The sequence below is a fragment of the Maylandia zebra genome, linkage group LG4 (genome assembly GCF_041146795.1).
Source record: "Maylandia zebra isolate NMK-2024a linkage group LG4, Mzebra_GT3a, whole genome shotgun sequence".
Taxonomy (NCBI): domain Eukaryota; kingdom Metazoa; phylum Chordata; class Actinopteri; order Cichliformes; family Cichlidae; genus Maylandia; species Maylandia zebra.
Window position 1 is genome coordinate 17,026,493 of NC_135170.1, and position 72,089 is coordinate 17,098,581.

The following is a 72,089-nucleotide window of genomic DNA, read 5'->3' on the forward strand; positions in this document are numbered from 1 at the left end:
ATACCTTCTAATTCTAGTTTATCAGACTTAACCAAAATATATGCTTTCCTTCCTTTGGTCCTTCTTTAAAGCAAGAAACTCCTATCCAGTTCCTCTTTTCTGTCACTTGTTACAGGGCCAGCTCAAGTTCAGTTACAAGCTAAATGAATTTCAGGCCTCTGGCCTGACAGGTTTATGGATTCTATGTGTTTGTAAGCATGTGCGGCCTTCTATGCTCCAGTCACTTAGCACAATAGATTGCCTGGACATTCGCGCCAAACAAAGCTTTTGACCTTCATTTTAATAGACTGAGCCACAACTCCTTAATAAGCATCAAAATGCAATGTATATAAAATCATTTCTACGTATAAGCTCTCCCCTCTATCCTAAAAATAAATCTGTAATAACATTATAACCACTTCTTCTAGAAATCAAAAAGAACTCAAACATTTTCTACTCCTACAACTTTCACTAGTTTTCCCCAAAGCATATCTTTTTGTCAAAGTGTCCCACAATTTCCCTCTAAGATTTGTATACAGCTTTAAAAACACCGGCATTGTATCTTCTAAACAGGATTCAGTTCACTTGAATCCTTTAACCTTAACATAAAAATAACAATTTCTGCTTCAGTTTTACCATATCTAAATGATCAAAAACCCCAAAAGTTATAAAATAATCCTAAAACCCATTTCAAATTAAACCTTAAATTCCCCCTTTTTTGACACATCTCATGTGTCAAACTAAAAATGCTCCACCCAAGCTTAGGAAATTAAAAGAAAAAAAAAGTTAGTCATATCATCCCTCAAAACACCTCAGCAATCCTCCTCTCAGGTATATTTGCTCCGACCCTGCAAACCTGTCTTTAAGGAATGAAATCCATTTAATCATCATGTCACATCTTTTCGAACTCCCGGCTCTATCCACAGCCTGCATCTTTGGAACTTCCTAAAAACAAAACCTGAACTTCACATTCCATACTCAGTTTTCCCCCTTATGATCCAATCTGTGTTATAAAAATAAACTTAGAACAGTTATCAGTCATGTGTTTCTTCAGTTAATGGTAACATGAGTTATATCAAAAAATGTTTCCCCTTTAGCATTCTCCCAACAATATACTATAATACCATAATCTAACCCCAGTCAATAAAACAGAAATTTTCTCAAAGCAAACATCAGCAACCCAAAATCAACATCGCCAGAATTAAGCCTTCCACTCCTCCTGCTTATGGCAAAAGCAAAGCAAAGCATACCCTTTCTCTTGCTGGCATGGCAAGTGGTTTGTCCACATTTATTCATCCCCACCTTCATCCAGTCACACACATCCACACCATGTATTCACACCAGGTATTGCTAATAGTGGAGCCTCCCGCGCAAGTAATCAGATTCTCCACTCTCAGCAAAATGAGCTCATTCATTTGTTTTATTTGTCATAGTAAAATAGTTCTTTATGCTTTTGGACTGGATTGACTCGCTATTATTGTCCCGATTCGTATTTTGAAGAAAAGACAAACGACTACAAAGTCCCAATAAGGTGCGTCAAAACAAGGATTTTATTGAAATACATAGGGGGGGGGGAGTCGAGCACGATCACTCAAACAGCGGCGATCTTCCCCGAACAATACTTGGGGTGTAACATACATATGATGACCAGTAATATGCGTCACCGCAGATGAAAAAAACAACATGCATGCTCCAGTTATTCTTTCTCAGGAGATATTCTAGAAAAAAAAAAAAAAAACAGTTCCTTCCTATACCACCCGCCAGATGCTTCCTGTTATTCCACTCCCTGGGCTTATCAGAACTAAACTGTCACGTATGCAGGTAAACAACTTTTGCAGTCAGTTACTAAATACTGTATACTCAGGCAGACTATGTGTCTGTGTTTTTAACCTTAGTGCATGACCCCCCTCTACGTCATCTGTTACCAGGCAAACTTCAATACCACAGGGCACACGGGCCTTTATTTCATCTCTAGACAACATGTATAATATGTGGCAAGTTGTACTGTAAGCATGTAGGCAACCTTTCAATAGCTGAACTTTGCTCCATAGATCAGTTGAACTCGCGTCGGCTGTAGCTTCAAACCATTAATTAACTTGAGCGAGCGACAACTCTTTAATAAGCACAGAAAGCAATATGTGTGTATATAAGATTATAATGTTATTATACTAACACCTGAAAAATTTAATATAACATCAACAGTTTCAATAAATGTGTCAATGAAATGATAAATCATAAGTGATGCAACAGTAATAATAATTATTATGAATAGTAACAGTAAAATAATATTTCATCCTGACACTCCTCTTTGGCCTTTGAAAAAGGCCAACACTCCTGTCATTTGTCTCACCCCTCGGACCAGTCAGCTACCTCCTGCAATGGCATCATAGACCCCGGACCAATCAAACCAGTTGGCCCTGGATCCACAGCCCTCTCCACCAGCTTCACCAACACTCGTCTGGCCAGAGGAATGAGACAACAACCTACAACCAAAATTCCTACAAAAGTAACAAGAGAAAACATGGCAGACATAAACACACCCTTCCATTGCCCAAAAACAGACGTCATCCAATCCTCCCGCGCATTGTTTACTCCCGAATGTTCATGCATTGTTTTGGATAAAGTTTTCAGACCCTCCAGAGCTCTGGTTACAGAGCCATCCGGAGCAGTGTTGTTGGGAATGAAAGTACAACACATGTCACCAAACATGGCGCGCACACACCCCCTTTCTCGGCCAACAACATATCCAGGGCCATTCGATTTTGCACTCCTACTAGCGATGTCGGCCCCAGTTGTTCTGCAAAGCCCACCATGGCATCCCTGGTAAGGTTTGAGAGCCTCAGCAAATTATAATGAACATAATTAATGCGATCAACATTTTTATTTGGAGTTATCCATAGGAACACACTTTCAAATCCTGCTGCTATTTGGTTAACTAATTTATATTCATCAGGAACTCCCCTGGGATCTCCAATCGAGTCAATCCAGGTAGGCGAGTCAGTTCTCGGGTCATAAATCTGTGTACCCGTTGTGCTTCTTTCCCTCAACATGCGTCTCCTACATCTGACTGTCAATGTACGCATGTCATGTTGTGGAATGGCTTTTACCCTACTCCCTATTAGCATCAATGGTGCTCCTAACCGCACCATAGCACATGTCCCCACACTCCCCAAAGGAACACGCACCAAAAGGGTGTGATGTCCACAGTAATAATACAACCCACCTCTAGCCCATGTACCTATTATGGTGTTTGGGTCACTTACATTATTTGTGGTCCTTCCCGTGAGCGTCCTCTCACACCAACTAGGGTCAATTTCTCCCAGAGTGTATTTCACGGCGTCCGTAGAAAATTCAAAACAGGTGTAATTATTTTGTTTAGGTATGAATGAACCTGTCTGCGTACGCTTGTCAATTGGTGGATATAAACTTGACAGTGTGATGCAGTCACCCGTGGCCACAGCTTCTCTAGTTAATCTCAACATGCAATTATAACCCCACTCATCCTCTGGATACAGAGGCGCAGGCTCAGTAAACAAACGAGGTCTAGCTGTAGCACAGGCAACACAATCATCTACATGCTGTTCCCTAGCATTTTGAGCCACCCAATCCAGCCAGAGATTGCTGTCACTGAATCCGGTGGCACGTTCAATTAAATCTTTTCAGGCGAGTGTAGTCAACTGCAACTACCTTCCTATCTGAGTTTTGGTTAATTTTTATCAGTGATGTCCCATTGTCCCTTACTACAGGCCTCATTGGTTTAGCTTTACTAAGAAAATTAACTTTTATTAACCTTTTTGGATCTATCCCTACAGTTTCCACACCCAGAACTAAATATAAGGAATTTTGACGCCACCAGTTCCCCATTGACAAGGTCAATGGATTCTGGGCCGGACTATAATCTCTCTGAAGTTTTAGCTCATTCTCTGGCCCCTGCTCTGACGCCTCCCAATCTTCCCCAGTGTAACCTTTTACCTGATCCCAGTTCCGACACCAATTGGCATAAGGACGACTTCCCCTTTCACAATATGTGTTCACAGCATAATCCCAACACACCCACACATTAAATCCCCTCCAGCTACTGTCAGCTCCCTTACAGATAAAAACGTTGCACAAATCAAACGTGAATGAAGTGGTGGACCCATTAACATAGTCTAATTCTAGTCCACCATATATGCTGAGGCACTCATCCCTTTTACCTGAGACTTCACGCTTAACCTTCCTTGGCAACGCAATCAATTTGGACTCTGAAGCGGGTAGACCTCTGCGTCTGGGCAATTCACCTGTCTGCCAAAAAACAAAGAAACATTAGAACACTCACGCACGCCAACACCCCAGTTATTTTCCAATCTCCCCACAAGCCCATGGTTTTGGTTCCCCTACTCTCCTCTAACTCTAGACTGGAGCCCCAGCCTATCACGCTTCACGCCTCTTTGGCACCTCCTCTTTGAGTGAAGAGACGCCCCGGATCCTTCTCTTGTTTCTTCGACTTCCCAGGTAGACTATTTGGGGATGAGCTTGTCTCCACCAAGCTCTCGTCTGCCACTGCACATTGAGACCAATGGAACCAGGTCTCGCCTTTCCCCTTCAACTGGACCGCTGTTGTGGTACGAGCGTTCACTTCAAATGGCCCCGTCCACCTCGGGTCTTTCCACTTTCGCTTGATGACCTTCAGCCACACCACCTTGGCGTCGGGTGCGGACCTGTCCACCGTGGTCACTCCTGCTGCAACCTGTTGTGTGAAACTAGACACAAGAGCTTTTAATTCTTTCCAATATTCTGCATGCGTTCTGTTACTTTTTATACTCTCTTCAGCCGGGACTGCCGTCCAAGGACCTGGAAACTGTCGTCCTGTCAACAGCTCGTACGGCGTGAAGCCTGTGGATTGGTTAACAGAACATCTTATGATCATTAATGCAATGGGCAGGGATGCGACCCAATTTAGCCCCGTCTGAGCACAAATTTTGTTCTTCAAATTTAGATTCATCCTTTCTACTTTCCCTTGGGACTGAGGATGATACACAGTTCCAAACGTGTGTTGCACCCCCAGCCTCTGTTCTGCCTCCGCCAAATCTTTGTTTTTAAAATGGGTCCCATTATCTGACCGAATTCGCTTGGGGAACCCATACCTCCTTTTAGACAGGGACTTTCAATCTGATCAGGTCCCCACTGGTAGCCTTCTCCTCAGCCAGTTGTAATCTGGAAAGCCCACCTTATATTTGCTCTCCCGAGAATTTGTCACCGCTGTTATTCACTGTTGCAGGCCTGCTTAGAACAAAAATGAGAAAAAAAAGAGAGCTGATTATTAGCTCATCAAAGCACCTGACAGGTTTTCTTTAAGTGCACTGTTACAAAAATAATGGGCCCCTTCTTAGACGTCCATGTTTAATAAAACTCCCTCTATTAAAAACAAAAACAACCCAAACCTAACTGACAATATCAACCCATCTCCACAACAACCTCAAAAATCTTAAACAAAAAGTTGTGCCAGAGTCCTGACACTCCCAGGTCAACTCATGTAATTTCACCTCCTCAATACACCGAAAGTCTTGTTAAAACCACACAATTTGCACACAACAATCGCCCCCTTTATGCACTTTAACATACTTAGATTCAGCATAAGATAACCCCATTACAACAACGTATCAACACTAAACTATAAATTTCCTATCCAAATCTGCACTTCTGCACAGTCTGCTATGCTTCCTCTCCTGAAAGAGACACACACACACACACACGAAGCCTCTTCGTCACCACTCACTCCAGCTAATTTGCATACGGAGTCATCTCTCAATAAGTTGCTGTGACAAGACAAATACATGTTCAAACATTACCACCTTGTTAAATTATTTTATTTCTTTCTACAGTGATCACTGGTTTTGATCACTCAGTACGAGGGCACTCCTAAGTCACTCTTTTAAAACTACTTCAATCACTTTTTCTTTTTTCCATAATTCACTCCCTTGTCATATAGCTTCTTTTGAGTTATTCCTCAACTTCAAACTCAAGTGTATTTTATTCTTTTTTTTTTTGCCTGTCCCGTTTGGTTCTTTGGCCATCAGAATTATTGTCTGAAGGTGAGAAAAGATGCCCAACGGATTTACTTTACCAAATTGACCATCCCAGCCTTGCCGTAATGGTCTATTTGATTCATCTTTTATGGTTTATTTTCACTCGCTTTGCCCATTTGCTCTCTCATCTGTTAAATCTTCAGTTTGGTCCTGTAACTTTGTATTACAGGTCAAAAGACCCTCAATCCACACTGCGAGGATTGATGTTGTTCCTCGCGTTCTTTAACCGCATTGACGGCCACACCTCTACTATTTTTTACTGTTCTCTCAAGCTTTTCTATTTTGGAATCATACATTTCAATGACCTCTTCTAACTTTCTGTCTGCAGCATTGGCTTTGTCTTCCAGTTTTTTAGTATTTTCCTCGTAAAATTGCTGCATCTTATTTTTTATTTTTTTTATTTTCACTCGCTAGATACGGGACTGACTTGAATGAGGAAAAGAAAAGGGAGAAAGGAAGAGGGGGGAGAAACAGTGGAGAAGAGGGATGGGGATAAAGGGCAGAAAAAACCTCGCGTTTTATGGTGACTCCTGAATTTCCTCCACTTCCTCCTCATCCTTAAAATACTCCCGATGGGTGTCCACAGCATTGTTCAGTCTGATGGCATCCTCCATGACCTGGACAACATGATACCATTAGAATGACATCATAGAATGAGGGGTGTGACCAGAGCCAGAAATGCACTCATTGATCCTTTTGTTGATTTATTGCTATCATCATACACTACTGATCAACTAATCGAAGTGCAAGTGTCACAGTCTGTTATTTATTCTCCCTCCATGCAAGGCAACATCCAGGGGTGGTTCTGTGGGTTCAGCATGGCTGCCAGCCATGCTGAACCATCTGGTTCACTGGTGCTTAGGGCCTTTTTTAGGTCTTCATTTTTCTTTTTCAAAGAATCAACTTCATCTTCGACCATAGCCTTCATTTTCTTTTCCAAGGCCAGAGCTCTAATATTACTCTGGCATTTCTGTTTGATCTCCATATTCTGGGCCTTTTGGTCGTGTATTACTTTGCCCATTTGATCTTTCTCGTCTGTTAAATCTTTCACAGTTTTACCCATTAACTCGTTTTAGTCCTGTAGCTTTGTATTACGTGTCAAAAGACCCTCAATCCAACACTGCGAGGATTGATGTTGTTCCTCGCGTTCTTTAACCGCATTGACGGCCACACCTCTACTATTTTTTACTGTTCTCTCAAGCTTTTCTATTTTGGAATCATACATTTCCATGACCTCTTCTAACTTTCTGTCTGCAGCATTGGCTTTGTCTTCCAGTTTTTTTAGTATTTTCCTCGTAAAATTGCTGCATCTTATTTTTATTTTTTATTTTCACTCGCTAGATACGGGACTGACTTGAATGAGGAAAAGAAAAGGGAGAAAGGAAGAGGGGGGAGAAACAGTTGGAGAAGAGGGATGGGGATAAAGGGCAGAAAAAACCTCGCGTTTTATGGTGACTCCTGAATTTCCTCCACTTCCTCCTCATCCTTAAAATACTCCCGATGGGTGTCCACAGCATTGTTCAGTCTGATGGCATCCTCCATGACCTGGACAACATGATACCATTAGAATGACATCATAGAATGAGGGGTGTGACCAGAGCCAGAAATGCACTCATTGATCCTTTTGTTGATTTATTGCTATCATCATACACTACTGATCAACTAATCGAAGTGCAAGTGTCACAGTCTGTTATTTATTCTCCCTCCATGCAAGGCAACATCCAGGGGTGGTTCTGTGGGTTCAGCATGGCTGCCAGCCATGCTGAACCATCTGGTTCACTGGTGCTTAGGGCCTTTTTTAGGTCTTCATTTTTCTTTTTCAAAGAATCAACTTCATCTTCGACCATAGCCTTCATTTTCTTTTCCAAGGCCAGAGCTCTAATATTACTCTGGCATTTCTGTTTGATCTCCATATTCTGGGCCTTTTGGTCGTGTATTACTTTGCCCATTTGATCTTTCTCGTCTGTTAAATCTTTCACAGTTTTACCCATTAACTCGTTTTGGTCCTGTAACTTTGTATTACGTGTCAAAAGACCCTCAATCCAACACTGCGAGGATTGATGTTGTTCCTCGCGTTCTTTAACCGCATTGACGGCCACACCTCTACTATTTTTTACTGTTCTCTCAAGCTTTTCTATTTTGGAATCATACATTTCCATGACCTCTTCTAACTTTCTGTCTGCAGCATTGGCTTTGTCTTCCAGTTTTTTTAGTATTTTCCTCGTAAAATTGCTGCATCTTATTTTTATTTTTTATTTTCACTCGCTAGATACGGGACTGACTTGAATGAGGAAAAGAAAAGGGAGAAAGGAAGAGGGGGGAGAAACAGTTGGAGAAGAGGGATGGGGATAAAGGGCAGAAAAAACCTCGCGTTTTATGGTGACTTCTGAATTTCCTCCACTTCCTCCTCATCCTTAAAATACTCCCGATGGGTGTCCACAGCATTGTTCAGTCTGATGGCATCCTCCATGACCTGGACAACATGATACCATTAGAATGACATCATAGAATGAGGGGTGTGACCAGAGCCAGAAATGCACTCATTGATCCTTTTGTTGATTTATTGCTATCATCATACACTACTGATCAACTAATCGAAGTGCAAGTGTCACAGTCTGTTATTTATTCTCCCTCCATGCAAGGCAACATCCAGGGGTGGTTCTGTGGCCATGCTGAACCATCTGGTTCACTGGTGCTTAGGGCCTTTTTTAGGTCTTCATTTTTCTTTTTCAAAGAATCAACTTCATCTTCGACCATAGCCTTCATTTTCTTTTCCAAGGCCAGAGCTCTAATATTACTCTGACATTTCTGTTTGATCTCCATATTCTGGGCCTTTTGGTTGTCTATTACTTTGCCCATTTGATCTTTCTCGTCTGTTAAATCTTTCACAGTTTTACCCATTAATTCGTTTTAGTCCTGTAGCTTTGTATTACGTGTCAAAAGACCCTCAATCCAACACTGCGAGGATTGATGTTGTTCCTCGCGTTCTTTAACCGCATTGACGGCCACACCTCTACTATTTTTTACTGTTCTCTCAAGCTTTTCTATTTTGGAATCATACATTTCCATGACCTCTTCTAACTTTCTGTCTGCAGCATTGGCTTTGTCTTCCAGTTTTTTTAGTATTTTCCTCGTAAAATTGCTGCATCTTATTTTTATTTTTTATTTTCACTTGCTAGATACGGGACTGACTTGAATGAGGAAAAGAAAAGGGAGAAAGGAAGAGGGGGGAGAAACAGTTGGAGAAGAGGGATGGGGATAAAGGGCAGAAAAAACCTCGCGTTTTATGGTGACTCCTGAATTTCCTCCACTTCCTCCTCATCCTTAAAATACTCCCGATGGGTGTCCACAGCATTGTTCAGTCTGATGGCATCCTCCATGACCTGGACAACATGATACCATTAGAATGACATCATAGAATGAGGGGTGTGACCAGAGCCAGAAATGCACTCATTGATCCTTTTGTTGATTTATTGCTATCATCATACACTACTGATCAACTAATCGAAGTGCAAGTGTCACAGTCTGTTATTTATTCTCCCTCCATGCAAGGCAACATCCAGGGGTGGTTCTGTGGCCATGCTGAACCATCTGGTTCACTGGTGCTTAGGGCCTTTTTTAGGTCTTCATTTTTCTTTTTCAAAGAATCAACTTCATCTTCGACCATAGCCTTCATTTTCTTTTCCAAGGCCAGAGCTCTAATATTACTCTGACATTTCTGTTTGATCTCCATATTCTGGGCCTTTTGGTTGTCTATTACTTTGCCCATTTGATCTTTCTCGTCTGTTAATTCTTTCACGGTTTTATCCATCAATTCATTTTGGTCCTGTAACTTTGTATTACGTGTCAAAAGACCCTCAATCCAACACTGCGAGGATTGATGTTGTTCCTCGCGTTCTTTAACCGCATTGACGGCCACACCTCTACTATTTTTTACTGTTCTCTCAAGCTTTTCTATTTTGGAATCATACATTTCCATGACCTCTTCTAACTTTCTGTCTGCAGCATTGGCTTTGTCTTCCAGTTTTTTTTAGTATTTTCCTCGTAAAATTGCTGCATCTTATTTTTATTTTTTATTTTCACTCGCTAGATACGGGACTGACTTGAATGAGGAAAAGAAAAGGGAGAAAGGAAGAGGGGGGAGAAACAGTTGGAGAAGAGGGATGGGGATAAAGGGCAGAAAAAACCTCGCGTTTTATGGTGACTCCTGAATTTCCTCCACTTCCTCCTCATCCTTAAAATACTCCCGATGGGTGTCCACAGCATTGTTCAGTCTGATGGCATCCTCCATGACCTGGACAACATGATACCATTAGAATGACATCATAGAATGAGGGGTGTGACCAGAGCCAGAAATGCACTCATTGATCCTTTTGTTGATTTATTGCTATCATCATACACTACTGATCAACTAATCGAAGTGCAAGTGTCACAGTCTGTTATTTATTCTCCCTCCATGCAAGGCAACATCCAGGGGTGGTTCTGTGGGTTCAGCATGGCTGCCAGCCATGCTGAACCATCTGGTTCACTGGTGCTTAGGGCCTTTTTTAGGTCTTCATTTTTCTTTTTCAAAGAATCAACTTCATCTTCGACCATAGCCTTCATTTTCTTTTCCAAGGCCAGAGCTCTAATATTACTCTGGCATTTCTGTTTGATCTCCATATTCTGGGCCTTTTGGTCGTGTATTACTTTGCCCATTTGATCTTTCTCGTCTGTTAAATCTTTCACAGTTTTACCCATTAACTCGTTTTGGTCCTGTAACTTTGTATTACGTGTCAAAAGACCCTCAATCCAACACTGCGAGGATTGATGTTGTTCCTCGCGTTCTTTAACCGCATTGACGGCCACACCTCTACTATTTTTTACTGTTCTCTCAAGCTTTTCTATTTTGGAATCATACATTTCCATGACCTCTTCTAACTTTCTGTCTGCAGCATTGGCTTTGTCTTCCAGTTTTTTTAGTATTTTCCTCGTAAAATTGCTGCGTCTTATTTTTATTTTTTATTTTCACTCGCTAGATACGGGACTGACTTGAATGAGGAAAAGAAAAGGGAGAAAGGAAGAGGGGGGAGAAACAGTTGGAGAAGAGGGATGGGGATAAAGGGCAGAAAAAACCTCGCGTTTTATGGTGACTCCTGAATTTCCTCCACTTCCTCCTCATCCTTAAAATACTCCCGATGGGTGTCCACAGCATTGTTCAGTCTGATGGCATCCTCCATGACCTGGACAACATGATACCATTAGAATGACATCATAGAATGAGGGGTGTGACCAGAGCCAGAAATGCACTCATTGATCCTTTTGTTGATTTATTGCTATCATCATACACTACTGATCAACTAATCGAAGTGCAAGTGTCACAGTCTGTTATTTATTCTCCCTCCATGCAAGGCAACATCCAGGGGTGGTTCTGTGGGCCATGCTGAACCATCTGGTTCACTGGTGCTTAGGGCCTTTTTTAGGTCTTCATTTTTCTTTTTCAAAGAATCAACTTCATCTTCGACCATAGCCTTCATTTTCTTTTCCAAGGCCAGAGCTCTAATATTACTCTGGCATTTCTGTTTGATCTCCATATTCTGGGCCTTTTGGTCGTGTATTACTTTGCCCATTTGATCTTTCTCGTCTGTTAAATCTTTCACAGTTTTACCCATTAACTCGTTTTGGTCCTGTAACTTTGTATTACGTGTCAAAAGACCCTCAATCCAACACTGCGAGGATTGATGTTGTTCCTCGCGTTCTTTAACCGCATTGACGGCCACACCTCTACTATTTTTTACTGTTCTCTCAAGCTTTTCTATTTTGGAATCATACATTTCCATGACCTCTTCTAACTTTCTGTCTGCAGCATTGGCTTTGTCTTCCAGTTTTTTTAGTATTTTCCTCGTAAAATTGCTGCGTCTTATTTTTATTTTTTATTTTCACTTGCTAGATACGGGACTGACTTGAATGAGGAAAAGAAAAGGGAGAAAGGAAGAGGGGGGAGAAACAGTTGGAGAAGAGGGATGGGGATAAAGGGCAGAAAAAACCTCGCGTTTTATGGTGACTCCTGAATTTCCTCCACTTCCTCCTCATCCTTAAAATACTCCCGATGGGTGTCCACAGCATTGTTCAGTCTGATGGCATCCTCCATGACCTGGACAACATGATACCATTAGAATGACATCATAGAATGAGGGGTGTGACCAGAGCCAGAAATGCACTCATTGATCCTTTTGTTGATTTATTGCTATCATCATACACTACTGATCAACTAATCGAAGTGCAAGTGTCACAGTCTGTTATTTATTCTCCCTCCATGCAAGGCAACATCCAGGGGTGGTTCTGTGGGTTCAGCATGGCTGCCAGCCATGCTGAACCATCTGGTTCACTGGTGCTTAGGGCCTTTTTTAGGTCTTCATTTTTCTTTTTCAAAGAATCAACTTCATCTTCGACCATAGCCTTCATTTTCTTTTCCAAGGCCAGAGCTCTAATATTACTCTGGCATTTCTGTTTGATCTCCATATTCTGGGCCTTTTGGTAGTCTATTACTTTGCCCATTTGATCTTTCTCGTCTGTTAAATCTTTCACAGTTTTACCCATTAATTCGTTTTAGTCCTGTAGCTTTGTATTACGTGTCAAAAGACCCTCAATCCAACACTGCGAGGATTGATGTTGTTCCTCGCGTTCTTTAACCGCATTGACGGCCACACCTCTACTATTTTTTACTGTTCTCTCAAGCTTTTCTATTTTGGAATCATACATTTCCATGACCTCTTCTAACTTTCTGTCTGCAGCATTGGCTTTGTCTTCCAGTTTTTTTAGTATTTTCCTCGTAAAATTGCTGCATCTTATTTTTATTTTTTATTTTCACTCGCTAGATACGGGACTGACTTGAATGAGGAAAAGAAAAGGGAGAAAGGAAGAGGGGGGAGAAACAGTTGGAGAAGAGGGATGGGGATAAAGGGCAGAAAAAACCTCGCGTTTTATGGTGACTCCTGAATTTCCTCCACTTCCTCCTCATCCTTAAAATACTCCCGATGGGTGTCCACAGCATTGTTCAGTCTGATGGCATCCTCCATGACCTGGACAACATGATACCATTAGAATGACATCATAGAATGAGGGGTGTGACCAGAGCCAGAAATGCACTCATTGATCCTTTTGTTGATTTATTGCTATCATCATACACTACTGATCAACTAATCGAAGTGCAAGTGTCACAGTCTGTTATTTATTCTCCCTCCATGCAAGGCAACATCCAGGGGTGGTTCTGTGGGTTCAGCATGGCTGCCAGCCATGCTGAACCATCTGGTTCACTGGTGCTTAGGGCCTTTTTTAGGTCTTCATTTTTCTTTTTCAAAGAATCAACTTCATCTTCGACCATAGCCTTCATTTTCTTTTCCAAGGCCAGAGCTCTAATATTACTCTGGCATTTCTGTTTGATCTCCATATTCTGGGCCTTTTGGTCGTGTATTACTTTGCCCATTTGATCTTTCTCGTCTGTTAAATCTTTCACAGTTTTACCCATTAACTCGTTTTGGTCCTGTAACTTTGTATTACGTGTCAAAAGACCCTCAATCCAACACTGCGAGGATTGATGTTGTTCCTCGCGTTCTTTAACCGCATTGACGGCCACACCTCTACTATTTTTTACTGTTCTCTCAAGCTTTTCTATTTTGGAATCATACATTTCCATGACCTCTTCTAACTTTCTGTCTGCAGCATTGGCTTTGTCTTCCAGTTTTTTTAGTATTTTCCTCGTAAAATTGCTGCGTCTTATTTTTATTTTTTATTTTCACTCGCTAGATACGGGACTGACTTGAATGAGGAAAAGAAAAGGGAGAAAGGAAGAGGGGGGAGAAACAGTTGGAGAAGAGGGATGGGGATAAAGGGCAGAAAAAACCTCGCGTTTTATGGTGACTCCTGAATTTCCTCCACTTCCTCCTCATCCTTAAAATACTCCCGATGGGTGTCCACAGCATTGTTCAGTCTGATGGCATCCTCCATGACCTGGACAACATGATACCATTAGAATGACATCATAGAATGAGGGGTGTGACCAGAGCCAGAAATGCACTCATTGATCCTTTTGTTGATTTATTGCTATCATCATACACTACTGATCAACTAATCGAAGTGCAAGTGTCACAGTCTGTTATTTATTCTCCCTCCATGCAAGGCAACATCCAGGGGTGGTTCTGTGGGTTCACTGGTGCTTAGGGCCTTTTTTAGGTCTTCATTTTTCTTTTTCAAAGAATCAACTTCATCTTCGACCATAGCCTTCATTTTCTTTTCCAAGGCCAGAGCTCTAATATTACTCTGGCATTTCTGTTTGATCTCCATATTCTGGGCCTTTTGGTCGTGTATTACTTTGCCCATTTGATCTTTCTCGTCTGTTAAATCTTTCACAGTTTTACCCATTAACTCGTTTTGGTCCTGTAACTTTGTATTACGTGTCAAAAGACCCTCAATCCAACACTGCGAGGATTGATGTTGTTCCTCGCGTTCTTTAACCGCATTGACGGCCACACCTCTACTATTTTTTACTGTTCTCTCAAGCTTTTCTATTTTGGAATCATACATTTCCATGACCTCTTCTAACTTTCTGTCTGCAGCATTGGCTTTGTCTTCCAGTTTTTTTAGTATTTTCCTCGTAAAATTGCTGCGTCTTATTTTTATTTTTTATTTTCACTTGCTAGATACGGGACTGACTTGAATGAGGAAAAGAAAAGGGAGAAAGGAAGAGGGGGGAGAAACAGTTGGAGAAGAGGGATGGGGATAAAGGGCAGAAAAAACCTCGCGTTTTATGGTGACTCCTGAATTTCCTCCACTTCCTCCTCATCCTTAAAATACTCCCGATGGGTGTCCACAGCATTGTTCAGTCTGATGGCATCCTCCATGACCTGGACAACATGATACCATTAGAATGACATCATAGAATGAGGGGTGTGACCAGAGCCAGAAATGCACTCATTGATCCTTTTGTTGATTTATTGCTATCATCATACACTACTGATCAACTAATCGAAGTGCAAGTGTCACAGTCTGTTATTTATTCTCCCTCCATGCAAGGCAACATCCAGGGGTGGTTCTGTGGCCATGCTGAACCATCTGGTTCACTGGTGCTTAGGGCCTTTTTTAGGTCTTCATTTTTCTTTTTCAAAGAATCAACTTCATCTTCGACCATAGCCTTCATTTTCTTTTCCAAGGCCAGAGCTCTAATATTACTCTGACATTTCCGTTTGATCTCCATATTCTGGGCCTTTTGGTTGTCTATTACTTTGCCCATTTGATCTTTCTCGTCTGTTAATTCTTTCACGGTTTTATCCATCAATTCATTTTGGTCCTGTAACTTTGTATTACGTGTCAAAAGACCCTCAATCCAACACTGCGAGGATTGATGTTGTTCCTCGCGTTCTTTAACCGCATTGACGGCCACACCTCTACTATTTTTTACTGTTCTCTCAAGCTTTTCTATTTTGGAATCATACATTTCCATGACCTCTTCTAACTTTCTGTCTGCAGCATTGGCTTTGTCTTCCAGTTTTTTTAGTATTTTCCTCGTAAAATTGCTGCATCTTATTTTTATTTTTTATTTTCACTCGCTAGATACGGGACTGACTTGAATGAGGAAAAGAAAAGGGAGAAAGGAAGAGGGGGGAGAAACAGTTGGAGAAGAGGGATGGGGATAAAGGGCAGAAAAAACCTCGCGTTTTATGGTGACTCCTGAATTTCCTCCACTTCCTCCTCATCCTTAAAATACTCCCGATGGGTGTCCACAGCATTGTTCAGTCTGATGGCATCCTCCATGACCTGGACAACATGATACCATTAGAATGACATCATAGAATGAGGGGTGTGACCAGAGCCAGAAATGCACTCATTGATCCTTTTGTTGATTTATTGCTATCATCATACACTACTGATCAACTAATCGAAGTGCAAGTGTCACAGTCTGTTATTTATTCTCCCTCCATGCAAGGCAACATCCAGGGGTGGTTCTGTGGGTTCAGCATGGCTGCCAGCCATGCTGAACCATCTGGTTCACTGGTGCTTAGGGCCTTTTTTAGGTCTTCATTTTTCTTTTTCAAAGAATCAACTTCATCTTCGACCATAGCCTTCATTTTCTTTTCCAAGGCCAGAGCTCTAATATTACTCTGGCATTTCTGTTTGATCTCCATATTCTGGGCCTTTTGGTCGTGTATTACTTTGCCCATTTGATCTTTCTCGTCTGTTAAATCTTTCACAGTTTTACCCATTAACTCGTTTTGGTCCTGTAACTTTGTATTACGTGTCAAAAGACCCTCAATCCAACACTGCGAGGATTGATGTTGTTCCTCGCGTTCTTTAACCGCATTGACGGCCACACCTCTACTATTTTTTACTGTTCTCTCAAGCTTTTCTATTTTGGAATCATACATTTCCATGACCTCTTCTAACTTTCTGTCTGCAGCATTGGCTTTGTCTTCCAGTTTTTTTAGTATTTTCCTCGTAAAATTGCTGCGTCTTATTTTTATTTTTTATTTTCACTTGCTAGATACGGGACTGACTTGAATGAGGAAAAGAAAAGGGAGAAAGGAAGAGGGGGGAGAAACAGTTGGAGAAGAGGGATGGGGATAAAGGGCAGAAAAAACCTCGCGTTTTATGGTGACTCCTGAATTTCCTCCACTTCCTCCTCATCCTTAAAATACTCCCGATGGGTGTCCACAGCATTGTTCAGTCTGATGGCATCCTCCATGACCTGGACAACATGATACCATTAGAATGACATCATAGAATGAGGGGTGTGACCAGAGCCAGAAATGCACTCATTGATCCTTTTGTTGATTTATTGCTATCATCATACACTACTGATCAACTAATCGAAGTGCAAGTGTCACAGTCTGTTATTTATTCTCCCTCCATGCAAGGCAACATCCAGGGGTGGTTCTGTGGGTTCAGCATGGCTGCCAGCCATGCTGAACCATCTGGTTCACTGGTGCTTAGGGCCTTTTTTAGGTCTTCATTTTTCTTTTTCAAAGAATCAACTTCATCTTCGACCATAGCCTTCATTTTCTTTTCCAAGGCCAGAGCTCTAATATTACTCTGGCATTTCTGTTTGATCTCCATATTCTGGGCCTTTTGGTCGTGTATTACTTTGCCCATTTGATCTTTCTCGTCTGTTAAATCTTTCACAGTTTTACCCATTAACTCGTTTTGGTCCTGTAACTTTGTATTACGTGTCAAAAGACCCTCAATCCAACACTGCGAGGATTGATGTTGTTCCTCGCGTTCTTTAACCGCATTGACGGCCACACCTCTACTATTTTTTACTGTTCTCTCAAGCTTTTCTATTTTGGAATCATACATTTCCATGACCTCTTCTAACTTTCTGTCTGCAGCATTGGCTTTGTCTTCCAGTTTTTTTAGTATTTTCCTCGTAAAATTGCTGCATCTTATTTTTATTTTTTATTTTCACTCGCTAGATACGGGACTGACTTGAATGAGGAAAAGAAAAGGGAGAAAGGAAGAGGGGGGAGAAACAGTTGGAGAAGAGGGATGGGGATAAAGGGCAGAAAAAACCTCGCGTTTTATGGTGACTCCTGAATTTCCTCCACTTCCTCCTCATCCTTAAAATACTCCCGATGGGTGTCCACAGCATTGTTCAGTCTGATGGCATCCTCCATGACCTGGACAACATGATACCATTAGAATGACATCATAGAATGAGGGGTGTGACCAGAGCCAGAAATGCACTCATTGATCCTTTTGTTGATTTATTGCTATCATCATACACTACTGATCAACTAATCGAAGTGCAAGTGTCACAGTCTGTTATTTATTCTCCCTCCATGCAAGGCAACATCCAGGGGTGGTTCTGTGGGTTCAGCATGGCTGCCAGCCATGCTGAACCATCTGGTTCACTGGTGCTTAGGGCCTTTTTTAGGTCTTCATTTTTCTTTTTCAAAGAATCAACTTCATCTTCGACCATAGCCTTCATTTTCTTTTCCAAGGCCAGAGCTCTAATATTACTCTGGCATTTCTGTTTGATCTCCATATTCTGGGCCTTTTGGTCGTGTATTACTTTGCCCATTTGATCTTTCTCGTCTGTTAAATCTTTCACAGTTTTACCCATTAACTCGTTTTGGTCCTGTAACTTTGTATTACGTGTCAAAAGACCCTCAATCCAACACTGCGAGGATTGATGTTGTTCCTCGCGTTCTTTAACCGCATTGACGGCCACACCTCTACTATTTTTTACTGTTCTCTCAAGCTTTTCTATTTTGGAATCATACATTTCCATGACCTCTTCTAACTTTCTGTCTGCAGCATTGGCTTTGTCTTCCAGTTTTTTTAGTATTTTCCTCGTAAAATTGCTGCGTCTTATTTTTATTTTTTATTTTCACTCGCTAGATACGGGACTGACTTGAATGAGGAAAAGAAAAGGGAGAAAGGAAGAGGGGGGAGAAACAGTTGGAGAAGAGGGATGGGGATAAAGGGCAGAAAAAACCTCGCGTTTTATGGTGACTCCTGAATTTCCTCCACTTCCTCCTCATCCTTAAAATACTCCCGATGGGTGTCCACAGCATTGTTCAGTCTGATGGCATCCTCCATGACCTGGACAACATGATACCATTAGAATGACATCATAGAATGAGGGGTGTGACCAGAGCCAGAAATGCACTCATTGATCCTTTTGTTGATTTATTGCTATCATCATACACTACTGATCAACTAATCGAAGTGCAAGTGTCACAGTCTGTTATTTATTCTCCCTCCATGCAAGGCAACATCCAGGGGTGGTTCTGTGGGTTCACTGGTGCTTAGGGCCTTTTTTAGGTCTTCATTTTTCTTTTTCAAAGAATCAACTTCATCTTCGACCATAGCCTTCATTTTCTTTTCCAAGGCCAGAGCTCTAATATTACTCTGGCATTTCTGTTTGATCTCCATATTCTGGGCCTTTTGGTCGTGTATTACTTTGCCCATTTGATCTTTCTCGTCTGTTAAATCTTTCACAGTTTTACCCATTAACTCGTTTTGGTCCTGTAACTTTGTATTACGTGTCAAAAGACCCTCAATCCAACACTGCGAGGATTGATGTTGTTCCTCGCGTTCTTTAACCGCATTGACGGCCACACCTCTACTATTTTTTACTGTTCTCTCAAGCTTTTCTATTTTGGAATCATACATTTCCATGACCTCTTCTAACTTTCTGTCTGCAGCATTGGCTTTGTCTTCCAGTTTTTTTAGTATTTTCCTCGTAAAATTGCTGCGTCTTATTTTTATTTTTTATTTTCACTTGCTAGATACGGGACTGACTTGAATGAGGAAAAGAAAAGGGAGAAAGGAAGAGGGGGGAGAAACAGTTGGAGAAGAGGGATGGGGATAAAGGGCAGAAAAAACCTCGCGTTTTATGGTGACTCCTGAATTTCCTCCACTTCCTCCTCATCCTTAAAATACTCCCGATGGGTGTCCACAGCATTGTTCAGTCTGATGGCATCCTCCATGACCTGGACAACATGATACCATTAGAATGACATCATAGAATGAGGGGTGTGACCAGAGCCAGAAATGCACTCATTGATCCTTTTGTTGATTTATTGCTATCATCATACACTACTGATCAACTAATCGAAGTGCAAGTGTCACAGTCTGTTATTTATTCTCCCTCCATGCAAGGCAACATCCAGGGGTGGTTCTGTGGGTTCAGCATGGCTGCCAGCCATGCTGAACCATCTGGTTCACTGGTGCTTAGGGCCTTTTTTAGGTCTTCATTTTTCTTTTTCAAAGAATCAACTTCATCTTCGACCATAGCCTTCATTTTCTTTTCCAAGGCCAGAGCTCTAATATTACTCTGGCATTTCTGTTTGATCTCCATATTCTGGGCCTTTTGGTCGTGTATTACTTTGCCCATTTGATCTTTCTCGTCTGTTAAATCTTTCACAGTTTTACCCATTAACTCGTTTTGGTCCTGTAACTTTGTATTACGTGTCAAAAGACCCTCAATCCAACACTGCGAGGATTGATGTTGTTCCTCGCGTTCTTTAACCGCATTGACGGCCACACCTCTACTATTTTTTACTGTTCTCTCAAGCTTTTCTATTTTGGAATCATACATTTCCATGACCTCTTCTAACTTTCTGTCTGCAGCATTGGCTTTGTCTTCCAGTTTTTTTAGTATTTTCCTCGTAAAATTGCTGCGTCTTATTTTTATTTTTTATTTTCACTCGCTAGATACGGGACTGACTTGAATGAGGAAAAGAAAAGGGAGAAAGGAAGAGGGGGGAGAAACAGTTGGAGAAGAGGGATGGGGATAAAGGGCAGAAAAAACCTCGCGTTTTATGGTGACTCCTGAATTTCCTCCACTTCCTCCTCATCCTTAAAATACTCCCGATGGGTGTCCACAGCATTGTTCAGTCTGATGGCATCCTCCATGACCTGGACAACATGATACCATTAGAATGACATCATAGAATGAGGGGTGTGACCAGAGCCAGAAATGCACTCATTGATCCTTTTGTTGATTTATTGCTATCATCATACACTACTGATCAACTAATCGAAGTGCAAGTGTCACAGTCTGTTATTTATTCTCCCTCCATGCAAGGCAACATCCAGGGGTGGTTCTGTGGGTTCACTGGTGCTTAGGGCCTTTTTTAGGTCTTCATTTTTCTTTTTCAAAGAATCAACTTCATCTTCGACCATAGCCTTCATTTTCTTTTCCAAGGCCAGAGCTCTAATATTACTCTGGCATTTCTGTTTGATCTCCATATTCTGGGCCTTTTGGTCGTGTATTACTTTGCCCATTTGATCTTTCTCGTCTGTTAAATCTTTCACAGTTTTACCCATTAACTCGTTTTGGTCCTGTAACTTTGTATTACGTGTCAAAAGACCCTCAATCCAACACTGCGAGGATTGATGTTGTTCCTCGCGTTCTTTAACCGCATTGACGGCCACACCTCTACTATTTTTTACTGTTCTCTCAAGCTTTTCTATTTTGGAATCATACATTTCCATGACCTCTTCTAACTTTCTGTCTGCAGCATTGGCTTTGTCTTCCAGTTTTTTTAGTATTTTCCTCGTAAAATTGCTGCGTCTTATTTTTATTTTTTATTTTCACTTGCTAGATACGGGACTGACTTGAATGAGGAAAAGAAAAGGGAGAAAGGAAGAGGGGGGAGAAACAGTTGGAGAAGAGGGATGGGGATAAAGGGCAGAAAAAACCTCGCGTTTTATGGTGACTCCTGAATTTCCTCCACTTCCTCCTCATCCTTAAAATACTCCCGATGGGTGTCCACAGCATTGTTCAGTCTGATGGCATCCTCCATGACCTGGACAACATGATACCATTAGAATGACATCATAGAATGAGGGGTGTGACCAGAGCCAGAAATGCACTCATTGATCCTTTTGTTGATTTATTGCTATCATCATACACTACTGATCAACTAATCGAAGTGCAAGTGTCACAGTCTGTTATTTATTCTCCCTCCATGCAAGGCAACATCCAGGGGTGGTTCTGTGGGTTCAGCATGGCTGCCAGCCATGCTGAACCATCTGGTTCACTGGTGCTTAGGGCCTTTTTTAGGTCTTCATTTTTCTTTTTCAAAGAATCAACTTCATCTTCGACCATAGCCTTCATTTTCTTTTCCAAGGCCAGAGCTCTAATATTACTCTGGCATTTCTGTTTGATCTCCATATTCTGGGCCTTTTGGTCGTGTATTACTTTGCCCATTTGATCTTTCTCGTCTGTTAAATCTTTCACAGTTTTACCCATTAACTCGTTTTGGTCCTGTAACTTTGTATTACGTGTCAAAAGACCCTCAATCCAACACTGCGAGGATTGATGTTGTTCCTCGCGTTCTTTAACCGCATTGACGGCCACACCTCTACTATTTTTTACTGTTCTCTCAAGCTTTTCTATTTTGGAATCATACATTTCCATGACCTCTTCTAACTTTCTGTCTGCAGCATTGGCTTTGTCTTCCAGTTTTTTTAGTATTTTCCTCGTAAAATTGCTGCGTCTTATTTTTATTTTTTATTTTCACTCGCTAGATACGGGACTGACTTGAATGAGGAAAAGAAAAGGGAGAAAGGAAGAGGGGGGAGAAACAGTTGGAGAAGAGGGATGGGGATAAAGGGCAGAAAAAACCTCGCGTTTTATGGTGACTCCTGAATTTCCTCCACTTCCTCCTCATCCTTAAAATACTCCCGATGGGTGTCCACAGCATTGTTCAGTCTGATGGCATCCTCCATGACCTGGACAACATGATACCATTAGAATGACATCATAGAATGAGGGGTGTGACCAGAGCCAGAAATGCACTCATTGATCCTTTTGTTGATTTATTGCTATCATCATACACTACTGATCAACTAATCGAAGTGCAAGTGTCACAGTCTGTTATTTATTCTCCCTCCATGCAAGGCAACATCCAGGGGTGGTTCTGTGGCCATGCTGAACCATCTGGTTCACTGGTGCTTAGGGCCTTTTTTAGGTCTTCATTTTTCTTTTTCAAAGAATCAACTTCATCTTCGACCATAGCCTTCATTTTCTTTTCCAAGGCCAGAGCTCTAATATTACTCTGACATTTCCGTTTGATCTCCATATTCTGGGCCTTTTGGTTGTCTATTACTTTGCCCATTTGATCTTTCTCGTCTGTTAATTCTTTCACGGTTTTATCCATCAATTCATTTTGGTCCTGTAACTTTGTATTACGTGTCAAAAGACCCTCAATCCAACACTGCGAGGATTGATGTTGTTCCTCGCGTTCTTTAACCGCATTGACGGCCACACCTCTACTATTTTTTACTGTTCTCTCAAGCTTTTCTATTTTGGAATCATACATTTCCATGACCTCTTCTAACTTTCTGTCTGCAGCATTGGCTTTGTCTTCCAGTTTTTTTAGTATTTTCCTCGTAAAATTGCTGCATCTTATTTTTATTTTTTATTTTCACTCGCTAGATACGGGACTGACTTGAATGAGGAAAAGAAAAGGGAGAAAGGAAGAGGGGGGAGAAACAGTTGGAGAAGAGGGATGGGGATAAAGGGCAGAAAAAACCTCGCGTTTTATGGTGACTCCTGAATTTCCTCCACTTCCTCCTCATCCTTAAAATACTCCCGATGGGTGTCCACAGCATTGTTCAGTCTGATGGCATCCTCCATGACCTGGACAACATGATACCATTAGAATGACATCATAGAATGAGGGGTGTGACCAGAGCCAGAAATGCACTCATTGATCCTTTTGTTGATTTATTGCTATCATCATACACTACTGATCAACTAATCGAAGTGCAAGTGTCACAGTCTGTTATTTATTCTCCCTCCATGCAAGGCAACATCCAGGGGTGGTTCTGTGGCCATGCTGAACCATCTGGTTCACTGGTGCTTAGGGCCTTTTTTAGGTCTTCATTTTTCTTTTTCAAAGAATCAACTTCATCTTCGACCATAGCCTTCATTTTCTTTTCCAAGGCCAGAGCTCTAATATTACTCTGGCATTTCTGTTTGATCTCCATATTCTGGGCCTTTTGGTCATGTATTACTTTGCCCATTTGATCTTTCTCGTCTGTTAAATCTTTCACAGTTTTACCCATTAATTCGTTTTGGTCCTTAGCTTTGTATTACGTGTCAAAAGACCCTCAATCCAACACTGCGAGGATTGATGTTGTTCCTTGCGTTCTTTAAAGCAACAAAACAACCCGAAGAGCCGGCTCCTTTTAGTGAGCCCAACCAAAAGAGCCGGATCTCTAAAAAGAGCCGGAAATCCCATCACTATTAGGGTGGGTTAGGTTAGGGGAATGGAAACTCCTCCCTGCACAAGGAGGGCAGGAGTAGGTGCTAGTGATGGGTCGTTCGCGAACGAAATGGCTCTTAGAGCCGGCTCTTTGACGTGAACGACGCGAGCCGGCTCCTTATCGCGAGCCGTCACGTGGGGTTTTTTTTTTTTCTTTCTCTCAGCCTCTCTCTCGCACTTTTTTCCCGCTTCACTCTGCACGCGGGCCTTGTGCTTTACGCTGGGCAGAGGGGGGAGGGGCGGTAGTTACACTCAGTAGCACAGGAACAGAGCCAGAGAGAGAGAAAGAGAGGCAGGGACAGCAACATTAGAAAGGTATAGTAATCATCCACAACTATTTTCGGTTGCAGATGATAAAGGATTGAGAAAGTTTATTCATGCAGGTCCATATGACAGAGAATATGCATGTTCTTTTAGTTTTCATATTATAATTTATATTTAATTGTGTTGTGGTTTGCAGTGTTTTGTGTTCTTTTCACTTTAAATTTGTGAAAGGAAAAAGCTGAAAATTTAAATAGTTAAAACTTGAAATGTGAATAGTTGATTTTTGTATTATATGATTTATTTATTACATTTTATGTGGAGTGAATAAATAAAAGTATATTTACGGTGGCCCCTAGAGACAAAGCACGAACTCTGAAGCATGTACAAACTCCAAAACACGTAAAAACTCCAAAACACGTAAAAACTCCAAAACATGTAAAAACACGTACAAACTCCGAAGCACGTAAAAACTCAGAAGCACATAAAAACTCAAAACACGTACAAAAGACAACAGAAGTGCTCCAGGATGCTGGGCGCAGTGTTGAGCCTTTGTTATCTTGTGGCTACACAAGCCAGCAAGTACCAACGACCGGATTTGGTGTGTGGTAATAACAGGTAAATGAACTTTTTTTTAAAATTATTTGAATATATATATGAGTGCCTGTGTATAAATACACAAACAATACACACATGCTTTCAATTGTGTAATTTAAGTGATCTAGTAGCTCTGCTTTGGAAGTTCAGTTCATGCTAGAAATGTGTTTTGGAGTTTGTACGTGTTTTGTCTCTAGGGGCCACCGCATATATTTATATATAAACATATATAAATAAAACCACTTGTTTTTACGTTAGTAATTCCTTTTGTGCATAATTTTATATTATTGTTAATAATAAATTAATTAAAGCAACAAAACAACCTGAAGAGCCGGTTCGGAGCCGAAAGAGCCGGCTCTTTTTAGTGAGCCGAACCGAAAGAGCCGGATCTCTAAAAAGAGCCGGAAATCCCATCACTAGTAGGTGCACGCTCCGCACCATGACCCTTCCTGAGACCCGCCATCCCATCTACCGTATCCGGCAATCCCCAGGTCCGAATTGAGGTAAGTACCGTCCTTTTCTTTTTCAGGTTCAGGTAAGTACCAAATTATGTTTAATTTTACCAAAGTTGTGTTTTATTTGTCCTGTTTTTTTAGGTTTCTAACTGTGTTTTAATAAAATTTGTCTTTGCTCAATGAATTTAGTCTCTGTGTCGTTTTTAATTCCAATTTTTAGGCTTTTAAACTGTTTTTATCCATAAATTATCCAATTTTTAGGTTATAAATTTATGATATTCCAATTTTTAGGTTTGAATTTTTAGGCCAGTAAATCAATATGTAAATGAAAAAAACATCAAAAGAAATCCCCCCCCCCCAAAAAAAAACAAAACTAAAACAACAAACAAAAACACTTTTTAGTGCTGACGCATGGCTGTAGCTACGTTTCGGCTGGGCTGTGCCTTCTTCCGGCTGTGCACATGCGTCGCTGGCTAAATTAAAATGAAGAGACTCTTCTCTGCCCCTCCTTTTATAGTGTGCTGTGTCTCCTCCCACTCTTGGGATTTCTGTTTTATTGGTTTTTTTTGTTCAGTATCTTTAATGTTTGTCCTGTGTTAGCTTAGGCTTTTTTTGTTTTTATTATTTTTCTGGCACCCCCTTCTGTACTGTCTTTTCCATTATCCATCCTTATTTTTCTATTGTTATGGCACCCCCTTCTTATTTGTCCTTTCCGTTAATTTTTTCGTGATTTTGTTCCTTTCCTGTGATTGTCCTATTCATCCTGCTCTGTCCTTGTTATGAGATCCTCCGTGACATTTTGTGCTATGTTGCGTTTTATTGTGTTGTCAAGTGGAATTTGTGCACACTTTCCCGAGGTTTCTTCCCATCATCTGGCACCTGGGAGTTTTTCCTTGTCTTCCTAGAGAGCCAGCTTGGCCTGGGTCAGGAGCTCTATCACAGCAAAACAACAACAAAAAGACTTTTATGAAAGAACGACTTGAATTTTGTGTTATTTAAAAACACGTATTTAATTATTATTCAGTGTTGTGTGTTATAGCAAACTGCCAGCCTTAAACCTGAAAAAAACTCACGATTTTATAGAACTAGACAATGCATTTCCTGAAGAAAATTTCAATGTAATGATTATTTATTAATACGTTTTGTATTCAGTATTTAGTTTTATAAAGTAAATGCTGACCACACAAGTTTCCTTCTGGATTAATAAAGTTTTAAAAAATATCTGTAAAGTGTTATGAAATATAAAAATGTTTTTGTTGAGAATATGTCCACACAAAATAATTAAATAGGGCATTTTCTGTTATTTAACAGAGGTTTTCTGTTTTATAATTACACTGCAGTTTGGACGACGAGCTTCTGGAACGTTTTTAGGCATTTGTTCACATTTTGCAATTTAAGCCCCAAGAAACATAAAGATTTTCTTCTTTTATTCCAGCAGCACTCCATTATCATGTACACTGTAAAATCTAACATTGTGTTTAATTAAAAAATGTAAGGATATACTAAACTCAATTTTTATCAGTTTGTTTAAATAAGTTACCAGTAGTTTTTATTCAAAAAGCTGATCAACCCAGTTTATTTGAGTTGTCTTGAATTGGAAAAACTAAGTAAGCTAGAAATTTTGCTTCTCAGTGCAGGCGTTTAAAAGATATGGTTTGAAAATGCCATGTCACTGCTATCCTCCTCACTTTGCACAGATCAGTCTGCATGTTCATGGCACCCACATTTTTTTATTGCATTAGTTTGAGCAAACCTGGGTTCAGATGGAGCAGCTTGAGCTCAAGAGATAATTTCTGTGATTTTTTGCGTGATACTCTGGCTTGGAAGTAAACTGTTTTTGTACCTTCTTTCAGTTTAGAACCAGGTTTTGAACTTGCTAGCTAGCCAGCTTGTTAGCCTAGCATTAGCCTAGCGTTGCTGCTGCTTCTCAGCTCATGTTACGTAGAAAATTAACCCCACAACTTTAAAATTCATTAAAAAATTGATATATATATTCGCTTCCGTGACTTTTTGATGGGTGAAGCAATGTAAGGGAAATTATGTCTTTTCTGTTTTTCTAATTTAAGCTTGAGTTGAATGTCTTTCACTCTAGATTTTAGATGACCTATCTCTTATACTTCATTGCCAGCCTTTTCGATAATTTGGTTCACTGGTCCAATGAGCTCCTGTCTTTACCATACCATTGTACTTCTTTTGAAACTATTCCAGCTCCCGTTTTTTATCTAGTAAAGCTGTCTCTAGATATTTGCATCTGGTACATAGACAGTTCAGCTGTTTTTCAAGAAACTCCTTTGTTATTCCAACAAAGGGGATGCCTTCCACACCGTCTATGCATTTCTTTTTCAAGTTGAGGAACATATCCCTAAATTTCACCTTTTCTTTTCCCTGAAGTGAACTGCATTTGGAAATGCCTTTCCATGCACTTTACAGTTCTTCTTGGAAGTAGTGCTCTTTCTTCTCCAGCCAATTAACTTTGTGTATAAATTTTTCTCTTTGCTTTATTGTGGAGCACAGTTTCTCTTCGAGACCCACCTTTTCACCCAGTGCTTGATTGTGTGCCGTTTTTACTTTATACCTGTCCACTGCTGTCTTTCTGTGGTTTTCCTGCTCTGTGCTTAGGGCCTTTTTTAGGTCTTCATTTTTCTTTTTCAAAGAATCAACTTCATCTTCGACCATAGCCTTCATTTTCTTTTCCAAGGCCAGAGCTCTAATATTACTCTGACATTTCCGTTTGATCTCCATATTCTGGGCCTTTTGGTTGTCTATTACTTTGCCCATTTGATCTTTCTCGTCTGTTAATTCTTTCACGGTTTTATCCATCAATTCATTTTGGTCCTGTAACTTTGTATTACGTGTCAAAAGACCCTCAATCCAACACTGCGAGGATTGATGTTGTTCCTCGCGTTCTTTAACCGCATTGACGGCCACACCTCTACTATTTTTTACTGTTCTCTCAAGCTTTTCTATTTTGGAATCATACATTTCCATGACCTCTTCTAACTTTCTGTCTGCAGCATTGGCTTTGTCTTCCGAGTTTTTTTTGTATTTTCCTCGTAAAATTGCTGCATCTTATTTTTTTCCTCTTTGTGGCGTTTCAATAATAATTCAACAACTTGGCTGTTGTGAAATTCCTGACGTACCACCTTTTCTTTTGCTGTTTCCAGCAGTCCTTGCAGGACTTCGACTTCGTCCTCATCATCTGTGATTAGGTATTGAAACAGCTGTTTACTCCCCAGATGTTTGTGTCCTCAAAGAAATTCCATTTTGATTTATGTGAATGTATTGTGCAGGTACTTTCTCTGCTTCGCCCTCATTGCTTGCTTTATCTGAGAACATAATCTGCCTTCTTTTAGCTTGGGGTAGGCCTCAGTTTATGTTTTAAATTAAAAAGCTTGAAGACAAAGTGAACTCTGGACAAGCGTGCGGCCTACCTGAAGCCCAGGTGGGCTTGTTGATAATCACATTTTCACACTCATCTCGGGGAACATCCATGGTGTTCTGGTGCCAGCCTGTCCCCTCTGTTTTTGTGGGGGTTTTCCCCACATACGAAAATGGCCGCTTCTGCCTGGAGGGAGTTTTTTATTTTTGCTTTGCAGCTGCACAGGATCTGTATAGAAGTTTTAAACACTTCTATTTTAGGCAAATTTATAATATTTCAGACGACAGCACTGTTACGAGTTCAAAAATTGGGGATGGAGACAAGAGGAAAAACCACAATAACAACACTGGTCCGGCCGGGTTAAGTCAAACGATGATTTTAATGATCACACGCGTGGGAGATGGACACTGTATGCAGACAGCCTCAGATCTCAAAATGGTGGAGCATTGATCAAACTCTTATAGCCTCTGGTGCCCCCACCCTATCATAAAAGCCTAAACATTCACATGCTTTCTCTCACACGGCGCCTAAGCTACGACCTTGGCTCCCTGTTTATCTGCTCCTGCTGAGATGGGGCAGAAAACTCCAGCATGTTCCGTTCTCTTCTAATCAGACAAATAAGGCGATGACTTTTCTGCAAACAGTATTTCTTATAACTCAGCAGTATAATGCATCATGAAACAATATCATCCATTCACAATAAATCAGCAGTGTAATGCAAATCAGTTTAACAAATGTAATAGTTATCACCCTCTCCTAATTCAGGAGAATAATGCAAATTAAAACTACATAATAATTCACAATCTTTAATTAGGGGTCTAACATGGCATAAAATAATATTATAAATCTCACAGCACATAAAACACAGTTTGCTTGGATGTGTGTGTTTGTGTGTAAAAAGTGATATGTTCAGAGGTCTTGCTTCATGGTATCGAACAGCCCACACAAAACAGGTTCTTTATGATTTAATTTAAGTGCTGATGTAAACCACAATGTTCAGCAAACATCTATCAGGTCATTGGACTGTATTTTTTTAAAGCTTAAGTATGCGCACATGGGATATATTAAAAACTGACAAGCCGTTTGAACACATGATGTGAAATCACTTAATTAACCTGCTGGATTTTCCAAAAGTTAAAATATTTATACTACTTTGGCACATTGCTCTTAACTTATTAAGGTGGCTATTAGTGAGGGTCATGATAATCAATTCAATTGAGCAGAAGTGACATTCTTACTTCGATTCGTCCAAATTCATGTGAGTTCCAGTCTGTTCAGCCTGTTTCTGTGTAGCACCAAGCAGTAGACCTAAACCTGGATGTGCTTCTGGGTTCTGCCTCTAATGAAAACGGATGAGTGTAAAATGCAACCATTGTTTGTAATTTGCTGCCACCTACTGAGTGAAAAAAGAACTGAAGTTGTAAAAAGTCACTATTCCTAATGATAGGCTTCGTTTTGTTTCAGTTTCAGTTCACTATACAGCTCATCAAACTGTTTTCCCTTTACGTTTTGATATAATAGCTTTTTAGTACTACTGAGACACATACTGCCTTTTTCTTCCGTTAGAGTAATATTTTCTTGAGCTGTGTAACTGGATTTGTTCAAACATAGAGGTAGTTTGGATTCACTGACACAGGAGCCATACGCCCTTTCTGCAGTTTCTATGCTTCCTTAGCTCGTTTATGTCGCCATTGTTAATCCTGTCCTGTGCAAAGAAAAGCCCAAGCTACACTTGTCTGACTGACAGAAGGTTCAAGAGAAGGACATTTGCTCTCAACTCTTTCCCTGTTGAAATGTTATTCCAAGGAAGTGAGTTTCCTACAGGGTATGGAGGGTTAGTATGTGTTAATGATTTCAGTGTCATGCAGGGGAAAGTAGCATTCAGTGGAAGCTTCTCGGTGATTGTTTTAAATCCAAATATGACCCTTATTTGTGGCGCATGTTAGCATACAGTCAGCTCAGGAGTTAGTATCAGTCATGTGGTTGTCACGAGGTTGCGCACAGCATCACCGGCAAGAGGGCTTGGTTTGAGAGGTTTTTGGCATCTGTGATGTGATTTACAACCATCCACCCATTTACAGTAAGACTGTTAAACAAAAGATTCGAACATCAACTCTGCCTTTCCTCCGCCTCTGCGCGACACCTAACGCGGGCGGGGTGCGCCCTTTTTTTTTCTTTCTTTGAATACACTTTATTGACAAAGCACAAAATACAGATATACAAATACAAAATAGCAAACACAATTTCAGGGGGTTTGTATAAAAAAAAACCCAAAATAGACAGTCTATTAAAGAATCACATGATATTGAACAGGGAACATTAGTTTATGGTTTTGACAGCGTTTAGATTTTGAGAATGTTGTATGGTTTTAACATATTGTTTGGTTTCATTTAAAAAGCACTGAAAGGATGGTTTTGCGTTAGAAAATTTCAACTTATGTATATGAAATTTAGCCAATAATATCAATAAATTAATCAAATAAAATTCGTTTGCCCTGTGCATGGGGTACTTAAAGAAACCAAACAATATTTTCTCGTAACAAAGAGAGAACTCAGAAAAGATAAAGGAAACAACAAAAACACAAAATTCTTGCCAGAAAAGATTGGGGTGCGCGCTCTTCATTTATCCGCCTGGGCTCAGCTAGACGCGCTGCTGGTTGTAACACACGCCTTGAAAGTCTGCTGTCACACGGAAACCTGACGACAACCACACCGTAAACAACTGGCAGTAACGTTTTTCTTACCGGAAGTCCGGTGACAGTCAAAAGGTAAGATCTCACCTAAACAAATTGTATTTTATTGTAAGATTTAGCCAAATTTTTACTAGAAGAATTAAACTTCCCACATCAAATTTTCAAGTTTGCAAAACTAAAAATCTCAAGGTCTATAGGCACCAAAAATAGAACTATATTATATGTTAAATGGTTCAATCCTCAATCCGAATTAGCAGAGCAGAGCCATCGTGGCTACTGTTCGTTCTTACAGTATCACTCAGCTTCTCAATTTGTATGAGCCAGAAGCTGCTCAAAACTGCTGTGACTGTATTTTAACTTGAACACATTCCTGATCAGATTCTCTTTTATTTCTGCTTTACTATGTTTTTCGTGTTCCTGTTGATTAAGCTTGTTTGAGGAGAGTTTGTCTGTACTTGTAAAAGTGACTTTAAAAAGATTGTAAGCAATAGAAATGGTGACTTCCAGAATTATCTTTGTACTCTTAAAGCTGATAATGCTAATGAACTGTATTTAAAAGCGATGCTACAATCAAAATGCTAATTATATTTAACCGTGTGTTTTATTTATATTATGTTTTGACTACTGAATTAATAGAAAAGATCTAATTCATGATGTAAAAATTGGAATTCTCTTTCTTTTAAATAAAAAAACCCCCATAAAAACCCAAAACATCCTACTTGTGTGGCTGTTATGTTTGTGTAGCTCAGATATTGATCATCACAGCAGATAAAGATGAAGGATTTGCTTCTGTCTGTTTTCTTTTTGTTCCACTGATGATTTTCTTGTTAAGGATGATTCTCCAGTAACAGCTTTACTTCTTGCATGTCACAGGCACTGGTCCATTTTAGTTCTTTTCAGCTAAGATGAGATATAAGTTCAGGATCAAAAACAAGTCAGAAAAGGAAGATTAACATCAACATTTTAAACCCCGTGGCTTTATCCCTTTGCGTCTTTCTTGTTAATCTAATTACAAGATACAGGATCCGAGCTGGCCGAGTGAGATCTTGAGGGAGAACAAAGGGAAGCGGCGGCGGCCTAGAGGGAAGCGAGCCGGCGTCAGGAACAGGCTGAGAGCTCGTGCACACCGCACACCTCTGCCTAGCATCCTGCTCGCCAACGTCCAGTCACTGGAGAACAAGCTTGACGACCTCAGGGCCAGGGTAAAGTTCCAGAGAGACATTCGGGACTGCAATCTCCTCTGCTTCACCGAGACATGGCTGAACCCAGCGGTGCCGGACCACGCCATCCAGCCGGCCGAGTTCTTCTCGGTTCACCGCATGGACAGGACACGGGACTCGGGGAAGTCAAGGGGAGGCGGCGTGTGTTTAATGGTGAACAACAACTGGTGCAACAGTGCGAACGTTGTTCCTCTCACACGCTCCTGCACACCAAATCTGGAACTACTGTCCATCATGTGTCGTCCTTTTTATCTACCTCAGGAATTTACATCGGTCATTGTAAGTGCCGTTTATATTCCACCACAAGCGGACACGGTCACCGCCTTATGCGAGCTGCATGAGGCACTCACACAGCACCAGACACAACACCGGGACGCTGCGCTTATTGTGACGGGGGACTTTAATAGCGCCAACCTCAAACGCGCAGCGCCGAACTTTTATCAACACATCTCCTGCCCCAGCAGAGGTGAAAGGACACTGGACCACTGCTACACTACAGTCAAGGACGGCTACAAGGCACAATCCCGCCCTCCTTTTGGCAAATCTGATCACGCCGCCATCTTCCTCATCCCAAAATACAAACAAAGGCTGAAACAGGAAGTTCCGGTTCAGAGGAAGGTCGCGCGCTGGACGGATCAATCGGTGGCCGCGTTACAGGACGCACTCGATGACGCAGACTGGGGCATGTTCAGAAACAGCTCCGATGATGATGTCAACGTGTTTACGGAAGCGGTTGTGGGATTCATCAGGAAACTAGCGGATGATACCGTGGAGACAAAGACTATCACAACGTTTCCCAACCAGAAGCCGTGGGTGGATAAAACCATCCGCGACGCTCTGAGATCCCGCACCGCTGCCTACAACACGGGACTCATGACGGGGGACATGGACCCGTATAAAGCCGCGTCATATAACGTGCGGAGGGCGGTGAAAGAGGCGAAGCAGCGCTACGGGAGGAAACTAGAGTCACAACTCCAACAGAGTGACTCTAGGAGCCTGTGGCGGGGACTAAGGACAATAACGGACTATAAAGCACCAACAACCGGTATGACGAACGCGGCCGTGACTCTGGCAGACGAGCTGAACACTTTCTATGCTCGCTTCGAGGCTGCAGCTAAGGACTCCAACAATGCTAGTGTTAGCGGCGCTAACGGCTGCAGACAGGAAGATACTGCCAGCACCGGAAACGTGCTCGTCATCTCCGAGCATGAAGTAAGGAGAGCCTTCAAGAGAGTGAACACCAGGAAAGCAGCAGGACCAGACGGCATCCCAGGTCGTATCCTAAGAGACTGCGCATACCAGCTAGCTCCTGTGTTCACTGAGATATTCAACATCTCTTTATCTCAGTCGGTGATCCCCACATGCTTCAAAGAGTCCATCATTGTTCCTGTCCTGAAGAAACCCCACCCTGCTTCTCTCAATGACTATCGCCCTGTAGCCCTCACCTCAGTAGTGATGAAGTGCTTTGAACGCCTGGTCAGAGACTTCATCATTTCTTCACTACCAGACACACTGGACCCACTACAGTTTGCTTACCGTCCAAATCGTTCCACAGACGATGCCATCTCTCATCTCCTCCACACATCACTCACTCACTTGGACACTAGAAGGGGGAATTATGTTAAAATGCTCTTCATAGACTACAGCTCTGCATTTAACACCATAATTCCCTCCACACTCACCACCAAGCTGGAGCATCTGGGACTCAGCTCATCTATGTGTCTGTGGATCTCCAACTTCCTAACTGGCAGACCACAGGCAGTAAGGATGGGCGGACATGTCTCAGCCTCCACCACTCTCAGCACTGGAGCCCCCAGGGGTGTGTTCTGAGCCCCCTGCTGTACTCTTTGTACACATATGACTGTGTGGCCACTACCAGCTCCACCACCATCATCAAGTTTGCTGACGACACCGTCGTGGTGGGCCTGATCTCTGATAACAACAAGACGGCCTACCTGAAGGAGATTAGGAATCTGGAGAACTGGTGCCAGAGGAACAACCTCCTTCTAAACGTCAGTAAGACAAAGGAGTTGATAGTGGACTTCAGCACTAAGCAGGAGAGGAACTACCAGACCCCTGTCATCAACGAGTGCCCAGTGGAGAGAGTGGACAGCTTCAAATACCTCGGAGTTCACATCACGCAGGACCTGTCATGGTCCTGTCACATCAACACCGTGGTGAAAAAGGCCCGTCAGCGTCTCTACCACCTCAGACGCTTGAGAGACTTCCAACTGCCCTCCAAGGTGCTCAGGAACTTTTACTCCTGCACCATAGAGAGCATCCTGACGGGAAACATCTTAACCTGGTTCGGGAACAGCACCATGCAGGACAGACGAGCTCTACAGAGGGTTGTGCGGTCAGCTGAGCGCACCATCCGCTCCGAGCTCCCTGATCTGCACTCAATCTACAGCAGGCGGTGCTGGACCAAGGCCAGGAAGATCGTGAAGGACCTCAGCCATCCCAACAACAGACTGTTCTCTCTGTTGAGGTCAGGAAAGCGATTCCGCTCCCTGAAGACCAACACAGAGAGACTGAGGAGGAGCTTCTTCCCGCAGGCGATACGGTCTCTCAATCACACCACCACACAGTACTGACCCACACATACAGTTCTTACACACACTGGACATTCTGGACATTGTTTTCACTTCATTACTTAAATCACATTGCTGTTATTGTGTATATGCTGCTGTTATTGTGTATATATTTATTTATATTTCTTCATACATTCTTATATAGTTCTATATTGTGTATTTTGTTGTACAGTTATTTTATTTTTAACTTTAATTTATATATTTTATCTTATTCTCCCAGTTAAATTTACCCTTCATTCTAATTTGTGTTGTACAGTTATTTCATTTTTAACCTTAATTTATATTTTATTCCTTCCTAGTTAAATTTACCCTTTTTAATTTTTCATATTTATTTCCTATCTTATTCATAGCCTTTTCCTTTTTTGTTTTCTTTAGGTCACGAGCAGTTGTCCAAGCATTTCACTACATATCGTACTGTGTATGACTGTGTACGTGACAAATAAAATTTGAATTTGAATTTGAACAGTTCCCACATAGTCCACCAGAGGGCGACCACCTGCATTCTGTGAACCAGCAGTGCAGTAGTTAAGGACTCATATTGAATTGTACTAAGCTGATCTAACAGCTGCTTTTGGAAACTTGAAGGATGCACAGATATGGCAAACAAAGACAGTAATGGAAAAAAATACACCTATTCATGTACGGAGAAGCACCTGGTAGCGTTCTGTTCCCTGCCCTGTGATTGGTGGAGGAATTCTGAAAGGAAGTTAGGTGTGTGGGGACAGAAGCTGAGAAGAAGAGCGGCATTACCTGATCCGTACAGATTAATAAAAAGCCTCTCATCTGCTTGACGACAGTGATTTATTCACACGTTCCTTAAAACCAGGTAATTGGGATGCTATATAACAGTATCAAGAGCTCAGTAGCTTTAGGTCATGGAGCATGTCCGATATTTGAAATCAAAAAGGGGATAAGACAAGGATGTGCTATTTGTCTGGGCTCATCTATGGTAAATTGTCCAGTTCTCATATAGCGCTTTTTGTTTTTTACGGTATCTGAGCACTCAAAGCACTTTATACAACTAACAAGTTATTTTGGTGTCATGGTGTTTTAAAGCTTAAATGGGTAAAGTCCTTTCCTTATAGCAAACAGTCATTCTGGTTCATTATGCCTCATGTAATATTTTTAAATTCTGGAGGAATAGACTTTTAAGTACGCTTTGACTTTGAATCTCATAGATTGCCAACCACTTTCTCTGACTTTCATCAACAGGTTCTTGTCTACTGGAAATTAATTTATAGGCACAATTTCACACCACATAATGCAGCAGTAACAAAATATTTGTATTTCGTCACTTCCCACCTCTGTACTTAAGAGAATCAAGTACAGAGCAGGCTCTTCTGTGTTTTCATGGCAGCATGGAAAACACTTCAAATCAAATCAAATCACTTTTATTGTCACATCACATGTGCAGGTACATTGGTACAGCACATGTGAGTGAAATTCTTGTGTGCGAGCTTCACAAGCAACAGAGTTGTGCAAAATACAATAATGTAAACAAGCAAAATACAAGAATGGCTACATTTGAAACTAATAAATATATGTACAATATATAATAGTATATGCATTTCTGGATGTGTATACTAAATATTTTTCTATGTGTGTGTGTGTGTGTGTGTGTGTGTGTGTGTGTGTACACATATTTTACAAATTAAATAGAGTCAACAATAAATAAAATATATAAAAATATACAGAGTGAGACATGTGCAAAACAGTGGCATTACTGTACAGTATGGAGTGCATAATGTTAAAGTTCCAGTAGTGAAGGTGAGGTGTCTATGAAGTGTTCAGCAGTCTGATGGCCTGGTGGAAGAAGCTGTCTCTCAGTCTTCTGGTACGGGACCGGATGCTGCAGAACCTCCTTCCTGATGGAAGCAGTCTGAACAGTTTATGGCTGGGGTGACTGGAGTCCTTGATGATCCTCCCCGCTTTCCTCAGGCACCGCTTCCTGTAGATGTCTTGGAGGGAGGGAAGCTCACCTCCAATTATCCGTTCAGAGCACCGCACTACTCGCTGGAGAGCTTTGCAGTTGTAGGCGGTGCTGTTGCCATACCAGGTGGTGATGCATCCAGTGAGGATGCTCTCAATGGCACAGCGATAGAAGGTCCTGAGGATGCGGGGGCTCATGCCGAATCTTTTCAGTCTCCTGAGAAAGAAGAGGCGCTGCTGCGCCTTCTTCACTGTTTTGTTTGTGTGTACTGACCACGTAAGATCCTCAGCCAGATGTACACCAAGGAACCGGAAGCTGCTCACTCTCTCCACAGCAGCGCCGTTGATGGTGATGGGGGTGTGTACTTCTCTGCACCTCCGGAAGTCCACTATCAGCTCCTTTGTCTTTGCGACGTTGAGTGTGAGATGGTTGTCTTGACACCAGTGGGTCAGGGCGCTGACCTCCTCCCTGTAAGCCGTCTCATCACCATTGGTGATAAGACCCACCACTGTAGTGTCGTCCGCAAACTTCACAATGATGTTGGAGTTGTTAGTGGCTGTGCAGTCGTAGGTGTAGAGTGAGTATAGGAGAGGGCTCAGTACACACCCCTGTGGAGCACCAGTGTTCAGTGTGATGGGGGATGAGGTGATGCTGCCCAGTCTGACCACTTGGCGTCTGTCAGACAGGAAGCTAAGGATCCAGCTGCAGAGGGAACTGCTCAGTCCTAGATCCTGCAGTTTCCTGTCCAGCTTCGAGGGAACGATGGTATTGAATGCTGAGCTGTAATCTACAAACAGCATTCTCACATACGTGTCTCTCTTCTCCAGGTGTGACAGGGCAGTGTGTAGTGTCAAGGCTATGGCATCATCAGTGGACCTGTTGTGGCGGTATGCGAACTGTAGAGGGTCCAGTGAGTCGGGTAGTGCAGAGCAGATGAAGTCCCTGACCAGCTTCTCGAAGCATTTGCTTACGATGGGGGTCGGGGCTACAGGTCGCCAGTCGTTCAATGAGGAGATGGTGGAGGATTTGGGTACAGGGACGATGGTGGCCATTTTGAAGCAGGCTGGGACTACAGACAGAGAGAGGGAAAGGTTGAAGATGTGCGTGAACACTGCAGCCAGCTGAGCCGCGCATGACTTGAGGACGCGGCCGGGAATCCCGTCCGGACCAGTAGCTTTGCGTGCGTTCACCTTCCTGAAGCACTTCCGCACATCCTCCTCAGACACAGTGTGCGCACTGACGTCATCCGCGGTGCGCACACTGTCCGGTCTTATGGTGTTCGCTGTGTCGAATCTAGCGTAGAATACGTTTAGATCCTCACACAGAGAGGCCGTGGTCTGCGGTGTGCTGGTTTTCCCTCTAAAGTCTGCGATCGTGTTTAGTCCCTGCCACATAGTCCGAGGGTTGTCGAACTGTTGTTCCACCCTGTCCCTGTACTCACGTTTGGCTGCTTAGATAGTCTTCCGGAGTTGGTAATGTGCGTGTTTGTAGTCCGATGTGTTCACGGAGGCAAAGGCGGTGCTCCGTGCCGCCAGTGCCGCGCGAACATCTCCGTTAATCCAGGGTTTTTGATTTGGGAAGGATTTAACTGTTCTGGATGGGACGACATCTTCCACGCATTTCCTGATAAATCCGCAGACTGAGTCTGTGTACTCGTCAATGTCCCTAGCAGCCACGTGAAACATTTCCCAGTCCGCGTGATCAAAACAGTCCCGCAGCGCAGACTCCGATTGGTCCGTCCAACAGTGCACCGCCCTCCGGGTTGGAGCTTCCTGTTTCAGCTTCTGCCTGTAGGCGGGCAGGAGCAGGATGGAGCGGTGATCTGATTGGCCGAATGGGGCGTGGGGGAGGGCTTTGTACGCATCCCGGAAAGAGGTGTAGCAGTGGTCGAGTAGCCGGTCTCCACGAGTGTTAAAATGGATGTGTTGGTGGAGTTTGGGTGAGACTTTCTTCAGGTTTCCCTTATTAAAGTCTCCGGCTGTGATAAACGCTGCCTCTGGGTGTGTGGTTTCCTCACTGCTGATCGCGCTGTACAGTTCCCTGAGTGCTCGGTCAGTGTCGGCTTGTGGGGGAATGTAAACAGCCGTAATAATCACTGCTGTAAATTCCCTCGGTAGCCAGAATGGCCAGCACTTAATCATCAGGTACTCCAGGTCCGGTGAGGTTCAGGTCCACTTATGCTTACTCCAAGCACCGCTGTGAGTTTGGCCGTCAGTGTCAGTTTTCGGATTCGCCTGCTGAGCTGCTGGTGGAGATCCACCCGGACCCAGTGGCGTGTCTAGAAAATTTTTGTTGGGGGGCCAGGTAGGGGCACAGATTTGGAGAAGGGTGGCAGATGTAATTGGCAGATAATGTTTTTTAAAAAAAATCTACCAACCGTTAACCATAATTCAATAATCCTATAAACCTAATAACTGAATGCGCTTTTAATTCTTATTAGAATGAGATTTTAACCACTATGGTGCAAAGTTTTTAGATACTGCGTTGATAAAGTACAAGAGATACAATCAGTGCTTTGTCAGTGTTTACTCAGCATTCAAGGACAGCAATATTTGCATAATATTTTTACTGACATATAGTGCACATATGTTTTGGGCAAAAACATTTTTTAATATTAAAATACGAACATTTGTAACAAAGAATTGACAAATTAGCCAATGCCAATGCAAAACCAATGCCTATTAAAAAAAAGAAGATAATCTTCTCACAAACTGGTGTTTGATTTTGAAACAGGAAAAAAGTGGGGAAACAACTGAAAAGACTAACATTTGAATAAAACCTGAAAGCAAGTAAATACTTTCTATGCTGCCTTATGGTAAACTTTGGTAATATTGATCAAGAACAACACTGGCTGATGATGAAATACAGTCAGCTGGCATGGTGACACTGCCAGTATTAACCTGCAGGGCTGGACTGGGACAGAAAATCAGGCATTTTGACTACAGACCGGCCCACCAGGTATTAAAGCCATAAAGACTTTGACTGAAAACAAATGCTGTTGTGACAGTGATGTACACTGTCTTGTTGGTATATGTATGATTTCTATACATTTTACGTCAGATAAAAACTTTGGTTGTAAGATTTAGATAATTATTTAATAAAAGCTAGATATTTTAAATGAGAATAAGAAAGAAAAGTATTTCTTTGTGCCCCACCTTTCCCTGTTAATGCCCTACCTGGCCCCCTGGCAAAACTTTCCTAGATCCACCCCTGCACAGTTGCCAGCTGTCAGCTACATAAAAAAGGATCCTGGTGTTATTTGTCTCTCAGAAACAGTTCATAACTTCCCTTCAACTCATTCATGTGAACTAAAAGGTAAACCTGTTTCTCCATCACCTGTTCAGCTCTGATGATTCAGTAAGGACATCTCCTGGTTTCATCTTCATGTTTCCCTCTCACCACATATCCAAACCGATATCATGACCAGCAGCTTTTACAGCTGTGACTCCAGCAAACATCAGCTGATACTAGAAAGTAATATCAAATAAATTCTAACAACAGCTGATCAAGTTTAAATGTGCTGCTGTTGTTTAGCGCGACATCTGCTGGTTTCCTCTTTCTGGCGCAAAGTGGGCGATAAATAAACAAGGGAAAAAAGCCAATCAGCTGATCATTGATCAGTTTCATGATTGAAGTAGCAACAGGAGAGGCAGGGGAGAGAATGAGAGGAGAAGAGGCAGCTGTGCAGCGTAACGACAGAATAACTCCAGCTTTGTGTCTTTTTTTCATTATAGCGAAAGTCCGGGACAAACTGTGTTCCTTCTCAGCTCAATACGAAACGTGTAATATTTTCTCTGAATGAGGGACCATTCCATTTTTTTAACTAACCTTATGAATAAAATAAAGTTCACTATCAGTAACGTCATAGCACCCACCCAGCTGTATAAAAACTCTGTCAAGCTGGCTAGAACCAGTACTAGTTATTGCAACTGAGGGTAAAAAGTCAGCACAACGAAAATAAACTCCACCTAAACTTGGTTTATATCTGACCCAGATAGACTGCAGGTCATAACTTCTTACCTGAAGTTCAGTTCACCTGACACTCGGACTGGCAGTGTTCCAGATCTACTGGCGTTTAGATCAACTGGCGTTGGTCGAACAGATGTGTGGCAGTCTTGCGTTTCAGGAGCTGCTACCGACAAACCAGCAAAAAAACGCCAAATGTGTCATCTGTGACACTTGTGAGGTTATCTCAAACACACTCCGTCAGTCTTGATGCTGTTGAACAACAAAATGTTTAAAATGTGGCGAGTTTATCTGGTGATATCCTCATGCGCGACGCGATCGCGAAAACAGCAAACAAGTAACACCACGCCGATGTTGTGCACAGGACAGCAAGAGTAAACGATCGGGAGACTCTTGTCGTCGTTATCGTTCCGCTCGCACGGTTTATTTCTCCGATTTCAGCGTTTTTGCTTCACAACTACAGCGAGCAGTTTACTTTGTGCACTAACATGGAGTCGAGTCAACCAGCGCCACCTCTGGCCAAGTGCCACAGCCTTCAGCCAGATCAACCTGTGACACACATCTGCACCACGTTTGAATTCGTGTCATGCACATTTGTACCTTTTAACCGTGTCTGTTTGTGCGTCATGCAAATAAACCTTTGAAAAGAATGAAATGACACTAATATTTCACTAGTGTTGTAACATCACATGTCGTTAGCGTAGTCTGTCTGTGTCTTTTCTCTGCGAACAAACATTTTAGAGTTGGTTGTTATATACAGTGTGGTTAATCTAATAAACATTTGTAAGGAGATGGCAGTTACTGTGAATGTACAGCAGGTGATTAGTAATAAACAGTCAGACAATGACTCTGACAGTCTCATTCAATCTTGCAGATTGCACCTTCTGTGGAAAGTGGTACCACACAGTGTGTGTGGACTTTCCCTGTGCCGAAGGCGACTACAAATGTTGTGGGTACTAAATAAACAGAAAAAAGTGATCCCTGTTGTCTTTGCTTACTGATTGTTTTTAGTGTTGACAATCCGCATTGCTGCCATTGCATCTTTCAACATGTTTGTGGGTAGATTTGGATGTACCCGGGGTAAGTGCAGCCACTCAGCCTCTACTCAATGTCATCATAGCAGTAGGTGCAGATGTGTCACAAGTTAATCTAGTAGTAGGCTGTGGCACTTGGCCACAGGTGGCAGCAGTGGACTGACCCCCATTTGAAACTGCTCCAGCTGCTGTGTGATAGTGGATCTGCTACAAATTGAAGATCATAAGCAAGTTTTGGAAATGAACCCTTGTATTATGTTGAAGAACAAAAAAATGACATTTTGTTGCGGGTCATTTTGACCCGTACTGTGTAAATCCACTCAGAATTATCCAAAAACTGCAATAAAACAATAGCACCTTTATTTTCGATTAGATAAACATGTAGAACACAGACATACAACAGTTAGACTTTCCATAACTATTTTAGGAACAATTTGGTTTTTCGTTCTTACAAACACATTTCTTTTGAACTTGCCCAACGTTCTCAGTTTTTCAATGCTCAACATTTTCGATTTTGTCCACATGATGGACAGAATGTAACTGTGTGCTTTCTGCAGATGTACTTCTTGCATTTCTCACAAAAAGTGCTTGTTTTCAAACAGGAACCTTCCTAACTAAGATTTAGAACAAAAGATTTCTACGTCTCCTACAGTCTCACAAACAGATGACAAACCAAGCGACACACCTGAGTCACTGACTTTCTTATATCAGAATCAGAATCAGAATGGGTTTTATTGCCAAATGTTGAGCGGGTTTACAACATTAGGAAATTGCTGCGGTGCTTCAGTGCAAACATACTGTTATAAATTAAGCTTAAATAGACATGAAAATAAAAATAAGAATTAAAAGTGCTAAGTAGATAGATAGATATATACATGAGTGCAGGTGGTGATCAGTGCCAAACATGGAATGATGCAGTGAACACCAGAGGTGTGGACTCGAGTCACATGACTTGGACTCGAGTCAGACTCGAGTCATTAATTTTATGACTTTAGACTTGACTTGAAAAAATGTTCTAAGACTTGTGACTTGACTTGGACTTTTACACCAATGACTTGGGACTTGAATTGGACTTGAACCGGTTTACTTGAAAAGACTTGATATTTTACCCCAAATATAAAATTTAACATGCATATTATATAGAGATTGAAAATGTGACGTCATTCACGGGTAGAACCGCAAAGGATTCTGGGAACTCGTGGCAAGCGGTACTAGCGCACGCAGGCTTTCAATTAAAATCAGTTATACAGCGATAAAAAGAAACACAAAAATGTCAAGAAGCCGTTGTATTATTAACTGCAATAGCCGGTCGCATGACAGCCACGGGAAGCCGACGGGTAAAGAGATCGGTTGTTATCGGATTACGTCGTTGAAGAGAAATTGTTCGAGCCATGTTTCCAAAGTAACAAAGACGCGACTGGATTGCAGCCATTCAAAGACCAAATATAACGTCCCAGAACACTCCAGCTCACAGGTTAGTCTGCTCCAAGCATTTACACGAAGGTCAGTGTTTTTTAGTAGTTAATACGTCATTTTTCATAACATAATTGGTGATATAGGTTACAAGCAAGTCTGGCGCTGAACAGAAATTGTCGCGCTATGCTTCTTTGTTTATTGTGCATAAATAGTGAATTATCCTGACACAATATTGTGTTTCGCTTCTGTTATTATGGTACACTGATAAAAACATATACTTTTATTCACAGGATAAAACAGGTTTTTTGTATCACCAATTGTCCAGTACGATTACAGCATACAGTATTATTGTCACTGCTACATTTCTGTGATGGGTACCAGAAATTATTTCCACTACTAATTAATTACCGTTGAGCTCAAAGGTCCTATTAATAATGTGTATTTATGACGACAATTTGTGAGACTGGTAAACTTATGATACGTACGATGGTCTTTCGTTCTACACGGTGCATTTCAAGGTCCTGTACCCATCCGTCGGTAAACTGTACCTGGGCTTGTTGCAGTGACCTGAAGTTACTAAACTTCATGAGTGTATGCACTCACTCCAAGAACCGTATAATTATAAATATGCATATAAATATGCTAAGATGAGATAGCTGACTTCATCCAACTAGCAAATGTTGTCCAGGCTACGTTGGTGATACAGTTTTTTTTAATGTGTATGATATTTTTGTCATGCGATTTTAAAGCTGGTCCTACAACCGCATCCAAGAATAACATGCAGCTTATCTCAGAACTGTCGGTGAAAATTATTATTGGAGCTAGGTTTAATTGAGCTGCATTTTAAAGAGGTGCAATTTCACAATTTGTGTATATTTTCTAAGTTCACTATTTTGTCATGTGTTGAGAAAAACACAGATTTTAAAATTACATGGTCTAATATTTACATTTAGCATATAACTGCAACATTATTTTTTCATTTTTTTTTTTTTAAAGACTCGAAAGGACTTGAAATTCAAAGTTTCAGACTTGTGACTTGACTCGGACTTTTACACCAGTGACTTGAGACTCGACTCTGACTTGCCTGACATTACTTGAGACTTGACTTGAGACTTGAGGATAAAGACTTGAGACTTACTTGAGACTTGCAAAACAATGACTTGGTCCCACCTCTGGTGAACACAGCGTAGGGCCATGTGTTAGTGGTGGGAACAGTCATATCCACTCACACTCACTGACGGTTTATTACTAATCACTGTGTAACTGCTGTGAATTCACAGTAACTGCCGTCTCCTTACAAATCTTCATTAGATTAACCACACTTATACAGACTGTATATAACTACCAACTCTCCAGCCATGTTGATGGATTGCCAATATTGGCTGGAAATATTCATTTTCAGGGAAAAGACACAGACAGACGATGCTTACAGGATGTGATGTGACAACACTAATGAAATATTGATGTGTCATATTTGTCCAAGGTGTATTTCATTGTTATGGGAAAAGAGAATATTAAAATCATGATGACCAATTGGAGTGGTGATGTCTATGACTTTGTGTATATAATTTGGAAGTTTGTACAAATGTAGGCCAATAAGGAATATATGATATCATTTCATTCTTTTCAAAGGTTTATTTGCATGACGCACAAACAGACACAGTTGAAAGGTACAAATGTGCATGACACGAATTCAAACGTGGTGCAGATGTGTGTCACAGGTTGATCTGGCTGTAGGCTGTGGCACTTGGCCAGAGGTGGCGCTGGTTGACTCGACTCCATGTTAGTGCACACAAAGCAAACTGCTCGCTTTAGTTGTGGAGCAAAAACGCTGAAACCGGAGAAATAAAACGTGCGAGGGGAACGATAACGACGACAAGAGTCTCCCGATCGTTTAGTCTTGCTGTCCTGTGCACAACATCGGCGTGGTGTTACTTGTTTGCTGTTTTCGCGATCGCGTCGCGCATGAGGATATCACAGAGGTGGGACCAAGTCATTGTTTTGCAAGTCTCAAGTAAGTCTCAAGTCTTTATCCTCAAGTCTCAAGTCAAGTCTCAAGTAATGTCAGGCAAGTCAGAGTCGAGTCTCAAGTCACTGGTGTAAAAGTCCGAGTCAAGTCACAAGTCTGAAACTTTGAATTTCAAGTCCTTTCGAGTCTTTAAAAAAAAAAAAATGAAAAAATAATGTTGCAGTTATATGCTAAATGTAAATATTAGACCATGTAATTTTAAAATCTGTGTTTTTCTCAACACATGACAAAATAGTGAACTTAGAAAATATACACAAATTGTGAAATTGCACCTCTTTAAAATGCAGCTCAATTAAACCTAGCTCCAATAATAATTTTCACCGACAGTTCTGAGATAAGCTGCATGTTATTCTTGGATGCGGTTGTAGGACCAGCTTTAAAATCGCATGACAAAAATATCATACACATTAAAAAAAACTGTATCACCAACGTAGCCTGGACAACATTTGCTAGTTGGATGAAGTCAGCTATCTCATCTTAGCATATTTATATGCATATTTATAATTATACGGTTCTTGGAGTGAGTGCATACACTCATGAAGTTTAGTAACTTCAGGTCACTGCAACAAGCCCAGGTACAGTTTACCGACGGATGGGTACAGGACCTTGAAATGCACCGTGTAGAACGAAAGACCATCGTACGTATCATAAGTTTACCAGTCTCACAAATTGTCGTCATAAATACACATTATTAATAGGACCTTTGAGCTCAACGGTAATTAATTAGTAGTGGAAATAATTTCTGGTACCCATCACAGAAATGTAGCAGTGACAATAATACTGTATGCTGTAATCGTACTGGACAATTGGTGATACAAAAAACCTGTTTTATCCTGTGAATAAAAGTATATGTTTTTATCAGTGTACCATAATAACAGAAGCGAAACACAATATTGTGTCAGGATAATTCACTATTTATGCACAATAAACAAAGAAGCATAGCGCGACAATTTCTGTTCAGCGCCAGACTTGCTTGTAACCTATATCACCAATTATGTTATGAAAAATGACGTATTAACTACTAAAAAACACTGACCTTCGTGTAAATGCTTGGAGCAGACTAACCTGTGAGCTGGAGTGTTCTGGGACGTTATATTTGGTCTTTGAATGGCTGCAATCCAGTCGCGTCTTTGTTACTTTGGAAACATGGCTCGAACAATTTCTCTTCAACGACGTAATCCGATAACAACCGATCTCTTTACCCGTCGGCTTCCCGTGGCTGTCATGCGACCGGCTATTGCAGTTAATAATACAACGGCTTCTTGACATTTTTGTGTTTCTTTTTATCGCTGTATAACTGATTTTAATTGAAAGCCTGCGTGCGCTAGTACCGCTTGCCACGAGTTCCCAGAATCCTTTGCGGTTCTACCCGTGAATGACGTCACATTTTCAATCTCTATATAATATGCATGTTAAATTTTATATTTGGGGTAAAATATCAAGTCTTTTCAAGTAAACCGGTTCAAGTCCAATTCAAGTCCCAAGTCATTGGTGTAAAAGTCCAAGTCAAGTCACAAGTCTTAGAACATTTTTTCAAGTCAAGTCTAAAGTCATAAAATTAATGACTCGAGTCTGACTCGAGTCCAAGTCATGTGACTCGAGTCCACACCTCTGGTGTTCACTGCATCATTCCATGTTTGGCACTGATCACCACCTGCACTCATGTATATATCTATCTATCTACTTAGCACTTTTAATTCTTATTTTTATTTTCATGTCTATTTAAGCTTAATTTATAACAGTATGTTTGCACTGAAGCACCGCAGCAATTTCCTAATGTTGTAAACCCGCTCAACATTTGGCAATAAAACCCATTCTGATTCTGATTCTGATATAAGAAAGTCAGTGACTCAGGTGTGTCGCTTGGTTTGTCATCTGTTTGTGAGACTGTAGGAGACGTAGAAATCTTTTGTTCTAAATCTTAGTTAGGAAGGTTCCTGTTTGAAAACAAGCACTTTTTGTGAGAAATGCAAGAAGTACATCTGCAGAAAGCACACAGTTACATTCTGTCCATCATGTGGACAAAATCGAAAATGTTGAGCATTGAAAAACTGAGAACGTTGGGCAAGTTCAAAAGAAATGTGTTTGTAAGAACGAAAAACCAAATTGTTCCTAAAATAGTTATGGAAAGTCTAACTGTTGTATGTCTGTGTTCTACATGTTTATCTAATCGAAAATAAAGGTGCTATTGTTTTATTGCAGTTTTTGGATAATTCTGAGTGGATTTACACAGTACGGGTCAAAATGACCCGCAACAAAATGTCATTTTTTTGTTCTTCAACATAATACAAGGGTTCATTTCCAAAACTTGCTTATGATCTTCAATTTGTAGCAGATCCACTATCACACAGCAGCTGGAGCAGTTTCAAATGGGGGTCAGTCCACTGCTGCCACCTGTGGCCAAGTGCCACAGCCTACTACTAGATTAACTTGTGACACATCTGCACCTACTGCTATGATGACATTGAGTAGAGGCTGAGTGGCTGCACTTACCCCGGGTACATCCAAATCTACCCACAAACATGTTGAAAGATGCAATGGCAGCAATGCGGATTGTCAACACTAAAAACAATCAGTAAGCAAAGACAACAGGGATCACTTTTTTCTGTTTATTTAGTACCCACAACATTTGTAGTCGCCTTCGGCACAGGGAAAGTCCACACACACTGTGTGGTACCACTTTCCACAGAAGGTGCAATCTGCAAGATTGAATGAGACTGTCAGAGTCATTGTCTGACTGTTTATTACTAATCACCTGCTGTACATTCACAGTAACTGCCATCTCCTTACAAATGTTTATTAGATTAACCACACTGTATATAACAACCAACTCTAAAATGTTTGTTCGCAGAGAAAAGACACAGACAGACTACGCTAACGACATGTGATGTTACAACACTAGTGAAATATTAGTGTCATTTCATTCTTTTCAAAGGTTTATTTGCATGACGCACAAACAGACACGGTTAAAAGGTACAAATGTGCATGACACGAATTCAAACGTGGTGCAGATGTGTGTCACAGGTTGATCTGGCTGAAGGCTGTGGCACTTGGCCAGAGGTGGCGCTGGTTGACTCGACTCCATGTTAGTGCACAAAGTAAACTGCTCGCTGTAGTTGTGAAGCAAAAACGCTGAAATCGGAGAAATAAACCGTGCGAGCGGAACGATAACGACGACAAGAGTCTCCCGATCGTTTACTCTTGCTGTCCTGTGCACAACATCGGCGTGGTGTTACTTGTTTGCTGTTTTCGCGATCGCGTCGCGCATGAGGATATCACCAGATAAACTCGCCACATTTTAAACATTTTGTTGTTCAACAGCATCAAGACTGACGGAGTGTGTTTGAGATAACCTCACAAGTGTCACAGATGACACATTTGGCGTTTTTTTGCTGGTTTGTCGGTAGCAGCTCCTGAAACGCAAGACTGCCACACATCTGTTCGACCAACGCCAGTTGATCTAAACGCCAGTAGATCTGGAACACTGCCAGTCCGAGTGTCAGGTGAACTGAACTTCAGGTAAGAAGTTATGACCTGCAGTCTATCTGGGTCAGATATAAACCAAGTTTAGGTGGAGTTTATTTTCGTTGTGCTGACTTTTTACCCTCAGTTGCAATAACTAGTACTGGTTCTAGCCAGCTTGACAGAGTTTTTATACAGCTGGGTGGGTGCTATGACGTTACTGATAGTGAACTTTATTTTATTCATAAGGTTAGTTAAAAAAATGGAATGGTCCCTCATTCAGAGAAAATATTACACGTTTCGTATTGAGCTGAGAAGGAACACAGTTTGTCCCGGACTTTCGCTATAATGAAAAAAAGACACAAAGCTGGAGTTATTCTGTCGTTACGCTGCACAGCTGCCTCTTCTCCTCTCATTCTCTCCCCTGCCTCTCCTGTTGCTACTTCAATCATGAAACTGATCAATGATCAGCTGATTGGCTTTTTTCCCTTGTTTATTTATCGCCCACTTTGCGCCAGAAAGAGGAAACCAGCAGATGTCGCGCTAAACAACAGCAGCACATTTAAACTTGATCAGCTGTTGTTAGAATTTATTTGATATTACTTTCTAGTATCAGCTGATGTTTGCTGGAGTCACAGCTGTAAAAGCTGCTGGTCATGATATCGGTTTGGATATGTGGTGAGAGGGAAACATGAAGATGAAACCAGGAGATGTCCTTACTGAATCATCAGAGCTGAACAGGTGATGGAGAAACAGGTTTACCTTTTAGTTCACATGAATGAGTTGAAGGGAAGTTATGAACTGTTTCTGAGAGACAAATAACACCAGGATCCTTTTTTATGTAGCTGACAGCTGGCAACTGTGCAGGGGTGGATCTAGGAAAGTTTTGCCAGGGGGCCAGGTAGGGCATTAACAGGGAAAGGTGGGGCACAAAGAAATACTTTTCTTTCTTATTCTCATTTAAAATATCTAGCTTTTATTAAATAATTATCTAAATCTTACAACCAAAGTTTTTATCTGACGTAAAATGTATAGAAATCATACATATACCAACAAGACAGTGTACATCACTGTCACAACAGCATTTGTTTTCAGTCAAAGTCTTTATGGCTTTAATACCTGGTGGGCCGGTCTGTAGTCAAAATGCCTGATTTTCTGTCCCAGTCCAGCCCTGCAGGTTAATACTGGCAGTGTCACCATGCCAGCTGACTGTATTTCATCATCAGCCAGTGTTGTTCTTGATCAATATTACCAAAGTTTACCATAAGGCAGCATAGAAAGTATTTACTTGCTTTCAGGTTTTATTCAAATGTTAGTCTTTTCAGTTGTTTCCCCACTTTTTTCCTGTTTCAAAATCAAACACCAGTTTGTGAGAAGATTATCTTCTTTTTTTTAATAGGCATTGGTTTTGCATTGGCATTGGCTAATTTGTCAATTCTTTGTTACAAATGTTCGTATTTTAATATTAAAAAATGTTTTTGCCCAAAACATATGTGCACTATATGTCAGTAAAAATATTATGCAAATATTGCTGTCCTTGAATGCTGAGTAAACACTGACAAAGCACTGATTGTATCTCTTGTACTTTATCAACGCAGTATCTAAAAACTTTGCACCATAGTGGTTAAAATCTCATTCTAATAAGAATTAAAAGCGCATTCAGTTATTAGGTTTATAGGATTATTGAATTATGGTTAACGGTTGGTAGATTTTTTTTAAAAAACATTATCTGCCAATTACATCTGCCACCCTTCTCCAAATCTGTGCCCCTACCTGGCCCCCCAACAAAAATTTTCTAGACACGCCACTGGGTCCGGGTGGATCTCCACCAGCAGCTCAGCAGGCGAATCCGAAAACTGACACTGACGGCCAAACTCACAGCGGTGCTTGGAGTAAGCATAAGTGGACCTGAACCTCACCGGACCTGGAGTACCTGATGATTAAGTGCTGGCCATTCTGGCTACCGAGGGAATTTACAGCAGTGATTATTACGGCTGTTTACATTCCCCCACAAGCCGACACTGACCGAGCACTCAGGGAACTGTACAGCGCGATCAGCAGTGAGGAAACCACACACCCAGAGGCAGCGTTTATCACAGCCGGAGACTTTAATAAGGGAAACCTGAAGAAAGTCTCACCCAAACTCCACCAACACATCCATTTTAACACTCGTGGAGACCGGCTACTCGACCACTGCTACACCTCTTTCCGGGATGCGTACAAAGCCCTCCCCCACGCCCCATTCGGCCAATCAGATCACCGCTCCATCCTGCTCCTGCCCGCCTACAGGCAGAAGCTGAAACAGGAAGCTCCAACCCGGAGGGCGGTGCACTGTTGGACGGACCAATCGGAGTCTGCGCTGCGGGACTGTTTTGATCACGCGGACTGGGAAATGTTTCACGTGGCTGCTAGGGACATTGACGAGTACACAGACTCAGTCTGCGGATTTATCAGGAAATGCGTGGAAGATGTCGTCCCATCCAGAACAGTTAAATCCTTCCCAAATCAAAAACCCTGGATTAACGGAGATGTTCGCGCGGCACTGGCGGCACGGAGCACCGCCTTTGCCTCCGTGAACACATCGGACTACAAACACGCACATTACCAACTCCGGAAGACTATCTAAGCAGCCAAACGTGAGTACAGGGACAGGGTGGAACAACAGTTCGACAACCCTCGGACTATGTGGCAGGGACTAAACACGATCGCAGACTTTAGAGGGAAAACCAGCACACCGCAGACCACGGCCTCTCTGTGTGAGGATCTAAACGTATTCTACGCTAGATTCGACACAGCGAACACCATAAGACCGGACAGTGTGCGCACCGCGGATGACGTCAGTGCGCACACTGTGTCTGAGGAGGATGTGCGGAAGTGCTTCAGGAAGGTGAACGCACGCAAAGCTACTGGTCCGGACGGGATTCCCGGCCGCGTCCTCAAGTCATGCGCGGCTCAGCTGGCTGCAGTGTTCACGCACATCTTCAACCTTTCCCTCTCTCTGTCTGTAGTCCCAGCCTGCTTCAAAATGGCCACCATCGTCCCTGTACCCAAATCCTCCACCATCTCCTCATTGAACGACTGGCGACCTGTAGCCCCGACCCCCATCGTAAGCAAATGCTTCGAGAAGCTGGTCAGGGACTTCATCTGCTCTGCACTACCCGACTCACTGGACCCTCTACAGTTCGCATACCGCCACAACAGGTCCACTGATGATGCCATAGCCTTGACACTACACACTGCCCTGTCACACCTGGAGAAGAGAGACACGTATGTGAGAATGCTGTTTGTAGATTACAGCTCAGCATTCAATACCATCGTTCCCTCGAAGCTGGACAGGAAACTGCAGGATCTAGGACTGAGCAGCTCCCTCTGCAGCTGGATCCTTAGCTTCCTGTCTGACAGACGCCAAGTGGTCAGACTGGGCAGCATCACCTCATCCCCCATCACACTGAACACTGGTGCTCCACAGGGGTGTGTACTGAGCCCTCTCCTATACTCACTCTACACCTACGACTGCACAGCCACTAACAACTCCAACATCATTGTGAAGTTTGCGGACGACACTACAGTGGTGGGTCTTATCACCAATGGTGATGAGACGGCTTACAGGGAGGAGGTCAGCGCCCTGACCCACTGGTGTCAAGACAACCATCTCACACTCAACGTCGCAAAGACAAAGGAGCTGATAGTGGACTTCCGGAGGTGCAGAGAAGTACACACCCCCATCACCATCAACGGCGCTGCTGTGGAGAGAGTGAGCAGCTTCCGGTTCCTTGGTGTACATCTGGCTGAGGATCTTACGTGGTCAGTACACACAAACAAAACAGTGAAGAAGGCGCAGCAGCGCCTCTTCTTTCTCAGGAGACTGAAAAGATTCGGCATGAGCCCCCGCATCCTCAGGACCTTCTATCACTGTGCCATTGAGAGCATCCTCACTGGATGCATCACCACCTGGTATGGCAACAGCACCGCCTACAACTGCAAAGCTCTCCAGCGAGTAGTGCGGTGCTCTGAACGGATAATTGGAGGTGAGCTTCCCTCCCTCCAAGACATCTACAGGAAGCGGTGCCTGAGGAAAGCGGGGAGGATCATCAAGGACTCCAGTCACCCCAGCCATAAACTGTTCAGACTGCTTCCATCAGGAAGGAGGTTCTGCAGCATCCGGTCCCGTACCAGAAGACTGAGAGACAGCTTCTTCCACCAGGCCATCAGACTGCTGAACACTTCATAGACACCTCAGCTTCACTACTGGAACTTTAACATTATGCACTCCATACTGTACAGTAATGCCACTGTTTTGCACATGTCTCACTCTGTATATTTTTATATATTTTATTTATTGTTGACTCTATTTAATTTGTAAAATATGTGTACACACACACACACACACACACACACACACACACATAGAAAAATATTTAGTATACACATCCAGAAATGCATATACTATTATATATTGTACATATATTTATTAGTTTCAAATGTAGCCATTCTTGTATTTTGCTTGTTTACATTATTGTATTTTGCACAACTCTGTTGCTTGTGAAGCTCGCACACAAGAATTTCACTCACATGTGCTGTACCAATGTACCTGCACATGTGATGTGACAATAAAAGTGATTTGATTTGATTTGAAGTGTTTTCCATGCTGCCATGAAAACACAGAAGAGCCTGCTCTGTACTTGATTCTCTTAAGTACAGAGGTGGGAAGTGACGAAATACAAATATTTTGTTACTGCTGCATTATGTGGTGTGAAATTGTGCCTATAAATTAATTTCCAGTAGACAAGAACCTGTTGATGAAAGTCAGAGAAAGTGGTTGGCAATCTATGAGATTCAAAGTCAAAGCGTACTTAAAAGTCTATTCCTCCAGAATTTAAAAATATTACATGAGGCATAATGAACCAGAATGACTGTTTGCTATAAGGAAAGGACTTTACCCATTTAAGCTTTAAAACACCATGACACCAAAATAACTTGTTAGTTGTATAAAGTGCTTTGAGTGCTCAGATACCGTAAAAAACAAAAAGCGCTATATGAGAACTGGACAATTTACCATAGATGAGCCCAGACAAATAGCACATCCTTGTCTTATCCCCTTTTTGATTTCAAATATCGGACATGCTCCATGACCTAAAGCTACTGAGCTCTTGATACTGTTATATAGCATCCCAATTACCTGGTTTTAAGGAACGTGTGAATAAATCACTGTCGTCAAGCAGATGAGAGGCTTTTTATTAATCTGTACGGATCAGGTAATGCCGCTCTTCTTCTCAGCTTCTGTCCCCACACACCTAACTTCCTTTCAGAATTCCTCCACCAATCACAGGGCAGGGAACAGAACGCTACCAGGTGCTTCTCCGTACATGAATAGGTGTATTTTTTTCCATTACTGTCTTTGTTTGCCATATCTGTGCATCCTTCAAGTTTCCAAAAGCAGCTGTTAGATCAGCTTAGTACAATTCAATATGAGTCCTTAACTACTGCACTGCTGGTTCACAGAATGCAGGTGGTCGCCCTCTGGTGGACTATGTGGGAACTGTTCAAATTCAAATTCAAATTTTATTTGTCACGTACACAGTCATACACAGTACGATATGTAGTGAAATGCTTGGACAACTGCTCGTGACCTAAAGAAAACAAAAAAGGAAAAGGCTATGAATAAGATAGGAAATAAATATGAAAAATTAAAAAGGGTAAATTTAACTAGGAAGGAATAAAATATAAATTAAGGTTAAAAATGAAATAACTGTACAACACAAATTAGAATGAAGGGTAAATTTAACTGGGAGAATAAGATAAAATATATAAATTAAAGTTAAAAATAAAATAACTGTACAACAAAATACACAATATAGAACTATATAAGAATGTATGAAGAAATATAAATAAATATATACACAATAACAGCAGCATATACACAATAACAGCAATGTGATTTAAGTAATGAAGTGAAAACAATGTCCAGAATGTCCAGTGTGTGTAAGAACTGTATGTGTGGGTCAGTACTGTGTGGTGGTGTGATTGAGAGACCGTATCGCCTGCGGGAAGAAGCTCCTCCTCAGTCTCTCTGTGTTGGTCTTCAGGGAGCGGAATCGCTTTCCTGACCTCAACAGAGAGAACAGTCTGTTGTTGGGATGGCTGAGGTCCTTCACGATCTTCCTGGCCTTGGTCCAGCACCGCCTGCTGTAGATTGAGTGCAGATCAGGGAGCTCGGAGCGGATGGTGCGCTCAGCTGACCGCACAACCCTCTGTAGAGCTCGCCTGTCCTGCATGGTGCTGTTCCCGAACCAGGTTAAGATGTTTCCCGTCAGGATGCTCTCTATGGTGCAGGAGTAAAAGTTCCTGAGCACCTTGGAGGGCAGTTGGAAGTCTCTCAAGCGTCTGAGGTGGTAGAGACGCTGACGGGCCTTTTTCACCACGGTGTTGATGTGACAGGACCATGACAGGTCCTGCGTGATGTGAACTCCGAGGTATTTGAAGCTGTCCACTCTCTCCACTGGGCACTCGTTGATGACGGGGGTCTGGTAGTTCCTCTCCTGCTTAGTGCTGAAGTCCACTATCAGCTCCTTTGTCTTACTGACGTTTAGAAGGAGGTTGTTCCTCTGGCACCAGTTCTCCAGATTCCTAATCTCCTTCAGGTAGGCCGTCTCGTTGTTATCAGAGATCAGGCCCACCACGACGGTGTCGTCAGCAAACTTGATGATGGTGGTGGAGCTGGTAGTGGCCACACAGTCATATGTGTACAAAGAGTACAGCAGGGGGCTCAGAACACACCCCTGGGGGCTCCAGTGCTGAGAGTGGTGGAGGCTGAGACATGTCCGCCCATCCTTACTGCCTGTGGTCTGCCAGTTAGGAAGTTGGAAATCCACAGACACATAGATGAGCTGAGTCCCAGATGCTCCAGCTTGGTGGTGAGTGTGGAGGGAATTATGGTGTTAAATGCAGAGCTGTAGTCTATGAAGAGCATTTTAACATAATTCCCCCTTCTAGTGTCCAAGTGAGTGAGTGATGTGTGGAGGAGATGAGAGATGGCATCGTCTGTGGAACGATTTGGACGGTAAGCGAACTGTAGTGGGTCCAGTGTGTCTGGTAGTGAAGAAATGATGAAGTCTCTGACCAGGCGTTCAAAGCACTTCATCACTACTGAGGTGAGGGCTACAGGGCGATAGTCATTGAGAGAAGCAGGGTGGGGTTTCTTCAGGACAGGAACAATGATGGACTCTTTGAAGCATGTGGGGATCACCGACTGAGATAAAGAGATGTTGAATATCTCAGTGAACACAGGAGCTAGCTGGTATGCGCAGTCTCTTAGGATACGACCTGGGATGCCGTCTGGTCCTGCTGCTTTCCTGGTGTTCACTCTCTTGAAGGCTCTCCTTACTTCATGCTCGGAGATGACGAGCACGTTTCCGGTGCTGGCAGTATCTTCCTGTCTGCAGCCGTTAGCGCCGCTAACACTAGCATTGTTGGAGTCCTTAGCTGCAGCCTCGAAGCGAGCATAGAAAGTGTTCAGCTCGTCTGCCAGAGTCACGGCCGCGTTCGTCATACCGGTTGTTGGTGCTTTATAGTCCGTTATTGTCCTTAGTCCCCGCCACAGGCTCCTAGAGTCACTCTGTTGGAGTTGTGACTCTAGTTTCCTCCCGTAGCGCTGCTTCGCCTCTTTCACCGCCCTCCGCACGTTATATGACGCGGCTTTATACGGGTCCATGTCCCCCGTCATGAGTCCCGTGTTGTAGGCAGCGGTGCGGGATCTCAGAGCGTCGCGGATGGTTTTATCCACCCACGGCTTCTGGTTGGGAAACGTTGTGATAGTCTTTGTCTCCACGGTATCATCCGCTAGTTTCCTGATGAATCCCACAACCGCTTCCGTAAACACGTTGACATCATCATCGGAGCTGTTTCTGAACATGCCCCAGTCTGCGTCATCGAGTGCGTCCTGTAACGCGGCCACCGATTGATCCGTCCAGCGCGCGACCTTCCTCTGAACCGGAACTTCCTGTTTCAGCCTTTGTTTGTATTTTGGGATGAGGAAGATGGCGGCGTGATCAGATTTGCCAAAAGGAGGGCGGGATTGTGCCTTGTAGCCGTCCTTGACTGTAGTGTAGCAGTGGTCCAGTGTCCTTTCACCTCTGGTGGGGCAGGAGATGTGTTGATAAAAGTTCGGCGCTGCGCGTTTGAGGTTGGCGCTATTAAAGTCCCCCGTCACAATAAGCGCAGCGTCCCGGTGTTGTGTCTGGTGCTGTGTGAGTGCCTCATGCAGCTCGCATAAGGCGGTGACCGTGTCCGCTTGTGGTGGAATATAAACGGCACTTACAATGACCGATGTAAATTCCTGAGGTAGATAAAAAGGACGACACATGATGGACAGTAGTTCCAGATTTGGTGTGCAGGAGCGTGTGAGAGGAACAACGTTAGCACTGTTGCACCAGTTGTTGTTCACTATTAAACACACGCCGCCTCCCCTTGACTTCCCCGAGTCCCGTGTCCTGTCCATGCGGTGAACCGAGAAGAACTCGGCCGGCTGGATGGCGTGGTCCGGCACCGCTGGGTTCAGCCATGTCTCGGTGAAGCAGAGGAGATTGCAGTCCCGAATGTCTCTCTGGAACTTTACCCTGGCCCTGAGGTCGTCAAGCTTGTTCTCCAGTGACTGGACGTTGGCGAGCAGGATGCTAGGCAGAGGTGTGCGGTGTGCACGAGCTCTCAGCCTGTTCCTGACGCCGGCTCGCTTCCCTCTAGGCCGCCGCCGCTTCCCTTTGTTCTCCCTCAAGATCTCACTCGGCCAGCTCGGATCCTGTATCTTGTAATTAGATTAACAAGAAAGACGCAAAGGGATAAAGCCACGGGGTTTAAAATGTTGATGTTAATCTTCCTTTTCTGACTTGTTTTTGATCCTGAACTTATATCTCATCTTAGCTGAAAAGAACTAAAATGGACCAGTGCCTGTGACATGCAAGAAGTAAAGCTGTTACTGGAGAATCATCCTTAACAAGAAAATCATCAGTGGAACAAAAAGAAAACAGACAGAAGCAAATCCTTCATCTTTATCTGCTGTGATGATCAATATCTGAGCTACACAAACATAACAGCCACACAAGTAGGATGTTTTGGGTTTTTATGGGGGTTTTTTTATTTAAAAGAAAGAGAATTCCAATTTTTACATCATGAATTAGATCTTTTCTATTAATTCAGTAGTCAAAACATAATATAAATAAAACACACGGTTAAATATAATTAGCATTTTGATTGTAGCATCGCTTTTAAATACAGTTCATTAGCATTATCAGCTTTAAGAGTACAAAGATAATTCTGGAAGTCACCATTTCTATTGCTTACAATCTTTTGAAAGTCACTTTTACAAGTACAGACAAACTCTCCTCAAACAAGCTTAATCAACAGGAACACGAAAAACATAGTAAAGCAGAAATAAAAGAGAATCTGATCAGGAATGTGTTCAAGTTAAAATACAGTCACAGCAGTTTTGAGCAGCTTCTGGCTCATACAAATTGAGAAGCTGAGTGATACTGTAAGAACGAACAGTAGCCACGATGGCTCTGCTCTGCTAATTCGGATTGAGGATTGAACCATTTAACATATAATATAGTTCTATTTTTGGTGCCTATAGACCTTGAGATTTTTAGTTTTGCAAACTTGAAAATTTGATGTGGGAAGTTTAATTCTTCTAGTAAAAATTTGGCTAAATCTTACAATAAAATACAATTTGTTTAGGTGAGATCTTACCTTTTGACTGTCACCGGACTTCCGGTAAGAAAAACGTTACTGCCAGTTGTTTACGGTGTGGTTGTCGTCAGGTTTCCGTGTGACAGCAGACTTTCAAGGCGTGTGTTACAACCAGCAGCGCGTCTAGCTGAGCCCAGGCGGATAAATGAAGAGCGCGCACCCCAATCTTTTCTGGCAAGAATTTTGTGTTTTTGTTGTTTCCTTTATCTTTTCTGAGTTCTCTCTTTGTTACGAGAAAATATTGTTTGGTTTCTTTAAGTACCCCATGCACAGGGCAAACGAATTTTATTTGATTAATTTATTGATATTATTGGCTAAATTTCATATACATAAGTTGAAATTTTCTAACGCAAAACCATCCTTTCAGTGCTTTTTAAATGAAACCAAACAATATGTTAAAACCATACAACATTCTCAAAATCTAAACGCTGTCAAAACCATAAACTAATGTTCCCTGTTCAATATCATGTGATTCTTTAATAGACTGTCTATTTTGGGTTTTTTTTTATACAAACCCCCTGAAATTGTGTTTGCTATTTTGTATTTGTATATCTGTATTTTGTGCTTTGTCAATAAAGTGTATTCAAAGAAAGAAAAAAAAAGGGCGCACCCCGCCCGCGTTAGGTGTCGCGCAGAGGCGGAGGAAAGGCAGAGTTGATGTTCGAATCTTTTGTTTAACAGTCTTACTGTAAATGGGTGGATGGTTGTAAATCACATCACAGATGCCAAAAACCTCTCAAACCAAGCCCTCTTGCCGGTGATGCTGTGCGCAACCTCGTGACAACCACATGACTGATACTAACTCCTGAGCTGACTGTATGCTAACATGCGCCACAAATAAGGGTCATATTTGGATTTAAAACAATCACCGAGAAGCTTCCACTGAATGCTACTTTCCCCTGCATGACACTGAAATCATTAACACATACTAACCCTCCATACCCTGTAGGAAACTCACTTGCTTGGAATAACATTTCAACAGGGAAAGAGTTGAGAGCAAATGTCCTTCTCTTGAACCTTCTGTCAGTCAGACAAGTGTAGCTTGGGCTTTTCTTTGCACAGGACAGGATTAACAATGGCGACATAAACGAGCTAAGGAAGCATAGAAACTGCAGAAAGGGCGTATGGCTCCTGTGTCAGTGAATCCAAACTACCTCTATGTTTGAACAAATCCAGTTACACAGCTCAAGAAAATATTACTCTAACGGAAGAAAAAGGCAGTATGTGTCTCAGTAGTACTAAAAAGCTATTATATCAAAACGTAAAGGGAAAACAGTTTGATGAGCTGTATAGTGAACTGAAACTGAAACAAAACGAAGCCTATCATTAGGAATAGTGACTTTTTACAACTTCAGTTCTTTTTTCACTCAGTAGGTGGCAGCAAACTACAAACAATGGTTGCATTTTACACTCATCCGTTTTCATTAGAGGCAGAACCCAGAAGCACATCCAGGTTTAGGTCTACTGCTTGGTGCTACACAGAAACAGGCTGAACAGACTGGAACTCACATGAATTTGGACGAATCGAAGTAAGAATGTCACTTCTGCTCAATTGAATTGATTATCATGACCCTCACTAATAGCCACCTTAATAAGTTAAGAGCAATGTGCCAAAGTAGTATAAATATTTTAACTTTTGGAAAATCCAGCAGGTTAATTAAGTGATTTCACATCATGTGTTCAAACGGCTTGTCAGTTTTTAATATATCCCATGTGCGCATACTTAAGCTTTAAAAAAATACAGTCCAATGACCTGATAGATGTTTGCTGAACATTGTGGTTTACATCAGCACTTAAATTAAATCATAAAGAACCTGTTTTGTGTGGGCTGTTCGATACCATGAAGCAAGACCTCTGAACATCTCACTTTTTACACACAAACACACACATCCAAGCAAACAGTGTTTTATGTGCTGTGAGATTTATAATATTATTTTATGCCATGTTAGACCCCTAATTAAAGATTGTGAATTATTATGTAGTTTTAATTTGCATTATTCTCCTGAATTAGGAGAGGGTGATAACTATTACATTTGTTAAACTGATTTGCATTACACTGCTGATTTATTGTGAATGGATGATATTGTTTCATGATGCATTATACTGCTGAGTTATAAGAAATACTGTTTGCAGAAAAGTCATCGCCTTATTTGTCTGATTAGAAGAGAACGGAACATGCTGGAGTTTTCTGCCCCATCTCAGCAGGAGCAGATAAACAGGGAGCCAAGGTCGTAGCTTAGGCGCCGTGTGAGAGAAAGCATGTGAATGTTTAGGCTTTTATGATAGGGTGGGGGCACCAGAGGCTATAAGAGTTTGATCAATGCTCCACCATTTTGAGATCTGAGGCTGTCTGCATACAGTGTCCATCTCCCACGCGTGTGATCATTAAAATCATCGTTTGACTTAACCCGGCCGGACCAGTGTTGTTATTGTGGTTTTTCCTCTTGTCTCCATCCCCAATTTTTGAACTCGTAACAGTGCTGTCGTCTGAAATATTATAAATTTGCCTAAAATAGAAGTGTTTAAAACTTCTATACAGATCCTGTGCAGCTGCAAAGCAAAAATAAAAAACTCCCTCCAGGCAGAAGCGGCCATTTTCGTATGTGGGGAAAACCCCCACAAAAACCGAGGGGACAGGCTGGCACCAGAACACCACGGATGTGCCCCGAGATGAGTGTGAAAATGTGATTATCAACAAGCCCACCTGGGCTTCAGGTAGGCCGCACGCTTGTCCAGAGTTCACTTTGTCTTCAAGCTTTTTAATTTAAAACATAAACTGAGGCCTACCCCAAGCTAAAAGAAGGCAGATTATGTTCTCAGATAAAGCAAGCAATGAGGGCGAAGCAGAGAAAGTACCTGCACAATACATTCACATAAATCAAAATGGAATTTCTTTGAGGACACAAACATCTGGGGAGTAAACAGCTGTTTCAATACCTAATCACAGATGATGAGGACGAAGTCGAAGTCCTGCAAGGACTGCTGGAAACAGCAAAAGAAAAGGTGGTACGTCAGGAATTTCACAACAGCCAAGTTGTTGAATTATTATTGAAACGCCACAAAGAGGAAAAAAAATAAGATGCAGCAATTTTACGAGGAAAATACAAAAAAAACTCGGAAGACAAAGCCAATGCTGCAGACAGAAAGTTAGAAGAGGTCATGGAAATGTATGATTCCAAAATAGAAAAGCTTGAGAGAACAGTAAAAAATAGTAGAGGTGTGGCCGTCAATGCGGTTAAAGAACGCGAGGAACAACATCAATCCTCGCAGTGTTGGATTGAGGGTCTTTTGACACGTAATACAAAGTTACAGGACCAAAATGAATTGATGGATAAAACCGTGAAAGAATTAACAGACGAGAAAGATCAAATGGGCAAAGTAATACACGACCAAAAGGCCCAGAATATGGAGATCAAATGGAAATGTCAGAGTAATATTAGAGCTCTGGCCTTGGAAAAGAAAATGAAGGCTATGGTCGAAGATGAAGTTGATTCTTTGAAAAAGAAAAATGAAGACCTAAAAAAGGCCCTAAGCACCAGTGAACCAGATGGTTCAGCATGGCTGGCAGCCATGCTGAACCCACAGAACCACCCCTGGATGTTGCCTTGCATGGAGGGAGAATAAATAACAGACTGTGACACTTGCACTTCGATTAGTTGATCAGTAGTGTATGATGATAGCAATATATCAACAAAAGGATCAATGAGTGCATTTCTGGCTCTGGTCACACCCCTCATTCTATGATGTCATTCTAATGGTATCATGTTGTCCAGGTCATGGAGGATGCCATCAGACTGAACAATGCTGTGGACACCCATCGGGAGTATTTTAAGGATGAGGAGGAAGTGGAGGAAATTCAGGAGTCACCATAAAACGCGAGGTTTTTTCTGCCCTTTATCCCCATCCCTCTTCTCCAACTGTTTCTCCCCCCTCTTCCTTTCTCCCTTTTCTTTTCCTCATTCAAGTCAGTCCCGTATCTAGCGAGTGAAAATAAAAAATAAAAATAAGATGCAGCAATTTTACGAGGAAAATACTAAAAAAACTGGAAGACAAAGCCAATGCTGCAGACAGAAAGTTAGAAGAGGTCATGGAAATGTATGATTCCAAAATAGAAAAGCTTGAGAGAACAGTAAAAAATAGTAGAGGTGTGGCCGTCAATGCGGTTAAAGAACGCGAGGAACAACATCAATCCTCGCAGTGTTGGATTGAGGGTCTTTTGACACGTAATACAAAGCTACAGGACTAAAACGAATTAATGGGTAAAACTGTGAAAGATTTAACAGACGAGAAAGATCAAATGGGCAAAGTAATAGACAACCAAAAGGCCCAGAATATGGAGATCAAACAGAAATGCCAGAGTAATATTAGAGCTCTGGCCTTGGAAAAGAAAATGAAGGCTATGGTCGAAGATGAAGTTGATTCTTTGAAAAAGAAAAATGAAGACCTAAAAAAGGCCCTAAGCACCAGTGAACCAGATGGTTCAGCATGGCTGCCAGCCATGCTGAACCCACAGAACCACCCCTGGATGTTGCCTTGCATGGAGGGAGAATAAATAACAGACTGTGACACTTGCACTTCGATTAGTTGATCAGTAGTGTATGATGATAGCAATAAATCAACAAAAGGATCAATGAGTGCATTTCTGGCTCTGGTCACACCCCTCATTCTATGATGTCATTCTAATGGTATCATGTTGTCCAGGTCATGGAGGATGCCATCAGACTGAACAATGCTGTGGACACCCATCGGGAGTATTTTAAGGATGAGGAGGAAGTGGAGGAAATTCAGGAGTCACCATAAAACGCGAGGTTTTTTCTGCCCTTTATCCCCATCCCTCTTCTCCAACTGTTTCTCCCCCCTCTTCCTTTCTCCCTTTTCTTTTCCTCATTCAAGTCAGTCCCGTATCTAGCGAGTGAAAATAAAAAATAAAAATAAGACGCAGCAATTTTACGAGGAAAATACTAAAAAAACTGGAAGACAAAGCCAATGCTGCAGACAGAAAGTTAGAAGAGGTCATGGAAATGTATGATTCCAAAATAGAAAAGCTTGAGAGAACAGTAAAAAATAGTAGAGGTGTGGCCGTCAATGCGGTTAAAGAACGCGAGGAACAACATCAATCCTCGCAGTGTTGGATTGAGGGTCTTTTGACACGTAATACAAAGTTACAGGACCAAAACGAGTTAATGGGTAAAACTGTGAAAGATTTAACAGACGAGAAAGATCAAATGGGCAAAGTAATACACGACCAAAAGGCCCAGAATATGGAGATCAAACAGAAATGCCAGAGTAATATTAGAGCTCTGGCCTTGGAAAAGAAAATGAAGGCTATGGTCGAAGATGAAGTTGATTCTTTGAAAAAGAAAAATGAAGACCTAAAAAAGGCCCTAAGCACCAGTGAACCAGATGGTTCAGCATGGCCCACAGAACCACCCCTGGATGTTGCCTTGCATGGAGGGAGAATAAATAACAGACTGTGACACTTGCACTTCGATTAGTTGATCAGTAGTGTATGATGATAGCAATAAATCAACAAAAGGATCAATGAGTGCATTTCTGACTCTGGTCACACCCCTCATTCTATGATGTCATTCTAATGGTATCATGTTGTCCAGGTCATGGAGGATGCCATCAGACTGAACAATGCTGTGGACACCCATCGGGAGTATTTTAAGGATGAGGAGGAAGTGGAGGAAATTCAGGAGTCACCATAAAACGCGAGGTTTTTTCTGCCCTTTATCCCCATCCCTCTTCTCCAACTGTTTCTCCCCCCTCTTCCTTTCTCCCTTTTCTTTTCCTCATTCAAGTCAGTCCCGTATCTAGCGAGTGAAAATAAAAAATAAAAATAAGATGCAGCAATTTTACGAGGAAAATACTAAAAAAACTGGAAGACAAAGCCAATGCTGCAGACAGAAAGTTAGAAGAGGTCATGGAAATGTATGATTCCAAAATAGAAAAGCTTGAGAGAACAGTAAAAAATAGTAGAGGTGTGGCCGTCAATGCGGTTAAAGAACGCGAGGAACAACATCAATCCTCGCAGTGTTGGATTGAGGGTCTTTTGACACGTAATACAAAGTTACAGGACCAAAACGAGTTAATGGGTAAAACTGTGAAAGAATTAACAGACGAGAAAGATCAAATGGGCAAAGTAATAGACAACCAAAAGGCCCAGAATATGGAGATCAAACGGAAATGTCAGAGTAATATTAGAGCTCTGGCCTTGGAAAAGAAAATGAAGGCTATGGTCGAAGATGAAGTTGATTCTTTGAAAAAGAAAAATGAAGACCTAAAAAAGGCCCTAAGCACCAGTGAACCAGATGGTTCAGCATGGCCCACAGAACCACCCCTGGATGTTGCCTTGCATGGAGGGAGAATAAATAACAGACTGTGACACTTGCACGTCGATTAGTTGATCAGTAGTGTATGATGATAGCAATAAATCAACAAAAGGATCAATGAGTGCATTTCTGGCTCTGGTCACACCCCTCATTCTATGATGTCATTCTAATGGTATCATGTTGTCCAGGTCATGGAGGATGCCATCAGACTGAACAATGCTGTGGACACCCATCGGGAGTATTTTAAGGATGAGGAGGAAGTGGAGGAAATTCAGGAGTCACCATAAAACGCGAGGTTTTTTCTGCCCTTTATCCCCATCCCTCTTCTCCAACTGTTTCTCCCCCCTCTTCCTTTCTCCCTTTTCTTTTCCTCATTCAAGTCAGTCCCGTATCTAGCGAGTGAAAATAAAAAATAAAAATAAGATGCAGCAATTTTACGAGGAAAATACTAAAAAAACTGGAAGACAAAGCCAATGCTGCAGACAGAAAGTTAGAAGAGGTCATGGAAATGTATGATTCCAAAATAGAAAAGCTTGAGAGAACAGTAAAAAATAGTAGAGGTGTGGCCGTCAATGCGGTTAAAGAACGCGAGGAACAACATCAATCCTCGCAGTGTTGGATTGAGGGTCTTTTGACACGTAATACAAAGCTACAGGACTAAAACGAATTAATGGGTAAAACTGTGAAAGATTTAACAGACGAGAAAGATCAAATGGGCAAAGTAATAGACAACCAAAAGGCCCAGAATATGGAGATCAAACAGAAATGCCAGAGTAATATTAGAGCTCTGGCCTTGGAAAAGAAAATGAAGGCTATGGTCGAAGATGAAGTTGATTCTTTGAAAAAGAAAAATGAAGACCTAAAAAAGGCCCTAAGCACCAGTGAACCAGATGGTTCAGCATGGCTGCCAGCCATGCTGAACCCACAGAACCACCCCTGGATGTTGCCTTGCATGGAGGGAGAATAAATAACAGACTGTGACACTTGCACGTCGATTAGTTGATCAGTAGTGTATGATGATAGCAATAAATCAACAAAAGGATCAATGAGTGCATTTCTGGCTCTGGTCACACCCCTCATTCTATGATGTCATTCTAATGGTATCATGTTGTCCAGGTCATGGAGGATGCCATCAGACTGAACAATGCTGTGGACACCCATCGGGAGTATTTTAAGGATGAGGAGGAAGTGGAGGAAATTCAGGAGTCACCATAAAACGTGAGGTTTTTTCTGCCCTTTATCCCCATCCCTCTTCTCCAACTGTTTCTCCCCCCTCTTCCTTTCTCCCTTTTCTTTTCCTCATTCAAGTCAGTCCCGTATCTAGCGAGTGAAAATAAAAAATAAAAATAAGATGCAGCAATTTTACGAGGAAAATACTAAAGAAACTGGAAGACAAAGCCAATGCTGCAGACAGAAAGTTAGAAGAGGTCATGGAAATGTATGATTCCAAAATAGAAAAGCTTGAGAGAACAGTAAAAAATAGTAGAGGTGTGGCCGTCAATGCGGTTAAAGAACGCGAGGAACAACATCAATCCTCGCAGTGTTGGATTGAGGGTCTTTTGACACGTAATACAAAGTTACAGGACCAAAACGAGTTAATGGGTAAAACTGTGAAAGATTTAACAGACGAGAAAGATCAAATGGGCAAAGTAATACACGACCAAAAGGCCCAGAATATGGAGATCAAACAGAAATGCCAGAGTAATATTAGAGCTCTGGCCTTGGAAAAGAAAATGAAGGCTATGGTCGAAGATGAAGTTGATTCTTTGAAAAAGAAAAATGAAGACCTAAAAAAGGCCCTAAGCACCAGTGAACCAGATGGTTCAGCATGGCCACAGAACCACCCCTGGATGTTGCCTTGCATGGAGGGAGAATAAATAACAGACTGTGACACTTGCACTTCGATTAGTTGATCAGTAGTGTATGATGATAGCAATAAATCAACAAAAGGATCAATGAGTGCATTTCTGGCTCTGGTCACACCCCTCATTCTATGATGTCATTCTAATGGTATCATGTTGTCCAGGTCATGGAGGATGCCATCAGACTGAACAATGCTGTGGACACCCATCGGGAGTATTTTAAGGATGAGGAGGAAGTGGAGGAAATTCAGGAGTCACCATAAAACGCGAGGTTTTTTCTGCCCTTTATCCCCATCCCTCTTCTCCAACTGTTTCTCCCCCCTCTTCCTTTCTCCCTTTTCTTTTCCTCATTCAAGTCAGTCCCGTATCTAGCGAGTGAAAATAAAAAATAAAAATAAGATGCAGCAATTTTACGAGGAAAATACTAAAAAAACTGGAAGACAAAGCCAATGCTGCAGACAGAAAGTTAGAAGAGGTCATGGAAATGTATGATTCCAAAATAGAAAAGCTTGAGAGAACAGTAAAAAATAGTAGAGGTGTGGCCGTCAATGCGGTTAAAGAACGCGAGGAACAACATCAATCCTCGCAGTGTTGGATTGAGGGTCTTTTGACACGTAATACAAAGTTACAGGACCAAAATGAATTGATGGATAAAACCGTGAAAGAATTAACAGACGAGAAAGATCAAATGGGCAAAGTAATAGACAACCAAAAGGCCCAGAATATGGAGATCAAACGGAAATGTCAGAGTAATATTAGAGCTCTGGTCTTGGAAAAGAAAATGAAGGCTATGGTCGAAGATGAAGTTGATTCTTTGAAAAAGAAAAATGAAGACCTAAAAAAGGCCCTAAGCACCAGTGAACCAGATGGTTCAGCATGGCTGGCAGCCATGCTGAACCCACAGAACCACCCCTGGATGTTGCCTTGCATGGAGGGAGAATAAATAACAGACTGTGACACTTGCACTTCGATTAGTTGATCAGTAGTGTATGATGATAGCAATAAATCAACAAAAGGATCAATGAGTGCATTTCTGGCTCTGGTCACACCCCTCATTCTATGATGTCATTCTAATGGTATCATGTTGTCCAGGTCATGGAGGATGCCATCAGACTGAACAATGCTGTGGACACCCATCGGGAGTATTTTAAGGATGAGGAGGAAGTGGAGGAAATTCAGGAGTCACCATAAAACGTGAGGTTTTTTCTGCCCTTTATCCCCATCCCTCTTCTCCAACTGTTTCTCCCCCCTCTTCCTTTCTCCCTTTTCTTTTCCTCATTCAAGTCAGTCCCGTATCTAGCGAGTGAAAATAAAAAATAAAAATAAGATGCAGCAATTTTACGAGGAAAATACTAAAAAAACTGGAAGACAAAGCCAATGCTGCAGACAGAAAGTTAGAAGAGGTCATGGAAATGTATGATTCCAAAATAGAAAAGCTTGAGAGAACAGAAAAAAATAGTAGAGGTGTGGCCGTCAATGCGGTTAAAGAACGCGAGGAACAACATCAATCCTCGCAGTGTTGGATTGAGGGTCTTTTGACACGTAATACAAAGTTACAGGACCAAAATGAATTGATGGATAAAACCGTGAAAGAATTAACAGACGAGAAAGATCAAATGGGCAAAGTAATAGACAACCAAAAGGCCCAGAATATGGAGATCAAACAGAAATGTCAGAGTAATATTAGAGCTCTGGCCTTGGAAAAGAAAATGAAGGCTATGGTCGAAGATGAAGTTGATTCTTTGAAAAAGAAAAATGAAGACCTAAAAAAGGCCCTAAGCACCAGTGAACCAGATGGTTCAGCATGGCCACAGAACCACCCCTGGATGTTGCCTTGCATGGAGGGAGAATAAATAACAGACTGTGACACTTGCACTTCGATTAGTTGATCAGTAGTGTATGATGATAGCAATAAATCAACAAAAGGATCAATGAGTGCATTTCTGGCTCTGGTCACACCCCTCATTCTATGATGTCATTCTAATGGTATCATGTTGTCCAGGTCATGGAGGATGCCATCAGACTGAACAATGCTGTGGACACCCATCGGGAGTATTTTAAGGATGAGGAGGAAGTGGAGGAAATTCAGGAGTCACCATAAAACGCGAGGTTTTTTCTGCCCTTTATCCCCATCCCTCTTCTCCAACTGTTTCTCCCCCCTCTTCCTTTCTCCCTTTTCTTTTCCTCATTCAAGTCAGTCCCGTATCTAGCGAGTGAAAATAAAAAATAAAAATAAGATGCAGCAATTTTACGAGGAAAATACTAAAAAAACTGGAAGACAAAGCCAATGCTGCAGACAGAAAGTTAGAAGAGGTCATGGAAATGTATGATTCCAAAATAGAAAAGCTTGAGAGAACAGTAAAAAATAGTAGAGGTGTGGCCGTCAATGCGGTTAAAGAACGCGAGGAACAACATCAATCCTCGCAGTGTTGGATTGAGGGTCTTTTGACACGTAATACAAAGCTACAGGACTAAAACGAATTAATGGGTAAAACTGTGAAAGATTTAACAGACGAGAAAGATCAAATGGGCAAAGTAATAGACAACCAAAAGGCCCAGAATATGGAGATCAAACAGAAATGCCAGAGTAATATTAGAGCTCTGGCCTTGGAAAAGAAAATGAAGGCTATGGTCGAAGATGAAGTTGATTCTTTGAAAAAGAAAAATGAAGACCTAAAAAAGGCCCTAAGCACCAGTGAACCAGATGGTTCAGCATGGCCCACAGAACCACCCCTGGATGTTGCCTTGCATGGAGGGAGAATAAATAACAGACTGTGACACTTGCACTTCGATTAGTTGATCAGTAGTGTATGATGATAGCAATAAATCAACAAAAGGATCAATGAGTGCATTTCTGACTCTGGTCACACCCCTCATTCTATGATGTCATTCTAATGGTATCATGTTGTCCAGGTCATGGAGGATGCCATCAGACTGAACAATGCTGTGGACACCCATCGGGAGTATTTTAAGGATGAGGAGGAAGTGGAGGAAATTCAGGAGTCACCATAAAACGCGAGGTTTTTTCTGCCCTTTATCCCCATCCCTCTTCTCCAACTGTTTCTCCCCCCTCTTCCTTTCTCCCTTTTCTTTTCCTCATTCAAGTCAGTCCCGTATCTAGCGAGTGAAAATAAAAAATAAAAATAAGATGCAGCAATTTTACGAGGAAAATACTAAAAAAACTGGAAGACAAAGCCAATGCTGCAGACAGAAAGTTAGAAGAGGTCATGGAAATGTATGATTCCAAAATAGAAAAGCTTGAGAGAACAGTAAAAAATAGTAGAGGTGTGGCCGTCAATGCGGTTAAAGAACGCGAGGAACAACATCAATCCTCGCAGTGTTGGATTGAGGGTCTTTTGACACGTAATACAAAGTTACAGGACCAAAACGAGTTAATGGGTAAAACTGTGAAAGAATTAACAGACGAGAAAGATCAAATGGGCAAAGTAATAGACAACCAAAAGGCCCAGAATATGGAGATCAAACGGAAATGTCAGAGTAATATTAGAGCTCTGGCCTTGGAAAAGAAAATGAAGGCTATGGTCGAAGATGAAGTTGATTCTTTGAAAAAGAAAAATGAAGACCTAAAAAAGGCCCTAAGCACCAGTGAACCAGATGGTTCAGCATGGCCCACAGAACCACCCCTGGATGTTGCCTTGCATGGAGGGAGAATAAATAACAGACTGTGACACTTGCACGTCGATTAGTTGATCAGTAGTGTATGATGATAGCAATAAATCAACAAAAGGATCAATGAGTGCATTTCTGGCTCTGGTCACACCCCTCATTCTATGATGTCATTCTAATGGTATCATGTTGTCCAGGTCATGGAGGATGCCATCAGACTGAACAATGCTGTGGACACCCATCGGGAGTATTTTAAGGATGAGGAGGAAGTGGAGGAAATTCAGGAGTCACCATAAAACGCGAGGTTTTTTCTGCCCTTTATCCCCATCCCTCTTCTCCAACTGTTTCTCCCCCCTCTTCCTTTCTCCCTTTTCTTTTCCTCATTCAAGTCAGTCCCGTATCTAGCGAGTGAAAATAAAAAATAAAAATAAGATGCAGCAATTTTACGAGGAAAATACTAAAAAAACTGGAAGACAAAGCCAATGCTGCAGACAGAAAGTTAGAAGAGGTCATGGAAATGTATGATTCCAAAATAGAAAAGCTTGAGAGAACAGTAAAAAATAGTAGAGGTGTGGCCGTCAATGCGGTTAAAGAACGCGAGGAACAACATCAATCCTCGCAGTGTTGGATTGAGGGTCTTTTGACACGTAATACAAAGCTACAGGACTAAAACGAATTAATGGGTAAAACTGTGAAAGATTTAACAGACGAGAAAGATCAAATGGGCAAAGTAATAGACAACCAAAAGGCCCAGAATATGGAGATCAAACAGAAATGCCAGAGTAATATTAGAGCTCTGGCCTTGGAAAAGAAAATGAAGGCTATGGTCGAAGATGAAGTTGATTCTTTGAAAAAGAAAAATGAAGACCTAAAAAAGGCCCTAAGCACCAGTGAACCAGATGGTTCAGCATGGCTGCCAGCCATGCTGAACCCACAGAACCACCCCTGGATGTTGCCTTGCATGGAGGGAGAATAAATAACAGACTGTGACACTTGCACGTCGATTAGTTGATCAGTAGTGTATGATGATAGCAATAAATCAACAAAAGGATCAATGAGTGCATTTCTGGCTCTGGTCACACCCCTCATTCTATGATGTCATTCTAATGGTATCATGTTGTCCAGGTCATGGAGGATGCCATCAGACTGAACAATGCTGTGGACACCCATCGGGAGTATTTTAAGGATGAGGAGGAAGTGGAGGAAATTCAGGAGTCACCATAAAACGTGAGGTTTTTTCTGCCCTTTATCCCCATCCCTCTTCTCCAACTGTTTCTCCCCCCTCTTCCTTTCTCCCTTTTCTTTTCCTCATTCAAGTCAGTCCCGTATCTAGCGAGTGAAAATAAAAAATAAAAATAAGATGCAGCAATTTTACGAGGAAAATACTAAAGAAACTGGAAGACAAAGCCAATGCTGCAGACAGAAAGTTAGAAGAGGTCATGGAAATGTATGATTCCAAAATAGAAAAGCTTGAGAGAACAGTAAAAAATAGTAGAGGTGTGGCCGTCAATGCGGTTAAAGAACGCGAGGAACAACATCAATCCTCGCAGTGTTGGATTGAGGGTCTTTTGACACGTAATACAAAGTTACAGGACCAAAACGAGTTAATGGGTAAAACTGTGAAAGATTTAACAGACGAGAAAGATCAAATGGGCAAAGTAATACACGACCAAAAGGCCCAGAATATGG